We start from the raw sequence: 72,089 nt of genomic DNA on the forward strand, positions 1-72,089 counted from the left end.
CATGGATGGGTTTGGGGCAATGCATATCGAATACAGTGTTGTTGGACCTCTGACAGCTGTGTGGGATTGATGAAAATCAATATAATAGGGGACCTTTAAATCATCAACCCCACATTGCTCCAGATTTTATTTGGACATGAAATTGAGGGTTAGGGTGAGACAAATCTTGAAGTCACCACTTGTGAGTAGATGCAGTCATTGTTGGTTCAGGGATTTCATGACCTGAAGAAACATACAGAAGACCACCAGCCCACTTGTGCCTTTACTTTTCAGCTCATTACAAGCTTTAACAATCATGTACAAATGAAAACCTGTAAGTTGATAGGAATAAATGTATTTTCTGTCTCTCAGGCTTCCATGCAGGCAACAGTGACTAGAGAACACAGCAGCACACTGAACATCACTGTAAACCTCTGCTGTATGTTCATGTACAAACACGTGTTCTCCCTCTCCCCGTCTTCTTCCTCGCCACTATTCCCCCTCGGTGTTAAGAACAAGCGTTTGTGGAGGTCCTCATTTTCAAGGCACTGCTTTATTTAGAGAACCCTCTTTAATATTTAATGTGATTAAGTGTGTAGGATAACCTACTTATACATCTGCACAGTGCTTGCCATGTAGGGAATCGGTAAAACGCATGGCAGTGTCTGCTTTAATGCTAAAAGCTTTGCATTGACAACAATTGTTGCCAAAGATTTGAAGTAAGTATTTCTAACCGTCACAATAAAAGTCTTCCTCTCTACAGGATTAGCAGAAACAAATGAGCCACCATGGCTATTTAAATCATCTGTGAGGAAAATGGAAAGACAGCTTCAAGAATCCATTTCATGTTATTATTCTTTAAATCTTCTTTCATGCTAGCTCTTGTTGGCCGTGTCTCACGCCGTCTGGAGACCACTGATCAATCACTTGAAGTAAATGCGACGTCAGTTTATTTGGAAAAAGGCGCTTCCATTTCCTTTTAGCACATCGACTCTTTTACGACAAAGAAAAACTTCAAGCGAATGTACATTGTTTTTTGCACAATTAAGGAATTTGTATCAAAATTCATGGAACATGCACTGATCCACGCTTGAACATAATTATCATGACTATGAATTTCAAATGAATAGTAATGATGCTGTTCAATAAAATCTTTTTCTCAGTGGTTCTTTTTCGTGATAGCAGTTTTTGAAATACTTTAAACACTGAAAGCAAAAGTCAAACCTTTTTATTATTTTTTTCTAAAATGTGAAACTCTTTTCAGTTCGGCACTGGAGCAAAAATCTTTCCATGTGCTGCAAAAATATTTTCAATCAATATGCTGTCATGAGGGAGGGATAATGGCAAACTACACACACACACACACAGTTCCAAGTGTGAGGTTGTCACTTTATTATCTCAACATTTATTCATATTCAAGGATAAAAGCAAAAGAAGAAAAACATCAGTATAAAACAATTATTGTAGCATTCTAAGACATGGCAGAAACTGTAGCTCGTCTTCACCAGACATGTAAACATGAAATCTCTTAACAAACAAAACAAGACTCTTGAGATTATTTCATGAAGGCTGTGATGTTTGACTGTGTGATTCAGACCGTTCTGAGCCGACATGAAAGTAACTCTACATGTAGTCGTCATCTACATGCAACAGTCTCACAGCAGAGGCGTGACCTGCCCCAAGACCAGGCTGCTGGATGTTCAATGCATTTCATTCAGCTACATTTGGAATGGAGAGTTAGAATTTGACTTTTCAGTGTGACAATGCATAAATTGGTATATAAATCAGTAAATTAGTGAGAACGTACAGATGCAAGACGTGAGCTTGCTTAGTCAAATGTGTGCTGATTTAATTATTATGAGAGTTTGATCATTTTCTTGTGCCAGGATCAGACGAAACAATATTTGAGATGGTCTCTGTGTCAAATTAGGCGATCAAAAATTCTTGCCGTGACTTGAAACCGGGACCAGGACCATGGGCTCTTGGTGTTGGGACTGTGCCCAGCCCCCCATGTTACTCTGTTACCAGGGTTTATTGTGCAGAGGGTGTCGTCACATCCAAAGATTTTTTTCCCTTCTCGTCTCCATAGTAACAGCTGAAGAGCAATCTGTGTTCTTATTGGTCAACGTCACAGACAACACATCGTAGAAGTTCAAAATCGTAGTAAAGGAGAAATTCAGTCGTGCCTGAAAATCATGTCATTCCCAACAGCCCACATTGGTATTATGATGGCATACTGCCCCGAAACCACCAGGTGGCAGCGCCATCGCCTTAAACAGAAGCTGCCTGTCAGCGGCCATATGAATGCATGGTAGAATTTCAATATTTGCACTATAAATAAACTGAGACCGCGTCATACTTTCCCCACTTCTGACACCGTCCAGTAGATGTTATTTATGCCACTGCTGTCCAATAGTCCACGACAGGATTTCGGCACATAATATGTAGTGGGAACTGCTAAATTGTAGAACACAACATTAGCTAATACCATCCACCCTGTAATTTTGGCTTTTGTTGACCAAGTAGAGCGTGGATGGGAAGATTCTCAGATGCCTGACCGCAGTTTTGATACTCACAGGGGAATCTACAAGCTCACTGCTGCAAAATCCCGTCATGGACTTTGCTAGAAAAAAACAAAAGATAAAAAATGTGGCAAAGGTAACGGAGGCTTCCGATGGCTGCGTCTCCATGTACGGCCACTGTAGCAGCACGAAAGGTGAGAAACAGTTACTTAATCAACAGACAAGCCATTTAGAAAGCGACAGCATGTTCATTTATATTGCAAAGTTATGAGAACTCAGTACTTGGTTCATATTTCCACGCTGCCACCTGGTGGTTTCCTGCTGCACCTCACGTCAATCTATGAACCACTGACAGAAACGCATCACTTCTTATCATGCATTAGAAAATTATTTTAAGTATGGGAATTATGATACACTATTATCCTTACAAAAACCAAGTGAGTCAGTGAGTAATCAGCAATTATGAACTATTATCAACATTACAAAATGGTTCAGAATATGTTCTGATTATTGTAATAAATCATTAGGAATATTTATGTGATCTTAAAAGCAATTCTAGTGCTTTAAGATTATAAACACATGATACGCATGTTTATAATGTGTTATAAACATGTTTATATTGTGTTATAAACATGGGCACCATAGAGAGTGTCACTGATGGTGTCAACCCTGAATCTCTGATCAACGTTTCGCTTCCTCTATCTGTAGCACAAAATAATATGGTGTCAATTTCTAAAGATGGATATTTCAGCGGTGGCGGTAGCTATATGGTTTATTGGGGGGAAAGCTATGCTACTATAATGCCATGTTCACACCAAAGTCGAAGCTATTGCTGTGATTTAATAGTAATAACCAGATCAAAAGGATGCTGAAATATCTACATGATGATGGTGATCAGTCAAACGTGTTTTGTTCGGTCTGTCTGCAAGACGACAAGAAAGCCAACATTCAAAATGCTTGTTTTCTGAATGGAGTCTGGATTGACGGGTGCTAGGCTATGCTAACATTGCAGCCCCTCCATCAACACTCCATATAAGGTCGTCTAGACACACAGACACGTCGTATTTATTTTCCTTTATTTCTGATTCAGCAATCTCAACGCTGATTGGTTTTTACGTCACAATGTGACACAGATTTCTTGCTCAAGCTGAAATATTTAAATAAATATGCGATTGATGTAATGGATGTGAAAAATGTGCTTTGGTGTGAACAAGTCAGCCGCATTTTTAAACGACCTCACCTTTTTTTGTCAAGTTCATACAGTTTGTTTACATTACTTTGGAAATTTCAGTCACCTACGTTATTAAACTAGACACTCGAGTTGCTCACTCTTATTTTGTCTATTAAGTACAACTTCCAGTTATGACTCCACTCGTTCTGGTTTGGGACAAGAACTTTTGATGACATCACACCTCATCATTCAAGGAGGCACGCCCTAATATGGGATGCAGCTGTTCTCCAACCAAACCGGAGAGGAATATTGAAGTCGTCTACACAGAGGACAGTTACTGTATCCAGGACAAATAATGCTCAGCAAAGCAGCCGAATGGAGCCAGCTTTTGGCAATGCACACGCATGTAAACACCAGGATGTGGTCATTTGGATCACAGTGTTGGTTTCAGTGATGCACAATCATCAGTGGAATGGGGGGCCGGGGTTCACTTCTTCGGCCAGACAGACAGAAAGAGAGGAAAAGCGAATGAAAGAAAGAGTGTTTGTTTCGTACATGACACGTCTGTTAGTGGACATCGGTTCAAAGTCTGTATTTGGAAGACGTTTAGATCGTCTCCACATTTTAAGAGGCTTCTTCCCCGTCTTCCTGCTTGCCGGGCTCCACTCTCTGAGACAGGAGGAAGGACTCCCACACAGCCAGGCACTGAAAGAGAAGACACAGCATCGTCGTCGTCATCATCATCAATATTCTGGTGGGTTTCTTTTAGTTTGATTTGAGTTACGCAGTGAATATGTTTAGGGCTTTTATTATGAAAGGTTAAGAACAGAAGGTCTTCATCAAGGTTGACAGGAGCCATAAAGTTGGCCATCCTGGTTCGGACTACAGTCGGTACATAAGAAGTGGACGTAGTCAGCATCCATTGGTTTGTAGACTACGGTTTGAAAGCCACAATCACCATATTTGGACTGTGGAGGAGCGACGGGTGGATCTGATGAACACAAGCGTCAGAGAGGCACCCCAAACCTTAATGGATCTGGATCCAGTGAGGTTACTGCCCTGTTTTATGGTCTATTTGGCTCTAAGTGGACTATAATTAACTAAATAGAGATTGAGGCCAACTCGTGTTTACTGAGATAATAAATCAAGTGAGAATTAGGGTCATTTTCCTTTCACAATAAAAGCCACAGACATAGAATATTAACAGGTGAGTATTTTGCATTTCTGTCAGGCCCCCAATGTATAAAAGGCCTCAAGTAAAATTTGGATGGTCTTCTTCTGGCTGGTGATAAACCCAAACTGGAGCCCATAACAACCCTTTACAGTATCTGCATGACCTCACAGACTGGTGTGAATCCTCTTTTTTCATGGATGTTTAAAAAGAACCATGTAAGATTATCCATTGAAATCCAGGCTGCTGCTACTTGTCTTGCATTCACCTCACGTCACGTTTTAAGTTGAAGTAGTGGGAATAATCATTTTCTATATTATTTGCACCGTAACCATATTCTTAAATACTGTTCTACTTTGAATGCTGTGGCTCCCATCAGAACCACCAGATATAAAACAGCAGTCTGCAGTCTGTCAAGCGTCTGAAGAGCTTTCCCCAAATGTCTCTCCCCTTTCTCTTTTGATCTGCTTCTCTTCTTTCATTCGCCATCTCATCAGTGGAGGCCCATTATTCAACCAACAGAGACACAGAGAGAGCCCCATTTTGGATGCAAGCTTGGATGTGTGTGTGTGTGTGTGTGTGTGTGTGTCGTAGAAGACTTGCCAAAGCGAATCACCCTTTTATGGTATAAAAGCAGTTATGTGGATAGCAGAGGCAGGAAGCCATGCGACCAGGGAGTGAAAATGACAAGCGGACTCCAACAGTTGCAGACACGCTCAAAAGCTAATCTATGAACTTGGCTTCCACTCTGTCAGCACACATCAATAAAGCACAGGCCCCTTTTCCAAGGTAATGGCACTTTGTTTGGAGGCGGCAGTAAGTCAAAGTCTCGGCCCGCCAACTCTCCGTTTAACAGCCTACATTCAATAGCAGCCGCAGCACTTTGGCAGCACAGGCTGGAGTTTTGGTCAAAGAATGGATTTCAGGAGGAAACAATCCCATTGGTCAAGAGTAGAGATGGGCAAATGAAGCCTCGTGAAGCTTTTGAGGCTTCTTCCTGATTGTACCGAAAAAAGATTTGAAGCTTCAAAGCTTCACAGAAAGACCCTACCAGTGACATCTAGTGGTCAGCTGCAGTTATAGCAGCAATGAACCTCCAAATGATTCACACATCATTGCTTCCAGTTCCAACACAAAAGCAATAAAGTCATTATTAAGCAGTTGTGTCTTCATTCTAAGAATCATTGTTCACACATACACAAACTGGGCATCTCGCGTCTCGTTATAACGAATGAAGGCGCGCCAAAACTTCGAATCAGTCACCTCATTTCCGGTGGTTCGTTGTGACGTATGAAGCGTCAAACGTCATCGGTCACGTGATCGCGGAGATTTGATACAAGCCTCGACACAGCGTTTCGAACCAGCCTGCTTCAATAGAGTGAAGCAGGCTTCGGAGTCTTGGTGTCAAACGTCCCATCTCTAGTCAAGAGTCAAGTCCCACCCCTTTTTGCTCCACGCCAATAAAAGTTTAGCAAGAATGAAACCTGGCAGAAACTGTCAACTTTTCCTGTTAAACTAAGATGCTACACCTGTTTAAAGTTGTCATGTAAGTCACACGACATTGGTGTCGCGATCTTCACAGACAGAATTTTTGCCGTCCCTGTGGACAAAAGCGGTACTGTCTAAGAACACCAGAGTCCATTCAGAAAACATCTGATTTTACAGGCGTGTCGTGGTGTTGGTTCCCAGCGGTGCATTACTTGAAGCCTGACAATATGGATTTTTGTGGATCTAGTAATATAGCGTCAATCCAGCTGGTGTGCGAGGAAAGTCCAACCAAACAACCAAAGTCCAAACAGTTTTAAACACCTTCTGATTTGCAATTATGACACTTCGCTTTGTTTATTCATACAAAATTTCCACAAACAGTATTGCGATACTTATGCTGTATTCATTCTTTTTAACCCCCGGAATAAATCGATCAAATTCACATATGTTTCACTCTGAAATATTCAAACAGTTCTATCTTTTGTAGTTCCAGCCATGGCTTTCATCAGGTATAATAATGTGATATGGTGACATCACTACATTGAAGTCGCTAGAAACACATTGTTTTCCCTTGGTGCAGCGTGCGCTCGTTCCACATTCTAAAAGTAAAAACGTTCTCAACTGTTCCACACTGCTCTTCCATGTCACAGCCAATCAAACCGAGCAGGTTTGAAAGGGAGTAGTTATAATCCAGCACATGATTCTTCTCGCCAAGTGATTGCTGGGATCTTGGGACATGGTGACATGACTAGAAAGGTGATTGGACCAGTTTTTAACAAACTCAGTGGTTAAAAGAAAATCTTACTCCAGCGGTCCATTTCCACCACAGGTGACACATTTCCTGCTTCAACAACTGTACTTAGTGTAGTTGCGTGCACCATTTTTCTGCAAAAAGAGGGATGATGCAACATTACAGTTGCGCTCTGTTTGGGCTTGACCTCCAAATAACGTGGTTCGGTATCCTGGGTTTGTTCTCTGAGACGTTGTCTGTGGCCTCAGCAGCCACTGGGCTGAGTGCAACAGTGTTCAATCTGATAGAAATGTTGGACAAGACTTAATACATAAATAAAATCCAGGTTGAAATAAACTGGATTTGTCCTTTAAACGGAGCACAAAGGCTTATTGTTGAGACAAATTAATCCGTTTCAAACGCTGGAGTGACTGCTCTTTATGCGTTATGAGGATTAATAAAACACTGGCAGAGAGAAAACATCTTTTAACTGAGCAGATATAGATGAGGACATGCACGTGCTTCATAATATACAGGAAATAACACAAAGTACATACACCTATTAATCTCACACACACACACACACACACACACACACACACACACACACACACACACACACACACACACACACACACACACACACACACACACACACACACACACACACACACACACACACACACACACACACACACACACAGCTCTAATTACAGGGCTCATTAGGAAAGCAGAGGCCTGAACAGCTGACAGCTCTCCTCCACTGGAGCTGAACAGGTAAACACACATAATCAGGCCAAACACACACAGATGGCTTGGTGACACACTGCCATTTCACTCTTTTTCTCTGTGGTGCCTCTTGGCGACATCCATGCACCTCTACTGGAGACCGATGCCTACTATGTACCGATGAGCTTTTTTGTCCATAACAGACTCATGAAGTAGGCAACCTCACCGATCTGAACGGGTCTCCTCAAAGGCATTCATGATGTCACAGTTGTTCACATGAACATTATTTCCATTAGTATCAGCTTAAAGACAGTGTGTAGGAATTACTCCCATCTAGTGGTGAAATTGTATTTTGCCTTCCATTACTATGTCGTAGCCTGTAGCATCAGCTAACAACTAGACACACAACAAACACAAACCAATGTGACTAAAGTGCTCAGATTGCTCTACAACACTGACTGTAAAAGGCAAGCGGTCGTGTCCAGGACGTCCACCATGGGCGGATGAAAAACTCTGTTAAAGTCGCTCTCCGGAGCTCCAGGGGGGACAGCGGGACGTGGACGCACGTCCGCCCTGAGGGAGAGCCGGTCCTGCACGTCCGGAAGCCTCTCGCTAATGTGATCTCCTTTCATTCACGCTGGCTCTGAACCAAATTGCGTTTAGGCATTTATGTCTCTCCTCTGTGGTTTTAGTCTTCAAAATGGTGGAATGACATGGAAGCCTCCTGAGGGCTTACTCTTCGATTACGAGGATAAACCAGATTATTGGCAGAGGTCATTATACACTTATGAGGACCTATTTTTGAATGAAGATATTCCATCCATTGTCTACCGCTTATCCTGTATTCAGGGTCGCGGGGGGCTGGAGCCGATCCCAGCTGTCATTGGGCGAAGGCAGGGTACACCCTGGACAGGTAACCAGTCTATCACAGGGCCAACATGTAGAGACAAACAACCATTCACACTCACATTCACACCTACGGGCAATTTAGAGTCATCAATGATCCTATCCCCATCCTGCATGTCTTTGGACTGTGGGAGGAAGCTGGAGAACCCGGAGAGAACCCACACTTAAACGGGGAGAACATGCAAACTCCACACAGAAGGAACCGAACCCGACCCGACCCGGGAATCGAACCTAGGACCCTCTCGCTGTGAGGCGACAGTGCTACCCACTACACCACCGTGCAGCCCGAATGAAGATATTGATTTTAGCTAATAAATTACTTAAAATGTCACACACTGTCCCTTTAAGGAAGAATTTCAAACACCGCCTACTTTCACACGTCACACATAAATAGCATGCTCATCACCTCGTTAGGATCAAAAAGTAATTATTATGAAGAGTGACATCATTGGACCTTGCTGATTTTTTCCCCTTACACAAGGAGGGGATGAATGACCCCGCCCTACTCTGCCTGTGATCAGCTGGAAGGCCACCTCTTGCCTCTGTTGGTTGTAAGCTTGGTGAGGGTAAGGGTGAGAATATCAGGGTCAGCCAGATGGAGAGCTGGGCGGGTCACGTCTTTGACAATGTGGGGAAAAACACATCACAAGCAGGAAGGCCCTGCAACAATTAGCCATGTGTTTCTGTTTGTTGCAGGGAGTGTATGTATTTAGGAAGCAAAAGGACGTTTTCCGAACTTGGCTGTCTGAACCGTGGCACGGCACCGTTTCATGCAGCTGCTTTTATTTCAGCTGTGTAGCTCAGCTCTCTAACCGGTTAATGGCTGCTTCCACACTGGTTGGTACAGACGCACATGATACACATTTCCACCCACGTAGTTGTTGTATGAGGACAGAAAACGCTACCGCACTAATACGCAATGTATTACGCATGTTCCTTGTACATCCCTGGTGTTTTCTAGTTTCAAGGACAAATATTATAAGTAAATACATGTTTATTTCCTGACCAGAGACAAGCGACACTTCCGGATCGCAAAAGTGACATAAAATACAGTGGGACTCACACACTAACATGATAAACAGCAACTCTGCATAGGCAACAGAGATACAATGATATATTATTCTGTTTGTGGCAGCATCAGCTGTGAAGTAAAAAAAAAAAAAACATTTGAATCCAGCTATCACTGGTTTTAGTTTGCCATGATGTGTAATGTTAATTATTGAATCGGGAGATCATCATCTCACAAGCTCACAATCTTTTCCAGAGACTTCTGGGATCAAAACGCTCATTCTGCAATAAACGGGCACGTTCACATAAATAAAGCACCTGTTGACACCTTCAGTCCAAAAATACCAGCATTGCTCTTCAACAGCTCGTCCAACTCCATAAAGACAGTAAAACACAAGCAACATTCTCATATCAGTCCCTGCTGCTATGAGGTAGCCATGGCAACACTGACAAGGCTGTGCGGCTGCATGTAGGCAGAGCACTCAGCTCATCACAAACATGTATCTGAATGATGTTCACTGCATCTGTAATAGCTGCTGGCTTCAGGGAACACGTGCTTCGACTTTAGTTCAAAAGGTTTAAATCCACCATCCTGTTCATCAATTAAAGTATACTTTACTCACGTATGTGGTCTATTCTTGGTCTGACTCATGTATGAAAACAAACATAATGCTGGTTCTGTAGTACTAACCTGACGAGCCATGACAACAATGTGTTGAATATGATATCAAAGAGGGACGGTCACTTCCCTCCTGTCCTGCTGCTAGAAGACATTATCAATCAGCAGGTCGAGCAACAGCAACAGCTGTGATGAAGACCGCATGTAGTGCTAATGGAACGGCAAAATGTTGGCGCCTCGTTCTACTTCGCCCACTCAGCAATCTGATCACAGCACGGTTTATTCCTAATGTACTGTACCAGCTAGTGTATATTCATGCATGGCAGCAGCAGAGGGCTAGTATTCCTGAAATAACGGAACTTCTCAAGCAGTGAGCAGCAGGTTTGTCACATCCTCACATGAAACGTCTGTTCTCCACGTTTGGCAGGATTCATTAGGATCTCCAGGATTTCACAGGATTTTTTTTTTTTTTTGAGGATTGTTGCGAATGAAAATGACTGATTTCACAGCAATTTAAAAAAATTAGGCGTTATTTCCAATTAAATTGTGGGAGCAAGTGAAAAATGTGTATTGTTGTTGTATAATTATAATTATAAGTGGCAGTCTCACATTTTCATCTATTTAATTGTCTTTTAAGTTCCCATCTATTAACGAGTGAGTTAACATAATGGTGATTGATAATGTGACCCACTAATGAAAGTGCTTGTTGCTGCTTTGCCCAGAAATAGGATCATCATGTTTGTGGCAACATTCCCGCCACAAAATTCAAAATGAGTTTCATCTTTTTCCGTCAGTCAGCAGCGGTTGGTCTCCCAGGTAGAGCTACTCATGGAAGTATGCTGCGTTTACTTGTAATGGGAAATCAGTAACTTCCACCTCCTGAGTCATGCTCCCTCTAGTCTAAAGTGTTTGACCAGGTACATTTCATTACTACTGACTCACAATGGAGGATCAACAGGCAGAGAAAGAAGACCATTCAACTTCCAGTCCAAGAAAAAGAAACAACAAACTAATGAAGTGAAGAAGGAATGTCATCAAGAAGCAAAGTGACGCCAACGAGCGAAAACCACGGACCTCCTTTCAGTGTGGAGCATTTGAAGGCATCACGCAGATGAGAGACAGTCCACACTGTTGGGTGAGGGAGTCCCGGAGGCTTGCCTGCAGTTCCATCTACCGCCAGAGAGGTCGCTAGAAGCAACAATCGCAAATCTTACAGACTGACACTTTAAAAATCAAAGGCAACTTGTTCCAGTGAAGTAAATAAACCTTACCAACAAGGCTCAGGATTACAAAGACAAACAAAACAAAATATGCTTTATCAGTAAATGAAGAATGCCACTGAGGGAGGGATTCTCGCTCTTCTATCTCAATTTTGTGAGACTTTTTATTCAACTCGCACACACAATATGTACGCATTAGGGCCGTCGACAACAATAAAAGACAGACTCTCGAAACTGAAGAGATATTTGATTGTGAAAGCAGCACTACCTTGTCTGTCTGTCGGGACAGTCACACAATGTCACTTTCATTCATTGGAAATTAAATATAACGTTAGGTCAAGCTGAACGAGAAGTAACTTAATAACAATGATGTCAGAGAGAGAGAGAGAGAGAGAGAGAGAGAGAGAGAGAGAGAGAGAGAGACTCTCAACGTAAACAAGCCACGTAGCTGTGGCTGGAGACGGAACCACTTCACCGATGGCTGACTGCTACGTGCTGTCTTCCAACGTTTGTCCTTTTCAATCACAAAACACAGCTTTTATGATGTGATATTTACTGGAAATGACACACAATATAACCAACAGCCAGTAGGAAACCTCCACCCTGCCAGCTCCAACCTCATGGAGGACATTTGCGGACAATTTGCAAAGATGGGACACAATTGCATGTTTGTGCATAATTCACAGGGATTGGTAGAATTTGTGTTGTTAATTGTTGCAATATCAACTTTGTGATCTCCTGGGGGGGACAGATTAAAGCTCAAGGTCCATCACAGACCATCAAGTATCCAATGCAGTGAATTAAGCGTCTGAGCAGCAACACACATCCAAACACGTGTGCCTATTGTTTTCTTTGTAAGCCCACGCACTGGGACTGAGGGGGGAAAATCATGATTGCACCTCCCAGCACTGAATGATTCTCCAGAAAGATTCCAGGCAAGCTGCAATTTCATTAAAGTGCAACCGCTTTGACAGCCTGGTCTCCCAAAAAGTAGCCTCCCACACAAGCAAACTGCATTGTGAACCTTATTTTTCTTGGATGACGTTAGCTCTTCACTTATCACAAATGAGTTTCACAGGAGCCAAATCATGATGATTTTTACTAAACCTAACTTATTTGTTCTTTAACCAAGTGTTTGTTCAAATAAAATGACAAACAAAAATAAGAAAATGGAAATGTGGAAATGTAACAGAGTGTATGGGAACGTTCTTTTGTAGGAGACAGGGTTAGATCGATGCATCAGCAACCGCACTGTTAAGGACACATGCAATTTGTAATGTGCTTATTTCCTTTCTTGCAGAGTGAGATGACAAGACATATACAACCATCGTGTTTGTGTGCCATGCAGGGAGCTGGAGTTAAAAGACAATTTGCACAGCTTAGCACTAAGACTGTAAACAGAGGGAAATTGTTGTCAATCGCCATCTTTTTTTAAATTCTTTATTCTCACGCAGTCTAGGGCTAGCCTGGCTCCTACATTCTTCCGCTCAATTTTCATTTCTATTCACTATGAGGTTTGGGTTTGCAGTATATTCGAGGGTTTTCTTTGGCCAATTTTTACCTGTCCAATCAGCGAACAGAGGGAGTGGCTGAGAACAATGGCGTTGAGGTTGTGCGCTAGTTTGAGTTGTAGTCAGAAGATGGTTATAGTTCAGTGATGGCGGCAGAGAACGATGCAAGAGAAGCTAGTCTGCCTGTTGTGGCAACGCTGCCAAATATCCAGAAGTTAAAGCTGGAGCAAGAACAAGCTTTGTTGAGTTTTGTTGGTGGCCATGATGTTGTGGCCCCCACGGGGTTCGTGAAAAGTGTGGATTTCAAGCTGGTTAGTGGTGAATGAGTTGGCTAAGGCGAACACTAGCGATGTTAGCCGATAGTTGTTGTTGTCTCCCCTCTTGTTGCACTAATGGAGGCGCATGACATACGTCACAACCAAACGTTAGCGATTGGTTATGGCAGATCCAGAGTGGCACTGGGCAGATCCAATAGCTTTCAAGTGAGTCAACGGTTGTCAATGGGAAGTGGCCAGTCTCTCAAGTCTGGTAGGACCAGGCTAGTCTAGGGCTGCAAACATCCAGTTTTCATTTTACTGTATATCAACTTGGCTGATAGTAACTCCTTTGTTATTGTAAATCCATTGTGTAAATAATTTGGAAAAATAATTAAATATTTTTTTAAAAGATGCCAAAAAATGTCCATAATCATAGTCTTCAAATGTCTAGTTCTTCAAAAACCCTGAAAATCCTCTCATGGGACAATGTGATACCATGAAATATTTGGAATGGCTTTATAAAATGAAATGATAAACTGAATTATTTGAAATGAAGTTGATCAACAAATCAATTAACCAATGAAATGACAAATGAACATCTATGTAGTACATCTGCATAACTGAAAGGCTCTGGTTTCATGACCACAGTACAATGTTAAAACCACATTCTCAAAATGTATTCCCTCAGCCCACTTAATATCTCAGCTGGAACTTGGCCCCCATCCCTCTTATGTTCAACAATGTCATGGTTTGCCCATCAATGTGTGTTTTCTTTCTTCTAAAATACTGTCACTGGTAAGCAGAAGGGCAGTATACTATGTGTGTGTGCATGCAGAGATCCGAAGGTACTATAAGGTCAGGGCGCCAAATGCTAATCTGAAATAGCATCTATGCACACCCCCGGGGTGTTCATGACCAGTTTAAACACCGTGCTCCGACCCTGGTTCGTTCCTTTGTTTCTACTGAAACATAGTAGGTCCCTGTGAGCACACAGCAGCCGTTAACCCCATGAAGTCACCACCCATTAATGCTAGGTGGAGATTTCTGCACAGCAAAAACACTGACTACTGCTCATTCTGAGGGCAATTAGACCAGATAGGCAGGATATAATCTCTATAAACAAATGCATTCAAATTCAAAATCTGTAGTGAACGTGAGATTTTGGTATTGGAAGAGTTCTGATTTCTGTTTGTAGTCTTGAGTGTACTGAGTCAGTACTCAGTACACTAGGGTTGGGCATCGTTTGGATTTTACCGATTCCGATCCCGATCCTCTGTTTCGATTCCTGTTCTAAACGATTCTCGATTCCGATTCTTTGAGGTGCAGGTCAACAGGTCCAGTGTTGCCACAGTTACTTTGAAAAAGTAATCTGACTACCGACTACTGACTACTCCTTTAAAAAGTAACTTAGTTAAGTTACTGACTACTTGATTTTAAAAGTAACTAAGTTAGATTACAAGTAACTTTATTAGTTACATTCAACAGCTGCCGACTACCGATTTTGCCAATACTCACTTTATTGATATGCTTTTTTAACAGTGACATCAACAATGTATCCACTGACATTTTAAGTTGCACTTGAAAACTATGTCCTGATAGAAAATACATGTTTTTATATAAAAAAATAAAGACAGTCTTTCTTGACTTCACTTAACTTAAATAATTGTTTGCATATTGTAATGGCAGTAACATCATGAATGAACATTTTATGAATATTGAACCAGCATTAGAGCAGCAAGGATTGGTTTTATGAAACAAATGAGCACAGTCCTCAAGTATGAGCGGCGTGATGATGAAGGGAGGGGGCGGGGCCAGCAAGCAGCGAGACATTTCTCCACCAAACACTCAAGAGAGACTCCGCTCGCATTTCAGGACAGACTGAGTTGGCAGGAGCTCCGTCGAGAACTCGTCTTGTTTATTCACATGCTGCGCCTTTTCACCGTCACCGGGCGGGGCCTGCTCTTTTGATGTGGTTGTGCCATGCTGTGACTCGAAATGTTTTTTCAAGTTTGACGTTGTATTCTAGAAAGTAGACAACACTTTGTTGTTAACGCAGAGTGTACAACAAACCTTTATGTTGCCATCTTTTGCTGAGATGAAGTCGAAATAATGCTTGTATTTCCAGTTGGAAAATGCGTATCTCTCCCCCTCCATTGTTTACGTTTCTGCCGGTATAGCCGACTACACGCGACCGTCCGTGAAGGTGTCGGCTAACATACGTCACCCCCCTGAGACGCAAGAAGAAAGCAGATCTTTTTTTTTACTGACAAAAATAGTAACGCACCGTGTATTTGGATAAGTAACTTTAATCTGACTACTGGTTTGGCAATAGTAGCGCGTTAGACTACTCGTTACTGAAAAAAGTAGTCCGACTACAGTAACGCGTTACTAAGTAGCGCGTAGTTTTCCACATATGTTGCACTGTGCTAATCCATCTTTGTTCAAATTAAAATGAAGCCAGACTTTCGAGCGGCGTCTTCTTCTGCCATCCATGTGAGTGAGTCTCCGCACGCTGGGCGGAGTAATACAAACAAACTAGTGCGAGCGGAGTAAAACAAACAAACTAGTGCGGACGTTTAAGAACTGAAAAAAAAAGGATCGCAATTCCAACAGCTTCTTAACGGTTCCGGAACCGGAGGTTAGCAACCGGTTCCTATTTGGAACCGGATCTCGATGCCCAACCCTAGTACTGACCAAATAGAAAAATGGTAAATTAACCTGCATTTATATAGCATCCTTCTAGTCTTCCAACCACTCAAAAACACTGTAAACTACATGTCAACATTCACCCTTTTACATCCATCCATACACTGTTGGTGCCATCTTCCCATTGCGATCTGACTAAAGGAATCATGCACGTAGCGATTTCATAGCCTTCGAGATCAATTTGGGGTTCCAAGGAGACTTCCAATAAGGACTGGTCCATACCTCTACATCTCTTGCCAGAAGGCAGCAGGTGGAGTTCACATTAGCTGTGGTTTCATAAACGTAATTTTATACTCATTTAGAAGATTTTCATTAGAAAGGCTGCATAGAAATAGTAAAATACCATTGACTAAACAGTTGATGTGCCAAATCTCTAGTGATGTCCAAATGAAGCTTCGTGAAGCATTTTCTTTATTCTCTGAGCCCAATATATGGCGCTTTCTGTTCAACAAAGGGTTGAAAGCAATGGAAATATATCGGCCTTCAATCCTTTGTTGAACAGAGAGCGCCATCTATTGGGCTCAGAAAATAAAGAAAATGCTTCACGAAGCTTCATTTGGACATCACTACAAATCTCTGACGTGGCAACCTACATGGCTAATTGGCTGATTCCGCTGTAGGCATCACTCACTGGCCAATTTTTTTTAAGGTATATCTGGTCAACTGCTCCTTAAAACAAATATCTAACCATGCCAATCACATAGCAGCAACTCAATCCATTTAGGCATGTAGACATGGTCAAGTGAATCTGCTGAAGTTCAAACCGAGCATCAGAATGGGAAAGAAAGGTGATTTGGAAGTGACTTGAAGTGTTTATTTCAGCAACTGCTGATCTACTGGGATTTACAGAGAATTATCCAAAAAAGAGAAAACATCCAGTTACGGCAGTTCTCTGGGCCAAACGGACTTGTTTTGTTGTTTGTCAGTGTCACAACCTCTACTTCTTCGACTGTTTGCCGGTGGTGTACAGCCATGCTTAAAGCATTAGGCTATGCTTTGCATGTGCCTAATTCATACTTAATCTTTGTGACATTTCAGTTCACTTAAAATTCACTTGACTGTGAAAACACAGCTACTCTGACATTAGTCTCTGCGAGGGAGTTTCCTGTACACTGTGGTTGAGAAATAGCCACTTACCATCCTGTCCATGAGTGAGTTTGAAGTGTGGATTGATGTTCTGCTGTGGGTGAAGCTGTTGATACTCGAGTAATGATGTTTGAATAAAGCATTCTCCCAGTTCTGGTACCAATTGTCAGATGGGGTGGAAGCCCTCGTCAGGGCGATCTAATCAACATGTTCCATGTACAAGTTAGCTACAAGGGGAGGGGAGTTTGTGTCTCATCCCATGTCAAATATGCTATGATACTGCATTTGACCTTACACTCTCCCCCTCTCCACCAACTCACCGGGCCGGGAACCAACTTGACCTTGTCTTCACAAGATCCTGTGGCATCTCTGCACTCTCTGTTACCCCGCTCACTGTGTCCGACCACCACTTTGTGACTTTCTCCATCCCCATGAAGCCCACCACATGCCTCCCCTCTACGCCTCGAATGGTCACCAGCCGCCGCAACCTGAAATCCCTCACTCCCTCCGCTCTCTCCTCAACTGTTATCTCCTCGCTACCATCCTCAGAACAGTTCTCCTTAATGCCTACTGAGGAAGCCTCCTCCATCCTGATGTCCTCACTCTCCTCTTCTTTGGACAATCTCTTTCCCCCAATCTCACGACCTGCGCGATCATCTCCCTCCCCTCCCTGGCTGTCTGAACCTCTGCGAACCAACAGATCATTGTTGCGAGCGTCAGAGAGAAAATGGAAGAAATCGGGCCAGCACGAGGACCTTGCTCACTACCACCACCTCCTCTCTGACTTCACCTCAACTGTTTCGGCAGCTAAATCTGCCTTCTACCTGGCAAAGATCAACTCTTCTGCCTCCAACCCCAGGAAACTCTTCTCCGTGTTCTCCTCCCTCCTCACCCCTCCTACCCCTCCCCCCCTTCCTCCCTTACTGCCGATGACTTTGCAACTTACTTTACCAAGAAAGTAAATGACATCAGCTCCTCATTCACACCTATTCCCTCCCAGAAGACATCTCCCCCAACTCTCAACTCAGATGGTCTTACCAGCTGTAGCCCCATCACCTCTGAAGACGTTCACGCACTTGTTACATCTAACCGTGCCACCACCTGCTCCCTCGACCCGATTCCCTCCTCTCTTCTCCAGGACATCTCACACGACATCTTGCCATTCCTCACCACCCTGATCAACTCCTCCCTCACCTCAGGTGTCATTCCAGCGGATTTTAAGACAGCTACCGTGAAGCCTCTCCTTAAAAAACCCACCCTAGACGCTGCTGACATCCAAAGCTACAGACCTGTATCTCTTCTTTCATTCCTCTCTAAAACCTTGGAACGTGCCGCCTACAACCAACTGTCATCCTATCTCTCGCGGAACAACGTCCTAGACCCTAATCAATCAGGATTCAGGACTGATCACTCCACTGAGACGGCCCTCCTCACAGTGACCGAGTCCCTGCGAGAGACGCCAGAGCCTCATCCAACTCCTCCGTTCTCATTCTCCTCGACCTATCTGCTGCATTCGACACAGTCAACCACCAAATCCTCCTCTCCACTCTGGCTGAACTTGGCATAACCGACTCTGCTCTCACCTGGTTTACATCATACCTGACAAATCGCACCTTTCAGGTCACATGGAATGGCTCTATGTCCAAACCCTGTTCTCTGGACACGGTTGTCCCTCAAGGCTCAGTATTAGGACCGCTTCTGTTCTCACTATACACCAGATCACTAGGTTCTGTTATCACATCACATGGATTCTCCTACCATTGCTACGCAGATGACACCCAGCTGTTCCTCTCTTTTCCCCCGTCCTCTGACACTCACATTGCAACTCGCATCTCGGACTGTCTGGCTGACATCTCTGTCTGGACAATTGCACATCACCTCAAGCTCAACCTGAATAAAACCGAACTCCTCTTCATCCCAGGTAAAGACTGCCCTCGCATGGACCTGTCGGTCACTGTCGAGGGCATCACAGTATTACCTTCCTCAACTGCGAGGAACCTGGGTGTAATCCTCGATGACTACCTATCCTGCACCCCCAACATCACTGCTGTGGCCCGATCCCGCAGATTTGCCCTCTACAATATCCGCAGGATTCGGACCTTCCTCACAAAGGATGCAACGCAACTCTTGGTCCAAGCACTGGTCATCTCCCGCCTTGACTACTGCAACTCTCTCCTGGCCGGAATCCCGGCCTCTGCGATTAAACCATTGCAGCGTATCCAGAACGCTGCAGCACGCCTCATCTTCAATCTACCCAAATTCTCCCATGTGACCCCCCTCCTCCGTGACCTCCACTGGCTCCCTGTTGCAGCACGCATCCAATTCAAGACAAGACACTGGCCTTCAGGGCCATCAATGGAACGGCACATGTCTACCTTCAAACACTGGTCAAACCTCATGCCCCGAAGCGAGCACTTCGCTCCTCTACTTCAGCTGGCCGGCTGGTACCACCATCGCTGAAATCAAACAAATGTCGCTCAGCAAAGTCCAGACTCTTCTCTGTTCTGGCGCCTCAGTGGTGGAACGAACTCCCGACCAATGTCAGGACAGCAGAGTCATTTGCCATCTTCCGAAAAAGGCTCAAGACTCACCTGTTCAGACTTCACCTCGACTCTACATAGCATGACCCACTAACACCCTCCCTCGACACCCCCCCCCCCCCCCCCCCCAAAAAAAAACCCTTACCTATAGCACTCTGATCTTAGCACTGTTGCTCTTGAAGCACTACTTTACTCAGATGAGGACCTAACACTTGTTCTATTTTTAGCTCTTACTTTATCGGCAATGATACGTTGTGGTTTCTTTGTTTCCTTCTTTTGACAAATGTACTTATTGTAAGTCGCTTTGGACAAAAGCGTCTGCTAAATGACCTAAATGTAAATGTAAATAACCAAAAAGACAACGGTTGTGTAAGGTATGGGTAAGTTTGTCTTGTCACCCTCTTTGTCCTGCCTGCTCCTCTGTCACTGTGTGTTAATGGTGCATGCATGTCACATGGGACTAACTGTCAGAAGGACTTGGCAGTAAAAGTGATGACTTGGTGGTGTTGAAGCATTGAAAAATGTCTATATTCCTATTAAAGTTCTTTGTGGAAAGAACTGTTGCATTTTTGCCAAATTTAGCAGATACATTTTGTCAATTTATCTGCTCCTGTATACCTCCATCCATCCATCAGTTGGATCCATCAGTTGGATCCTCCAAATCTGTGAAAAGAAGTCCGGGTTTGCTGAATTTATCCAAAAATAGGACAACCTTTCACAGCTGCTATGAGGAATTTGGTCTTCAAATGTAGCCTCCAAAAGGACATGGCCGCTTAATTGGGAAACAGCTAATGTTTCATTACTACGTTGGTAACTAATCAGCTTTCATACTTAAAACACACCACATGCTCCTATTTGACTTCAATGCTCACTCATCTCTTTATTCAATCCCTCCCATCTTATCCCTTCCTCTTGATCTTCAAGTCTTTGAGTCCCTTTCTTCCTCTTAAGTCTCCCCCCACCCTTCTCTACACTCCTCGCTCATTCTGCCTTCTTTGCGATCTTTATGTCTCCTCCTTCCCTCACCTTGCCATTTTCCTTGATCTACTCTCTCTATTTCCCAGTTTTCCACCACGCACCACCAAGGCAGCATCAAACCGCTCCCAGGTGCAGGTGTCTTATTAGACCCTTATAGACCTCCTTTCTGTGCTTGCGTCCAATAAATCATTCACAGCCCCCATGGCTACACTAGCCCACACCTGATAGACAAACAATAGGAGCACACAGCAAAGAGTGAGCTCGTCCTCTGGGAGCACGCTCACTAGAGGGTTATTGTTTGCTCACTGTGTATTGTGGAATGTCAGGAGAATGGAAGTATTGAATGGATTTAGTTTTCGCCAAATGAGTTACTGAGATGAAATTATCGCGAGGTTGTTATCAATTGTTTTAATTAAACAGTGGAAAGCCCAAGGAAGAGCATTCTTAATTGATGTGTGGAGAGAAAATATTAACCATGCTCCTTGGTAACCAGACTAATACTTTTGGATGGCACCTGAAGGACAAATACATCATATTCCTCAGCTGGCTGCTTATTAGTTATAGTCCGACACTGTAGGCCCCTCTTCAGACAACAGCTCCATACCCATAATACTTGAGAAGATATAAAGAGGAAGTTGCCATGGTGTGCTCCAACTTTTATTGCCGTGTGCTAACCCCATTCTTTTGCCTATATTTGTTCATATTATGACAGATTGGCACCATCCAAGGTATAGGTAGAGAAAACTATTATTACTGAAATACTTAACACACGATTACTCACACAAGTTCATGGGATTTATGAACATAGATCTGCGATATCAATCGGCAGTATAAAGAGTAATGAATACATAAGAGCATATGCGTGTCTGTGTGTTCAGATTTGACTGAGATATGATTTAGGTCTTTGGGTACCGGTCGGTACAGAGTACCGAGCCTCGTGTTTAATCAACAAGCTGTATTCCTACTGTGTGGAAGTAACTGGGATCATTCTTTTAGATGTAAGGAAACATCACATCTTTGCTTTCCTAACATTGTAAAACTTTCCTCAAATAAAATGTAAAAATCAATCAATAAGTACAATATATCCACCCGGTTATCAAAAACCTTTCAAATTTCCTTTCATTACATGACACATAACACAAACGGAGTAAGTTGATAAAACTCACAGGAATTGCAGCTTTTCATATGCAAAACTTGTGAATACATTTAGACACCAGGTATTATCCAGATGGAATACATTCTCAGGGGACTCACAAGTGTGCCAGAAAACAGCAGGTATTTGGGGCTGTAATTAATACTGAGGGAAGGGGGTGGAAAATCATCCACATACATGCACTGGAGGAGAGCGAAATCATTGAATATGCAATATTTAAAATCATCTTACCAACCATACTGAAATAAATCCCGTCTAAACAAGGCCTGGAATTAGAACTCGTGACAAGATGTTCTCACCAACGACGGGGCAAAATAGCATTAATTTTAGGGTATAAAAGGATTCTCTCACAGAGCGTAACCAGCATCTCATCAAAGAAAAGTCTAGTCTTAATCTGGCAAAACCCTGCTTTGGACAAGGTATGAAATCATATCCGATGCCTTCATTTTATTCCTCACACACATTTATTTGTTTGTTCATGAATCAAAAGGAGCACGTTTTCTCGTCTCAGACGACAAGCTTGCAAATAGTTTGTTTTATTATTTTTCTGAGCATAGACTATAAAGATGGTAGTGATGTCCAAATGAAGCTTCGTGAAGCATTTTCTTTATTTTCTGAGCCCAATAGATGGCGAACAGAGAGCGCCATCTATTGGGCTCAGAAAATAAAGAAAATGTTTCACGAAGCTTCATTTGGACATCACTAAAAGATGGACAACAGCTTTTGAAACCATTTTGATCGCCCCCTGGTGGCTGGCTGGAAAAACTCCCCTGGTGAATTGTACTGTTTTTACAACGGCCCTGCTGGCATCTCATTGGCTCCCTGCGGGTGACCAGGTGATCTGGGGGTCCCGGGTTGGCTCTTGGTTCATAGAGTCACTGTTTCAAGGTCAATAGCTATAGTGGTGCTAAAGCAGCAGCTAGGTGGCCTTCACGCTAACAAACCTGTGACTGGTTTGGGCAGTTGTGTGGCCGGGACATGAACCCCGACTCCACTCCATGTTCCCCACACCGGGCATGTGGACTCTGGTTCCAACCTTTTCCCCCCCATGTTATTTGAAGTACTTAGTTGAGTGCTGCGTGATTGGTTGTTAGTTCAGTGCTTCTGCTCATTGCCATCTTATTGGGGGAGTTCCGAGTCATAGAGGTGGGTGCTGAGATGTTATTTGGAGGTTCCCTTCACAATGAATGGCATCCTGCTAAGAGGCTTAAGGACCACACCATCTAAACAGATGGTGACACTGCAGGCAAATGTTTTTAAGTGGTTCAATGACTGAGATAGACTAGATAGCTAATAAACTGTGTCAAACAAGCTAAGGTGCTTCACAAGACATACGTCCATATGTCCACCGTTTTAATTGCAGTTGGTCTACACAAAGTCTTTATATAGCGATTATGAAGGGAATGCCAAAGCAGGGGGAGTTGCATTGTGTGTTGCCATTAAGAGTTCATCACCAACATGAATTATTGTAATGGAGTTTCTGTCTTGTCCCAGTGACCAAGCAGTTCTCTTGGAGAAGCCACAGCTGTTTAATACTTTTCTTGTAAGCACTCTGTTCTCTACAAGCTAGTGGCTGAGCTGCGTCAAATTGATTTACTGCCCTGGCAGTCCAACCCTCTAATAATCGGAGTCATGGAAAATTCTTTGTCCATCTCGCCTGCGTTGTTTTGTCCGTAGGAAGATACACTCGTCTCTCAGAGTGGCTTCATCTGAATCCCTGTGCAGACAAAGAAAATAAATCGATATGGACTCTGTACTTAAGTGTTTTAATTTCTTTCTTTTCTTTAAAGACTTGATTGATTAACAGTCTGTGCTGGTTGGCTGAAATGAATGGAGTGACAATTGATTCGGAAAGACAAGTGCCTCGTTTCCAAGAAGCTGTCAGGTAATCAGGATTCATTATGCACCAAATTCACTCAGGGCTCAACACTAAACTAGCTTTTGGTCACTTTAATTTAAAAAATACATTTTTAGTTATATTTTACTTATATTTTTATATTGGAAATGTGACAACTTCCCAAATGATTTGTAGTTTGTATTTTATATCTTCTATTTGCTGAATTAGAATATGTAGTGTTTAATTAATTTGGTTCTCTGGTTTCCCACCACGGATCCATTGGCCCTTCAGCATTGTGTCTTGTGTTGTGGGTCCCTCAAGTGACCATCATCTCTGCTCAGACAGCTGAAGCCCCTCTCAGGTGCAGGTGAAGAGACTGTTCTGCATGTTTCACTGTCCCTGATTTTTTTTTAAATGTTAAAAAGTGGTCGTCACTGATGGCATACAAAGGCCAAGTCTTGGTTGCCAATGGCAACCTGGCAACCCTGACTGCCAAGTGCTGTTACTACTCACTTTTACACACAGACAAAGGATCAAACGGAAGGCAGGACCAGCACAAAGACCAGCCTTTCATATCAACATCCTACATTAACCAAGCAAGTTGTGCACACAATATAAATATATTACCAGCTCATTTTGGCTATGAGGCACTTCAGGTTCAGTGTCTCTTCGCTCTCATCAACCTGGTTTCCAGCAGCAGCAGCAGGCAGCCCTGATGAAGCCACTGTCCATTACCTGCTCAGCAAGCTCACAGCAGGCAGACACAGCGAGAGACGAGCTGGTGAACACAGCGAGTATTAAGCAGCTAAAGACTTATTTACAAGTGATGAGATCGGACTTGTGTGTGTGCAGACATCACGGCCTCGCCCTCAGTAACTACGTAGGTTCGCTGCTGATGCAGTTCTTCAGCATGGAAGTACGAAAAAAACGATTGTCCATTATTTCACCCGCTGAACAATCACGCCGTCAAGTCACGGTACAGAACTCCTTCATTGCACCAGACGAGGAGGAGGTCGGTGTTCGTGGTGATGCACCATGTTGCAGTCTGGCCGACAGCTCACCCTCCTTCTTTGGAAGCAGACCATTCATTCATTTAGCAAAACCCAATGACTAAATTCCCCCTCCCAAATCATCCTTCTGGTCTTGCCTGGTTGCCTTTTCCAGGTAATGTTTGGGATCCTGAAGAAGGTCTCATTATGTTTGTCATCAAAAAAGAGTAGCCATTCATGCAGCCCACAGATAGTGATCAAATTAATAACCTATGAGAATAGGTTTTCATGTCTTTAAAAAGGTAAGAGTTAATGGATCTATGGTACAGCTCCGAAATAAACAGGAAGCAGACTCATCGAACAGGCACAATCTAAAGTTTCCAAACCAAGCCTTTCGTCGACTGGATGAGAAATGCTTTGACATTCAGGAGCCCGAGTGCCCTTTGTCTGCATCTGAATAGGGACACACTCCCTATTATTATTATTATTATTATTATTATTGAGTGTACCCAATGGTTTGAGTGACAAATCATGAAGCAAGAAAGGCTGCTTGAATGAAAAAGGCTCCAAAATATCTTTTTTTACAGTATCAAAAAAAATACAAAACTTCTCTGCTTTCTCTTCATTGGAAGGAAACCAAACCAGGAAAAAAACACACTTTTTTTTTTTTTGCTATTTCATTTTCGCAAATTCAGTTTAAATTGTGTCTGAGGTGGTGAAACACTTGGATTGATCAAATTCACATCTCTAAATTAACTTATTTTGCTTTATTTGTCAGCATTATGTTTGGGTCTTGGACAGCTGGTCAGCCAAAAGAAGACATTTGGATATGTCATCGGGGCTCTGGGAAACTGTGACACAACCCTCAGAGCCGAGGGAACGCCGGCCATCATGGCCGGCATGACTGCTTTAAAGTCTTAATACGGTCGAGTAAAGATGGTATCACAGTGGCGAGCGGTGACCTTTTACTGTGGTCATGCTGAAGTGTCAATACCATACGTGGGGGGGCATTATATTTTTTAATAAAAAATATAATATGGTTAGTGGAAACCGCTTGTAGTGATCACGTTGGTCCAGAGTACATTTGATCACTATAAGCGGTTGATTACTAAAACCGAATTGTTATTACAGTATTTCACTTATTTTTTTTATGGAGAACATCATCTAAATGCCAGTTGTATAGTTTTTCAATGAGAAAAATGTAACGAAGCGGTCGTCAGCGCGATCCTCTCGTCAGCTCCAAACTCACCCGTCTGCACCTCAATCACAGACCACAGCTGGTTTTCCGCACAGCATTTACAGTAACTCACTGACACGTCTCAGATCAGTAGGCGCTGCTGCCGGTGTGTTTTTAAAACGAACTAGGCTAGTTAGCGCCGCAGATTTCTCATTCCCCACCTTGTTTGACTGAGAGTGTTTCGAGATGGTTTTCATGAATGAACAGGCAATATGTCGCTGTCAGACCGGATCGTTTGACGGGAGGGGGGTCGGCTAGCTAGCCATTTATGTTTCTCATACGTGCTAGCTTGAAAGTGACGGACGAAATTCTTTGCAGTCTTTGTGATATTTACTTCAGGAGTAGGCCGACCACTTGAAATTATAGCTTTCTTTTCCTCAAAAGGTCTCCGCGAAAACGGCACTGAACGCAAAGCCTGAATATAATTAATATTTTCAGTCATTTTGACCAGGCTACACAATGAATGAACCACTGACAGTTTCCCGCTGAACAATTCAAACAAGTCATTTTTGCGCATGCGCGTTGGCAGATAAGCTGCTTCACTGACAGCTTTTTTGCCATTCAAAACGCTCATCTACAGTAAACACAGCCTTTAGCAGTAACTGTACTAGTCGGTGTCACAGTGCGCATGCGCGAAACAAGCTGTCAGCTTTCCAGCTTTTCGCAAGCAAAACGGGACAGATTAGGCACGGATTTAAGACCAAAACAGTAAAACTAAGGTATTGTATAATTGAACACACTGCCAGATTAATATTTTCAATTATTTTTATTGAAGGGCTTGGGCATGCACTGCATTTATAGCTTATTATGACCGCTCGCCCATGTGGTATCATATGAAATGACTACACTTTGATGAGTAAAAATGGCATGTTGATTTTCAAAGGGGTTCCTTGACCTCTCACCTCAATATATGGGAAGGAAAATTGGTTCCATGGTTACTCACAAGTCTCCTCTTTACAGACAAGTCTACACTTTATGCTACTCCCATACCCATTCCATCTCTACACAGTCTTGGAAAAACATCGGGTCTGACTGGATGCACGAGAATAGCATATAGCAATATCATGTACTTCCATCATTAAGTTCAAAACCCTACAATTTATTTTAAATAATTGATGCACGCATTATTCAATCCAATTAATCTTCATGTTCCCAGCTTTCAGTTGAAGTACACCACTGTCGGCCTGCTATTTCCCACTAACACGTGGGTCTCTATGGGTTAACACGTCTAATTAGTGTTTCTGATAGTCAGCCGACTTCAACAGGCCTTTAACAGCTTCTGTGTGAAACACATTGTAGGAGATGACAGCCTTTTTATAGGCCTGCTGTCTGAGGAGAAAGAAATGTAACGCGCCGCTTCCCTCTGCTGGCAGAGCTCCGGCCTTCACCACAAAAATACATCCAAAGCAAACAGAAGCATATTTCTGTCCTTACTGCACGAATGACCTCCAGTGGGAATAACAAAACCTATAAAAGACTACATGATTGTTAGCGTAACAGGTTCATTGTCTCATTCTCCTTCTGCTGTAATGCTCTCTCCTTCCAACGAGCTCCATTGTCCTTTTTCCAACATGTAATTCCCTGCTGTCTCTGCCGGCTGCCTGCTCCTTCATCTGGATAACGGATTGTCTCTTCTACATTTATTTCCTATCTCCTTCTCCTCTTCCCCTCTATGTAAACCTCCATCCTGTCCTCTATGTAAACCTCCATCCTCGACTCTATGTAAACCTCCATCCTCGACTCTATGTCGGACCGATTATCGGCGCCGATATTCAGCATTTTGACGCAAATCGGCATCGGCCTTTTTCTTTAATCCGACAGCCGATAAGAGATCAATTTAAAACTGGGTTATTTTGGCTCTGATGGAGCCGCGCCTCTCTGTCTGCAGCCACTACTCTGTCTCCAGCATTGTCCCACCCACAGCACCATCTGATTGGTTACACACAGAGCCACGGCATGGGTAACAGCCAATCAGCAGTGAAAGCTGTGCATGCTCAGTGCTGCTCACACACACGGCGGCGAGGAGAAAAAGTTTCGCCGAGTGGAGAAGCTGCGGAGGGCAGATATACGTTTCGAAGATAAGTTAACGCAGCAGACTCTCCTGAAATTGTAATAAACATCCCAGTCCTTTACAACTCACAACTGCTAGTAACGTTACCATGAGCCCAAAACACAAACATAAGCGGCAGCTCTGCTCGCTCGCAGTCCCTCCAGAGGTGTCTGTTAACTGAGACCCACTGTAGCGTATACACTACAAAATATCATGTTGTCTTTAGAGCGTCATAACTCCGTAATGCTTTACGCTAGAAACATGCGGTCTTTTTCCTCTTAAACTAGAGAAACGGGGCTAAATAACGGTACCCTGCTTGCCCATGTGAGCGATTTATTTCTGACAACAAAACGAATGCGTAAAGTTGTAAAATATGTGACTAGATGTCTCCTCGTCTCTGTGGCGCATTTCTCCGTTTGTTTATGTATATCGTCGATCACTTCTCATCCGCCATCTTGCTAGTGACGTATGGAGTTACGTTTATGTCTCGAACACTCCTATTGGCTCCCGTAGCGGCTTTTACAGCCAATCGGAAAGCCTGATTTACGCTTGGCCGTGAGTTGTTGTGTTTGCCCAAACGGGAGACACAGAGGAGTTCAGAGCAAATGACGGTCAAAGAGTTACTGTAGTGATAGAGAAAGTTAAATACATAAATGGCACAGAAGAAGTACACTATATACACACATATTTAGGGCAGGGAGAGGAAAGGAACATTGCTGGCAAAACAAAACGCCCATGGACACTACTCAAAAGAATATCCATATTTCATAGACAGAAGCAGCTTATTATTATTATATTATTATTAATATTATTATATTATACATGTTGCAATTCTGAAAAGCAGTTTAATAAACATATGCTTAAAGGCATTTAAAAGAAGTTAAGTGTTGGTGTTTGTATTATTCAAAATTTTGACACCAGTATTTTCACTTTTACTGCAAATGAATATCGGCTCCGAATATCGGTTATCGGCCTCCTTGACTACTAATAATCGGTATCGGTATCGGCCCTGAAAAAACCATATCGGTCTATCTCTAATGTAAACCTCCATCCTGTCCTCTATGTAAACCTCCATCCTGTCCTCTATGTAAACCTCCATCCTGTCCTCTATGTAAACCTCCATCCTGTCCTCTATGTAAACCTCCATCCTCTCCTCTATGTAAACCTCCATCCTCTCCTCTATGTAAACCTCCATCCTCGACTCTATGTAAACTAGGGATGTCCCGATCCAGCTTTTTGCACTTCCGATCCGATACCGATATTGTAAGCTTTTAGTATCGGCCGATACCGATACCGGCCGATCCAAGCATGTATTAAAGATTAAAGATGCCGGTTGATGGAAATGATCCAAAATTAGGCTGGAAAAATATGGCTGGAAAATGATGAGCATCACATTAATAGCTACAGATACTGTAAAACACTACAACGACATGGGTGCATATATTGTCTTATTTTATCAAGTAAAATATAAGTTATAGGTTTACTCAACAGCCTGATAGTTCATAGAAATTCAGGTAGAAATAGGTTAACTCAGAGTTCCACAGCTTATCAAAAACAATCCTCCCCCCACAGGGAGTCCCTTGCTTTGCATTCACACTGCTCCAGCCCAAACGGGCTTTAGCCCGTACACACGTCATCACGTCCTAATACTACACACAATATGGCTTGATGTTGTTTTGAAGGAGTGCATATATTTATCGACAACACTCGACCTGCATCAGCGCATGTGCGCACGAGCGGATCTGTGCGAGCAGGCAGCGCGGAAGCCGGTCCGGTTCCAGTAGCGGTCCGGTTCCGCTCACACCACTAGTCTGAAGAGTGCAACAGCTTATCAAAATACAGTGTCAACTCCGTGTTTCAAAGTAGAAAGCGACATCGTGGTGGTTAAACGAGGCGGAACGGCATCGGAACGGCATCAGAACAACATCAAGCGCGTAAAGTACACGAAGAAGAACGTAGCGGGAGCGCGCGGCGAGGATTGTTGTGGCTGCGCGTCTTGCGGAGCAAGTCTACTGTGCTGCGCGGAGGCGCTCCTAATGTAAATGATTATTGATTTATGAATGAATTAATAGGTGCCTTATTTTTGGCATATTGATTTTATGGCCTGTACAATGGTAGGGGAAACACTGGACATGCACACAAGTCCGTCTTGTTGTTGTTTATTGGATGCTGGACAGGTCGCGAGGTGTGCACTAGGTGTGCTGGAAAACGCGGACCGGACGTTGGGGAAAAACGGAAAAAAACTGGAATGGATTACTACATCGGTGCGCTGGAAAACACGGACCGGAGTTTTGAAAAAAAAACTGGATCGGGAGTCCGGATCGGGATTTTCCCGTGCAGGCCGATCCGATATCGATATGCATTTTTTGCTAATATCGGCGGCCGATCCGATCCAAATATCGGATCGGGACATCCCTAATGTAAACCTCCATCCTGTCCTCTATGTAAACCTCCATCCTCGACTCTATGTAAACCTCCATCCTGTCCTCTATGTAAACCTCCATCCTCGACTCTATGTAAACCTCCATCCTGTCCTCTATGTAAACCTCCATCCTCGACTCTATGTAAACCTCCATCCTGTCCTCTATGTAAACCTCCATCCTCGACTCTATGTAAACCTCCATCCTGTCCTCTATGTAAACCTCCATCCTCGACTCTATGTAAACCTCCATCCTGTCCTCTATGTAAACCTCCATCCTCTCCTCTATGTAAACCTCCATCCTCGACTCTATGTAAACCTCCATCCTGTCCTCTATGTAAACCTCCATCCTCGACTCTATGTAAACCTCCATCCTGTCCTCTATGTAAACCTCCATCCTCGACTCTATGTAAACCTCCATCCTCGACTCTATGTAAACCTCCATCCTCGACTCTATGTAAACCTCCATCCTCGACTCTATGTAAACCTCCATCCTCGACTCTATGTAAACCTCCATCCTCGACTCTATGCAAACCTCCATCCTCGACTCTATGCAAACCTCCATCCTGTCCTCTATGCAAACCTCCATCCTGTCCTCTATGTAAACCTCCATCCTGTCCTCTATGTAAACCTCCATCCTGTCCTCTATGCAAACCTCCATCCTGTCCTCTATGGAAACCTCCATCCTGTCCTCTATGCAAACCTCCATCCTGTCCTCTATGCAAACCTCCATCCTGTCCTCTATGCAAACCTCCATCCTGTCCTCTATGCAAACCTCCATCCTGTCCTCTATGGAAACCTCCATCCTGTCCTCTATGGAAACCTCCATCCTGTCCTCTATGGAAACCTCCATCCTGTCCTCTATGCAAACCTCCATCCTGTCCTCTATGGAAACCTCCATCCTGTCCTCTATGTAAACCTCCATCCTCTCCTCTATGTAAACCTCCATCCTGTCCTCTATGGAAACCTCCATCCTGTCCTCTATGGAAACCTCCATCCTGTCCTCTATGGAAACCTCCATCCTGTCCTCTATGGAAACCTCCATCCTGTCCTCTATGTAAACCTCCATCCTCGACTCTATGTAAACCTCCATCCTGTCCTCTATGTAAACCTCCATCCTGTCCTCTATGTAAACCTCCATCCTGTCCTCTATGTAAACCTCCATCCTGTCCTCTATGTAAACCTCCATCCTGTCCTCTATGTAAACCTCCATCCTCGACTCTATGTAAACCTCCATCCTGTCCTCTATGTAAACCTCCATCCTCGACTCTATGTAAACCTCCATCCTGTCCTCTATGTAAACCTCCATCCTGTCCTCTATGTAAACCTCCATCCTCGACTCTATGTAAACCTCCATCCTCTCCTCTATGTAAACCTCCATCCTGTCCTCTATGTAAACCTCCATCCTCGACTCTATGTAAACCTCCATCCTCGACTCTATGTAAACCTCCATCCTGTCCTCTATGTAAGCCTCCATCCTCGACTCTATGTAAACCTCCATCCTCGACTCTATGTAAACCTCCATCCTCGACTCTATGTAAACCTCCATCCTGTCCTCTATGTAAACCTCCATCCTCGACTCTATGTAAACCTCCATCCTCGACTCTATGTAAACCTCCATCCTCTCCTCTATGTAAACCTCCATCCTCGACTCTATGTAAACCTCCATCCTCGACTCTATGTAAACCTCCATCCTCGACTCTATGCAAACCTCCATCCTGTCCTCTATGTAAACCTCCATCCTCGACTCTATGCAAACCTCCATCCTCGACTCTATGCAAACCTCCATCCTGTCCTCTATGTAAACCTCCATCCTGTCCTCTATGTAAACCTCCATCCTCGACTCTATGTAAACCTCCATCCTCGACTCTATGTAAACCTCCATCCTCTCCTCTATGTAAACCTCCATCCTCGACTCTATGTAAACCTCCATCCTCGACTCTATGTAAACCTCCATCCTCGACTCTATGCAAACCTCCATCCTGTCCTCTATGTAAACCTCCATCCTCGACTCTATGCAAACCTCCATCCTCGACTCTATGCAAACCTCCATCCTGTCCTCTATGCAAACCTCCATCCTGTCCTCTATGTAAACCTCCATCCTGTCCTCTATGTAAACCTCCATCCTCTCCTCTATGGAAACCTCCATCCTGTCCTCTATGGAAACCTCCATCCTGTCCTCTATGGAAACCTCCATCCTGTCCTCTATGGAAACCTCCATCCTGTCCTCTATGGAAACCTCCATCCTGTCCTCTATGGAAACCTCCATCCTGTCCTCTATGGAAACCTCCATCCTGTCCTCTATGGAAACCTCCATCCTGTCCTCTATGCAAACCTCCATCCTGTCCTCTATGCAAACCTCCATCCTGTCCTCTATGGAAACCTCCATCCTGTCCTCTATGGAAACCTCCATCCTGTCCTCTATGCAAACCTCCATCCTGTCCTCTATGGAAACCTCCATCCTGTCCTCTATGGAAACTTCCACCCAGAAAAAACTAGACTATATTTGATATACTTTATTTATTAACTGAGTATTTTCAGCTCAGCTTCATTTTATCTTACGCTGTATATTTTCTTCACATTTTGTGTTGAAGTTTTTACCTTCACCATTCTAACAAACTATTCCATTGATGTGTGGAGACAAAAGAAGCTTCTATAATAACTAATATCTTATGAATGCTGACTCAATAGACTGTTGGGATATATATTTCAGGGTTTATGAAGCAGAGTTTCGGAACAGATGTTTAATATTCTGTAGCGTGAAAGCATTTTCTCTGGTGTTGAGCTCACCTTCTCGTAGTAGTCCACATTCTTCTCAGCGGTGGATAGAAAGGCTGATTTGAGGTCAGATCTCATGTCGTCCTGCCAGCGGAACCAGTCTCCCTTCAGGGCGTTGTTGGAATGCTCCATGCGGTCCGTAAGACTATCCACCTCATCCTGCAGCTGCCAGAGAAACACACAAGCAATGACTGAGCACTTCCAGAACAAACGTGGCCGTCCTCTAGAAGTTATTTGTTCAATATCTTGAAAAAATAGGATTGCAACAATTTTCTGATATGTTTTTAGGCTTGATCCACAGATAATGTGGTAGCAATCAGACCTACTGTTAAGAAGATGTCAAAAGTGGGGTTTTCAAAAAATGGTGCAACATTGCATGTTCCAGGATGCTTTTTTGTAGAGCACATGCAGCTGGACAGGTGTGTCACGTTCAAGTTGTTTTAGATTTGTAGCATGAGCAGAGTGGCCTTTTTCAAAATCACCACCATGTGGACAATTGGACAGTATGTTTGCAATATCAGTCAAAATAAATGCAGCCCTTTAGAAATAAGAAAGAAAGAACCTTTTTACATTTCCACCTAGCAACACCAACATGTATACATTGCATAATCTGAACACTGCATAAGATGCACTCCAACATTCATTTAGCTACAAGTCATTACCATGTCTCACCCCTCATTCCTGGTCAGTCTCAACAGTCGATTTTCCAAAAAGTAAAAATAAAGAAACTCGAAAACAATTCACTAAAACAAAAAAAGAAGAAGTTCAAATAGAATCCATACTCATGCAGATATAATAGTCCCATAATGCCCTTCAAGCGAATACTTCATATTGTTTCCTCTGTCCATCTTTATTTTTGGTTATTCTCCATCCATCCATTTATTTCAAGCTAAAATCAAGCGGAAAGTTAATTTCCAGAGTATATATCTTCAGCAGGGTCACATAGTTCTAAGTGAAACAGGAGAGTCAGGGGCTTAACGTTGGGAGGAGTTTGATTTGATGGTTTGATGGAGATGATTGATGGATGCAGGCCCGGCCCTAACCAATCTGGAGCCCTAGGCAAGATTTTAGGTTGCGCCCCCCTTGCATCGGCAGTGTAGCGTATATACTCACAAGAAACCGAATAGCTTTGTCTTTGACCTTTTTTTTACTTAAAGAAAGCAAATTCACAATCAGAATAGTTAACAAGATAAAAAAATTATGAATAAATAAATGAATACAAAAAATAAAATGAATATATGAAATACAATCATTTTTACATACATTCATAAATAGTCTTAAGTATAAGATCTAACTAAACACAAAATAAAACGTGTCAACAAGTTGCATAAAATAAATTAAAAATACAATATAAATAAGGCACTGCACAAAACAAGATATTAAAGGTGGGGGCAACAGGAAGACCGCTTGATGCTGCTGCATCATGGCTGGGTTGTGCTGCTGACGTGGAGGCAGCAGTGGTAGATGTGGTAGATGGCCCAGGGGTGGGATTTAGAAACTGGCGTGGCGCCCCCCGATGGACAGCGCCCTTAGCATTTGCCTATACGGCCTATGCCACGGGCCGGCCCTGGATGGATGGATGTCATGATATTACTGGCTGATGTACGCACGTTTTCCAGGAAGGAAAAAAACATTGGATTCTGTTATAAAAATACGAAGATTTGATTTTGTAATTTTTTCAGCATATATTGTTAAATAAGTGCACAATCAGACCGAGGATGTGGTCTAAAAGGGCTGAAAAGGCATTTTTAGTTTCAGCCCAACTTTAAGAATGTTGCTGAGTTAGCCATTTGCTCGCAAACGAGATGTAAATTTGACAAATAAACCCAGACAACACAGTGAGAGCAAGTGGTAAATATTTAATATGTACGTGGATCGGCGCCACATACCACAGCCTTTAGAGTCTAAGATAGTTCACGCCTGTCCTAGATGGGCCTTTACACAAATACAGAACGCAAAGCACACACAAATATTGTTCATATTCAAATTAAAAGTATTTGATGATTCATGAGTACAAGATTGATCCCTCTTTAAAGCTGTACGAGTCACTATATATAAACTATAACAAGAGGTTAAATGACTGTAAAGTCGTCATGTTACTCTCAAGTAGAGGACGTATTGGATTTACATTCACATCAGACACAAATATGACTTCACAAAGATGCTAATGTTGCTCCAAGTTACTAGATGTAGAAATAAACAACTATTGCAAACACATTCAGGGATCAACCAGGGGTCGACCTCCGGTTCTGAAAAGTGAAGCCAAATCTCAAGTGCCTTCCACTTGAGGTCTATCTACTGTCCATTAGTGGGCCAGGTCTCCACTGGCTGCAAAAAGAAGTCTGATTGCATGCAGGTTTATGAGAAGGTGACTCTACTTCTATTAATCCATAGGGTTTAATAAGACGTCGGTCCACCCTTTGCAGCTATAACAGCTTCAACTCTTCTGGAAGGCTTTACACAAGGTTTAGGAGTGTGTTTATGGGACTTTTTGACCATTCTTACAGAAGTGTATTTGTGAGGTCACACACTGATGTTGGAGGGAAGGCCTGGCTCTCAGTCTCCACTCTAATTCATCCCAAAGGTGTTCTATCGGGTTGAGGTCAGGACTCTGTACAGGCCAGTCAAGTTCATCCACACCAAACTCTCTCCTCCATGTCTTTATGGACCTTGCTTTGTGCACTGGTGCACAGTCATGTTGGAACAGGAAGGGGTCATCCCCAAACTGTTCCACAAAGTTGGGAGCATGAATTGTCCAACATCTCTTGGTATGCTGAAGCATTCAGAGTTCCTTTCACTGGAACTAAGGGGCCAAGCCCAGCTCCTGAAGAACAACCCACACCATAATCCTCCTCCACCAAACTTTACACGTGGCACAATGCAGTCAGACAAGTACCGTTGTCCTGGCAACCGCCAAACCCAGACTCATCATTTCAAGTATAAAAATGATCTCAATCATGTTATACACCTGTGGCCATGGAAGTGATTAGAACACCTAATTTCAATTATTTGAGTGTGTGAGTGAATACTTTTGGCAATATAGTGTGTGTTGTGGTTTCTTTCTTTCGACAAATGTACTTATTGGAAGTCACTTTGGACAGAAACGTCTGCTAAATGCCCTAAATGTAAATGCAGTATAGAACAATAAGCACTCTGCAAGTCTGCATGGTTTTCTTTCGTCTCTATGGAGATATTTAAAGTTACTCCACTAAGGTTGATGAGTTACAACTAAGTGGACATTGTGTTTTATTGCACAATGTAATGGCTCATAAGTTGCTGGCCTACAGGCCATTAGAGCAGCATTTGATATCTAGTAGAAACATTACTGGAGACGCAGAACAAATAGCCACTGCATCAAGCTGCTGTCTGTATTCAGTGTATTTCAGCATAATCAAATAAACAGTAGATGTAACCATATGACTGTATGAAGAACCGACAGTAGTACGTCACATGAGCTCCCTCACAGTGCCGATAGTCAGATGTTATCATGCAGCTGGATTCACTGAACCTGAGCCGGATTAGCTGTCTGACATTTAGATTGACAAAAGCATTTACTGAAGTTCAATAAACAATCCATGCTTATCTCACACACACACACACACACACACACACACACACACACACACACACACACACACACACACACACACACACACACACACACACACACACACACACACACACACACACACACACACACACACACACACACACACACACACAGTGTGATGTGTAGTTAACGGTGTGTACTGAAGGCAGTACTGTGTTCCTGTCAGATATGTTCCTAGCATATAGTAAATGGTGCTTCAGCATCCGCAATCCATTCATTGAGAATTCACCCCTAAATCACTTGGAATGTGAAAATGAACAATACAGTGGCATCATCATATAGGCGCACAGCAGCTGGACTTTTGTGCAATTTTCCCTTTTTTTTAAAGTAATATTTGTGTTTTTAGATTTTCTTTCATATACGTGGTTTGTTGAGTGGAGGGGAAGAAAACAAAGGTGCACAGTGTGATGGGAATTTTTCATTTAGTAGTTCATTATAGTATAATTAGTAGTTTGAGTAGTTTTAACTCATACTATTCCAAGTTTCATGAGGTAACCTGTATTCTGCACGTGAAATGCATCTTGTTACACCAGCTGGCAAGTCAATATGGATCTCTGGACACTGATGAGTGGTTCAAACACCACATTCTGGACAAAGTTCTCCGTCTACACAAACAACGGAACAATGCTTTCTGATGACACATCACAAACATCTGTATAGAAAACCTTCTCAAGACTGAAGACTTGGTCAGACTCTTAAGGAGTCTGCCCCTATCTGGCCAGATAGTTTGCTCTGAAGCTGTATGTCGGTGATGCGGTCCGCTTGGCCACCCTGTTTGCGAGGGCTTTGACTTATTAGACTTTGTCTGTTTACAGTCTGTCTGTAGCGACTGCTAGCCTGTTTTGGACTCTTTATAGAATAAATGACTAAAAGCGCTGTTAGGAGTTGTATTCTTATTTCTCATCAGGTGATCATAAACTGATTTCCACCACACACAGCAGCTACGTGTCGTGATAAGGCTGCATGCTGTTCGTGGTATTGAAGAAGGATCACAGCAGCGTCTAAGAGACGTTAGCAGGTACGTTTACATGCTGTTTAATGTGCAGCTAATTAGCCACCCAGCCTGTGACAGTACATCGGCAGAACACCTTTCCCCGCTGAATGTTTCTTTGGCGTCTTGTTCAACAAACTGAGGTGAAGGACGCGTGTTCATGTTTAGAGTTAAAGGAGACTTGAGCAGGAAAGCTACTGTGGGTTGATGTGTTGTGTAGCGGGCGGCTGTCCGTCTCAGAGGGAAGACAGCTCTGCCTTTGATACAACGCTGACGTTACTGCATCTAAATAAACAATAGGTCTCCATCTGCACAGACAGATTTGCTTAAAAGTGTAAATCTATATGCAAATACAAACAAAGGGATCGGTCGGACTTTCAACCTGGGTAAAGCCGTCACCGTCGGCTAACAAACTTTTTGAACACAGTTCGTTTGTTTGTTTGTAGCCTTCGGGCTAACCGCTTTCCCACACCAGATCTCCCAGAAAGGATAACTACAGCATGGCAACAACATCTCTCTATTAACACTAGTAACAAAGCACAACCACATGCGAATGAGCCTTGTGCATGAGTCCACTGTCGCAATGCATGATGGGAGGCTACCCTGAAGGACTATTTCTGGGTGTTACAATATAAACCCATGCGTCGAAGAGATATCATCATGAAACGTCCCAATTTGAAATAATTACATTACAACGATTAATATTTGTATTATAGAGCTCACTACATACTGAAATATGCAAATGAGGCATTACCTAATAAACACCTTACTGTGTATTTTGGATGCTATGGAAGCATATGGACCAATGTATGAAAATAATGTTTTTGCCTGCAGCGTCTCCCCTTAAATAAGCAGTGACAAATAGTAAACAACTTGATTTAGTCCAAATAATTACTTTAGTCTATCTCTCGTATTAAGGTACTTAAGTAAAACAACCCACATAATATTGTAAAATGATTCCTTCACTGGGAATAACTGCTCTTTGGTACATAACGTCTACTACAGAAGAGCCGCTCACTTACTAAACAATAGTGGAATAAACCTTACCTCCTCACTGTGTTGCTAAGTTAGGACCACACCGCCCCCTGCTGGCTGAATTATGTCATAGAAACATATTCAGTCTTCACATAAAGAGCTCAGTATTGCAAACAACGGTCGAGGAAACGTTTACATAAGAGAGGCATTTCATTTTATCACGTCTGAATCGTAATAAACACATCACATGTTCAGTGTTTTAAAACCGCCCAGTCACGGGATGTTAGGACTGAATAGAGGCAACGGACCAATCAGAGCGTTGCACTGCTGTGTCTCTGTCCTTTGGGACCACAGTTAAAAATAAAAGGCCATCACTTATTTGTTGGTCATGTGAGAAAACATAAGATGTGTATCACATGTGAGGGAAACATGCAAATATGAAGACATTATAATCCAGACTAAAAACAAGTCAGTGAGGACTACCGAAGGCAGAAAGGACAGCTGGCAAAAATAAATAAATAAAAAGAAATCACTAACTGCATGACCGTGAAAATGAATGAATATTACAACACTGCTTATAGAGGACACGTAGATCTGACTATAATCACAATGGGTATTGCATTAAATGAATGTGTTACTTAGATTTATTCTTAGAAAACAGAAGAGGTATTCATCCCCTTTGGGAAATTATGGCGAGTATGACAATAACATAGCATTATTCTTCAGCTGCAAAGCAGACAAGAGAACCTTTGGAGCAAAAAACATGGATATAAGAAGTGGTAAGAAGGTTTCTGTCATGTCTTCTAATTATCCACAACATAAATACAAGTATTAAAGGAATAGGTAGGAATTTATTAATGAACGGATTGTGAGATAATATTGCTGTCACTATCTTGACCATAACCTCTCCGGAGCAGGTCAGGAGTGCAGCATCAGTTACCATGGTGATCTAGCTAGGTGGGCCTGAAAGAGTTAAACCTGAAGGTACCCCGCTAATCCCACATCCGGCTTTGAGTTTTCAAATGATATCCAAGCAAATTCAATTAAAGACTGAATACATTTTCTTTCTTTTTTTTATTGAAAGAAAATACCGACAATGCAAAACATAATTTTATAATATAACTATCATTTTATGAGCATTTATTCCTCTGACCGCCACCATGGTAAGGGAGACTGCAGTTGCCATAGTAGCATTTTTACCAAGGTATTCTTTTAATCCGTTGTAAATACAAGCTCCTTATTACTTCAAAGTTTGCCTACTAATAATAATCATGTTTAGATATTTGGAATTGAAGGTCATATTGATAACATTTTTATTCAAACAAATAATTAAAACAATAATACATCCACAGAGCTTTTAGAGAGGTGCAGAATCAAAGTATCTCTTCTCGTGAAAACATGTTTTAGATTGTGAATGAATCATTGAAAAACATTTTGACGGGTCCAAAATGAATGTTTTGTTTACCTCTGTGTAGCTGTGTGACGTGTGGCTGCGGCTTCTAGCAAGGCTTGTGAGCCAATAGAATAATGACGTTGGTATCATATGGCATCTCTGCGTAGTCAGGGGTCAAGAGTCTTTGGGGTTGCCAGTTAGTGTGGGAAAAAAAACGGGAAAATGGCTGAGTTTGACAGTAAGCGGGCGGAATTCATCACCACACAAAGTAACCTGTATAGCTACATGTTGCAAAACGAATTCGTACCACAAAAGATCCATCATGTGACATGACTGAGTGTCACTGCACTCGACCATGAAAACGCAGGTTGTGGAACGAACTGGCAACCCATTGAGGGTGCATGCACTTCAAGCAAAAGCTGTGTTACGACATGAATGCAACGGAAGGGGGGAGTGCGACACTGTCAATAGGACCTTTAATTAATAATTAATACATTTGCACAAAAACACCAAATATATTATGATGTCTTTTCTACTTTCATAATAAATATACATAAATCTCACTGATAAAATTGATCCTGTAGAAACAGTGAGACGGTAATATTCAGCTTGTATTAACTTGAACCCGGAGCCTTATTAACAGGAGATACTGTTTTTATCCAGGAACACCAGTGACCTTCCAGATCCCTCACAAGACAACTTCTTACAAATCAACGTTTCCCCAACATTACGAAGAAATGAATGAAGTCAAAGAAAAGCCGTGTTTCTAATTCGGCCCAGCGTGTGGTCTCATCGCTTCTTTGACAAAAAGCCCCGTTGGAAACCGTAACAAAAGGCATCTACTTGACATTTCCCTTCTCATTAGTGCAGATGTGTTAAAAAGCAGACTGATATCTCACACACACACACACACACACACACACACACACACACACACACACACACACACACACACACACACACACACACACACACACACACACACACACACACACACACACACACACACACACACACACACACACACACACACACACACACACACACACCTAATTAAAGCTGGAGTACAATACAAGTCTGTGGGGGAAATCTCAGTCCTGCTTCTTAATTAAAACCTCACAGATGGATTGTGATATCAGCGGGGTGAGGGGGGACACACACCTGCAGATCTACACGCACACACACGCTCATACACGACATGCTTGCGGATCCAAACACCACAACTTCAGCCACTAAAAATAGCCCTGTCCTTTGCTTGCCCAACTTTCTGTCTCCATCCTCTGTCTCCTGACATTTTGAAGCTCGTCGTCTATGAAGGATGTGGGAATTTTCATTACGCAGTGATTAGCCGCTGGGCTTACGGTGTGAAATAATATTGACAGCTCTTATTCCCACTGAGCGGAGGACTGACTTCCAACGTACAAGCCTGGATATTTAGATAATCCTCCCAGGAAGCCCTCTTTCCTCCCCAATAAGAGGCGAGGGTGGCCCTGTGGGAGAGCCCCACTACACGCTTCACTTTATTACACCTAATCTCTGGGAAGATGACTGGAGGACACACAGACAGAGAGCAGGGGGAGGAGGATTTTTCTGTCAGTGTGTGTGTGTGTGTGTGTGTGTGTGTGTGTGTGTGTGTGTGTGTGTGTGTGTGTGTGTGTGTGTGTGTGTGTGAATGGAAAAAAATGCACTTACTTCTTCTGGGTCCACTCGTCTGGATGCCAGGGCCTCGTTCTTGGCTTCGAGCTCCGCCTGGATGTTGTCTCTCCGTCTCATCACGGCCTAACACAGATCACCCAACAACAGTTGATCTCGGCGAGTGTTTGGATGTGTGATCCAAAAGACAATAAAGGTGTCAAAGTGTGACTCGCTTCCCTTCTGACCGATTTCTCCCAGGGAATAAGCCATAGACTGTGTGAAAGAAGTGGACATCGCCATGGTGACGTCGCCCGTTGCTTCGTGGACTACGGTATGAAGCCTTGGGTTTGGCATTTTGGCAACTTCACCCCAAACTCTACTCAGTAAAAATGTGTATTGGGCGAAGGTAAATTATAACACTAAAGATATGTTCAAATAGAACATTGTAAGATGTATTTTATGAAAAGAAACTCGAAGAAGATGTTTTCACAGTGATATAAATTAGATATTACAGAAGAAATTCTGACCTCTTGAACTTCTAACCAGGCAGCAACCTCTGGTTCTGAAAAGTGAAGCCATCGCTGAAGTGCCTTAAACCTGCAGTCTCTCTACTGGCCATCAGGGGACTACTGGCATTCATCAGGTCCAATATGGCCAAAAAGAAAAACACTAGCCCACAAACCAATGGGTGACATCATGATGACTACGTCCACTTCTTATAATACAGTCTATGCTCCAAACACTAGCTCTTTGCAGATTATTCTATTCATCTGAAATGACATTGTGGCATGAAGGTGAAAAAACATTGCCTGGAGGATTGTGTACCAGCTGCTTTAACAAAAGAAATCTCCACATTAGCAAACACCAACATTTTTGAGGCTTCCCCATCTATAGGTTCCTCCACTGTTGCTGTCGCCTGTCAAGTTGGAGCTGAATAAATATTTCATAAAGTCGTGTAACATACCTCCTGTATGATTCCAGGTCTGGTAGATAATCAACTACACCCATTTAATAGTGAGAACCGTTGATTCTTTTTTAAACTCCAACACTCTAAAGATAAATGTGCATAACCCACATTGGCTCCCATTAATATTTCTAGCTCTATTGAATTAACATGGACACTTTGCTCTTTATTGACCATTCAACATGAGGCCCAGCTCCCAGTGTGGTCTTGGCTCACCTTCAGGGTCTCAGCACACAGGACATACTCGTGCAGAGCCGGGACAAGGACGTCAGACAGATGGTGGATCTGCTCTTCTGTTTCCTTACTAGACCGCTCCAAACAGCTGGCTACACCTTTCAGTGGCTCGGCCAGCTCCTCCTCTGAGCCCGCCCACTGGATGTAGCCGGGGCTGTACTGCTTCAGCTCATCCAGATACTCTGGAAGCACAGAGGACATGTTTAAACACAAAGCAGCTGGGTTTAACAGTTCCTGTGTCATTTAAGTTCAGAAGGTCCAGCTGAGTACGTTCACTTGAGTACTTAAATCCACTAAGATGAACTGTCATTTTGTGTCGATTTTGGCGGTCCCCGTGGACGCAAGTGGTATTCCAAGCACCGGAGTGCCATTAGAAAACCTCTAATTTTACTGCAGCAGGGTCTAACAGGCTGCCTCGCTTAGTCCAGGTTCTGGTTCTCCCATGCCTCCCTTAAATCCAGTGGGCTCTCCGCCTGGCGTCGGAGCTCTGACTGCAGGTCAAAGTCAGCACTGAAGCCGGATCTGGACGTGTATTTTGCTCGTCACTGATGTAATATGGGTGTCTGGAGGTATGTCTATGTGTGGGCGGGGTTTGTGTGGGTGTGTGTCACTGGGGCTGATTGCCTGATGAATGCCACCAATATGCATGATTTCATCCGATTTCACGCAAAATCTGCCCCGGTGTTACCAGTGATGAACATATATAGAATCAGCCAATATCCTCTCTGATGCTCTTATTTACTTATGTAGGTCATACAGGGGCATCAATATTACAGTGAGACTGTTTCATAACCGCTTCAACTTTCCTCGCAGTCGCTTTAAGGAAAGTTTCATATCTGTAAATGTCAGATATGATATTGCTCAAGTACAACCTTTCATTCAATAACAACCGACGCAGCATTTCGCAATCTTCACAGAGCCGTCCTCGGTGCGAGTACCTCTCTGCTCCTTGATGATCCTCTGGGTGACTTTGTCCACAGAACAGATCTTGTTACTGAAATCCTCCACATACTCCTGCATCAGAGTGAACTCCTCCGGACGGTTCTTCAGGCCTCGTACAGAGTTGGCCACCGCCCTCACCGTCTCCCCCATCCTGCTCAGGAAGCCGGGACCCTGCTTCTTGTGAGACATCAAATCCTGCCGGGGTCACACACATCAGGGACTTCATTAAACTGTGCATCAGTGTTGCTCCTGAAATGTCCACTGCTACAAATACATTACATATCACTTCATATTTAGAGACCATAAGTAAGACGCCAGATTGGGAGAATAAAGCTGAGAGAGAATTCGGGATGAGCTGCAAATATATGGCTCCAGGAAATCAAACGGCTAATATGCATGTAGCTTAGCAGTGAATATTAACTTCCCTTGCAAAAATCCTGCAGGCTTGATTTAACAACGTAAGCATTAAAGGAACAGTGCAAGAATTTGGAAAACAGAAAGCATCAGTTCAGTAGTGTATAGAGTTGTACACAGCTGGATGTGGTTAGCCTAGCTTAGCATTAAGCCAGCAAAGCTATGTCCAAAGTTCAAACATACACATGCAAATGTTCTGCAGTATATAGGACTTAAGTACCTGCTGGTGGTGTTGCCGAGTACTACTCTATAGTGGAAGTACTACCATTGTCAGTGAGCACAGTATTTTGTATTCGAAGAGAAGCTTTCTTAGTAAAACCAACTTCTTGATCCCTTTGTGTGTGTGTGTGTGTGTGTGTGTGCGTGTGTGTGTGTGATATAGACCTGTGCAGTGAGGAAGACTTTGAAGTGATGGCTGTAAGACAGTATGGGATGCACTGAGATCTTGTTGAGGAAGCGGTGCAGAGCTTTCCTCCTGGTCTCGATGAAGTCGTCGTTGAAGCGCTCCACCATGCCTTTCATCACATGCTTCTCCGGCAGCGGCTGAGGACGCAGCAAGACTCAGGATCAGGTTTTGTACATGTGCACGGTAGCAGGTGTTTATGACGTTTAATTAGTCTCAAATCCCACTCACACGAAAGAAAAAAAAACAGGTGTGCACGTGTGATAAGAGGACAAAGGAGAGGATCCAGAAACGTTAGAGTATTTCTGCTGCTCGTGTGCGAAGCTGTGGTGAGCGCTCGCTCATCCTCCCTATGACTCACAACTGAACACTTGCTCATGGAGGTGATTTGATACTTTGGAGTGTTCAATCATGAAAATCTAAAAGGTTTTGTTTTCAGAGGCACCCGTTTAAGAAAGATTGTTTATTAAATATGTATATGAATGTATATTGTATAAAAATGTATGCGCATATGCTCAAGAGCCATGAGGAAAGAAATAATAAAAGGTAAAGGAAAGTGAGTTAGCCCCAAAGTTAGCAAGTGGCTAGGGAACACTTAAGGTGGGCTGACCTTTAAGGTCTCTGAGCTTTTTTTTCTTCAAATTCTGGTGCATAATATGCATATTATGCATATTATGTGTCATTTATGTTTCCATCTCACAACAATATACAGAGCAAATGGGATTTATTGAGTATATTTATGAATAGTGATTAATCATGATTAATCCACTTCTATTTAATAAAGTTTCCAGTCACTACAAATTATTTCCATACTGTTTGAAAGCCAAAGGAATTCTAGATGGTGAGAAAAATACCATCAATAACCAAAACGTCCACTGAGAGCTTTGGAAACTGGCTGGCAGCGATGTTACAAACGTGTGCTGTGGTCTGAGTGACCAGCAGCCCGCAGATGTTCAACAGCTGGCGTGTGCCGATACATACGTGGACAATGAGTGTCGGGTGGTTTTCCTCCAGTCTGCTTCGGAGCCACAGGAAGTCTTGGTAACGCCGGCGCACCTCGTACTCGCTGGAGTCGAACTCGCCCCGTGTGGTCTAGAGAGAGAGGTTACAGATCAAGACGGCATGAAGCTTCATCTCTGTATCCTGCTAGCGGTGGCGGTCGATGCAGACCCGAACAGAGTCAGGAGGCGTCCCAGAATCTCTGAAAGCTAAACTGATCTTACAATGGTCTGATGCCTACAGGCACATCCAGCTTGACCTCGATGAAACAATGACCCGCTCTACCCCCTGAGCCAGTCGCCAGGACTCACTATCCCAAATATCAGCAGGATGTTTAAAACAAGACACTTGATGAATAAGCAATGCATAGAGAATAGGGATGTCACTTTATTTGTTGACAACCGATAGCAGACCCTCGTTAATAACAATAATAATAATAATAATAATAATAATAGTAATAATCTTGCACACCAAACATATTTGGCAATAACCCTTTTCTGATTCTGATGTTGGTGCAAACAGGCAAGCGGGCGCCCAGTTCACCCGTCCAGGAGAATTAGCAGTATGTAGGCTCAGCTGGAGAGGACTCACAGCACAGACACTCTAACGTGGGTTTCACTGGGACTTTAAGACCTTCAGGGTGGACCAGCAATCCCCCACTAAGTGGTTAAAGCTGAGCTGAGTCTTGCTCCGATTTGAAAATGTTCTTTTGTGTTCAACTGATAGAATGAATCGCTCAAACATGTGACGTCTGTTTCTGGTTAGAGGGTCAAGCATTAACGGCCCTAATAGAGACGTGCACTTTAAGACCTCCTCACCTTGGTGACGACTCGGTACATGATGAAGGTTTCGATGGCAGTGACGTGGCTCTCTGGCTTATCAACAGTGATGAAGATGTCTTTGGTGTCAGCATCCTGCTGCTGCTGCTCCTCCTCCTCCTCCAGTCTGTACTGGTTGACCATGGAGCTGGGAGAGTTGGGCATGGGACTTTCATCTGCCAGCGATGTGTTCTGGACCAATGAGAAGATGCCACTGTTAGACCATAATAACAACAACACAGAGCAAACGGCCACTGCATCAAGCTGCTGTCGGTATTCAGTGTATTTCAGCATAATCAAATAAACAGTAGATGTAACCATATGACTGTATGAAGAACCGACAGTAGTACATCACATGAGCTCCCTCACAGTGCCGATAGTCAGATGTTATCATGCAGCTGGATTCACTGAACCTGAGCCGGATTAGCTGTCTGACATTTAGATTGACAAAAGCATTTACTGAAGTTCAATAAACAATCCATGCTACACACACACACACACACACACACACACACACACACACACACACACACACACACACACACACACACACACACACACACACACACACACACACACACACACACACACACACACACACACACACACACACACACACACACACACACACACACACTTTACAGTAGGTTGGGAGGCATAAAAAAGGAATGCAGCTTTCAAGTAATCAGGTGGAGACATTATTGCACATCAGGACAAGAAGAAGGTCATTTCATGGTGCAGTTCAGTTCAGTGACGATGATAAAATGATAAAAACTGTTTCTGGCCTTTAGCACTCTATAGCGCCGAGCAGATGGCAGCGGAGTTAATTAACCGATCTGTAAAACGGAGCTTCTCCACAAAGAAGCAGACAAAGGTGACATTTTAAATCTTGTGTTAACCCGAGATGTGCTACTTGGTTTCCTGGAAATAAGAAATTCAGATTTCAGGTTTGATTCGTCGGCCCGAGACCAAAGCGACCAATGGGGCAACTAATCGACTGAGAGGGGGCGGACCTAGTTTTAAAAAGGCAATTAGTCATTTTAGAGACTGTTCTGAGCCAAACTATTTCTTGAACAGGTAATAACTTCCCAGAGTCTCCGCTGGTTGGCTACTGGTCACCACCAAGAAATGGAGTGCAGCAGGAATGAGTCAGCAGTTTTTAACATCTGGTTGCCTCTTCTCAAAGTCAGTGTTTTTGGTTAGATGCCCAAAGTAAGAGATGTTAACACTTTCTTTCATGATGTAAAATACAAAAGTAAATACATTACTACTAAGTATTAGTATTACTATTAAGTAGTATTATTAAAAGGCAGAGTAGGTCATCTGGAAAAACCAGAGACTTTCACTTTGAATGTAATGCAAAACCAAAAAAGTCCCGCCCCCTTCGTTCAGACTCAAAGTCGCTCCCCAGAACGCCCAACGAGTGCTCGAGATCGGCAGAGTGCAATCAGGAAGTAAACAGACAGACAAGCAGGCCATCCAATTATTTTTTCCGGACCAACTTTTTTGATTAGACGGGGTCCTTACAGTCCTGCCACGGCCACAGATGACATTTTTTTCCATGTCAGGGCATTTCATTTATTCATTGCTATCAGTATGTTACGAGGATTTCAAGTAATATAACAAAGTGTTTCTGAATAGAATCACGTCCTCAACCTTTAAGCTTGTATGTCCTCAAATGCCATTCCTAACAAGCAGCTAGAATAGACAAGACTAACTAGTCAGCTAATCCTTACAGCCTTCTTGCGTAAACTCACGGTCATGTGAATGTGGTGTCGTTGGTGCCATTCACAGTTCAAAAACCATAAAAGTGGTGTTCATTTGTGAAGATTATCTTGTGTCACGTCCGTTTGCTACAGACATGATTTTATGGAATAATCTATATTCCACGGTCAATCTTGTTGTGTGAAGCACGCATGTTGTATGTCGATGTGGCTTCAGGAGAAGTTTCTACTTTGAATCCAGACCTGAATCCAGATTGTGATCTTCTCTGGAGGAATCGTGCAGCTCTAAAGTATTGGTATATTTCTTGACAGCATGCACGTTTTAAATAGTAAATGACAGTCGTTCTCGAAGACTGTGACTGCAAGTTTCCAACAGTCATGCACACAGTTTATCTTGCCATCTGGGCCGTGGGCACATTTTAAAGTTCACAAACCTATCCAGATGGTGTGTGGGGTAAGAATGTCTTTGAAATTGGACTGGATTAATCCCCAATTAGTCCATCCCCTCTTACACATACAATAACAGCAATAACAAGTCTGTTGTCAACAACGATTGCAAGATTATGAAAATCCAAGCAAATAACACTGAAGAGGTCAACAATCAGCAGAGACGATGCTTTTCATATGAAGATGGAGAACATCTCCAGTTGACTTGGACCCGTGTTACTTTGCAGCAGGTGATTTACATGATTCTAACCGAAGCTTTATGGGAAGTTAGAATTTACAAAACAGTGACTGAACTGAAGGTTTTGTTGAAAACGCTTTTAGAGAGCTTGTTCAGAAAATGAGAATCACATTCATATTCTGAATCCAGGATTTGGATTATTATGGCTCAAGCACAGTGAAAGCCATACATGACAGGCCTCATGTGCGGCTCCTATTGCCAGCAGTATTAAGCAATGATGATGATATGATATCAATGAAAAGATGATTGGATAATGTGAAATTGGTGTCACGTGAGCAGCTGGATGGAAGCCGTATCACTCTGTCAGTTCTCAGGACCACAAAAGTGTGATTGGTGGAGGTCACTGTTACCATGGAAATGGAGTGAGGCTACATGTCTGCTCCTGGACTCCAAGAAGGACCAACCATTAGGATCGTTATTTGTTGCCATTTCCTCTTAAACTTCAAATGTGTGTGATCTAATAATCTAAACGTTCATCAGAAAGTGAATACAGACTTTAGGATAAATAACTTGAAAGGTTTTGTATGCACTTATGGGGATGGAGAAGGTTGTCAGTGTTTAGAGGAGGTTCATTTATTGAATGATTTGTGAAGTAATAATCAGTAATAATCAAAACACTGGGGGTATGACAGCAACACTACGGGTTACCAACCTATAATAAAATGGTCAACAGTTATACGCTGTATGTGACATTTAACGGTGACATGGGTGAGATTAATGTGTCAACACAGGCTCTTCACATTCAAATGATCCGGTATGTTTGCTGACTGCAGGTCAGTTTCCTGAAACAACAGCTGAGAAACTGCTGAGGTCAGCAGTCCTGCCCTGTTGTTGCTGCTCCACACCACACACAAAAAAAAAATACAAACATAACTGTGTCCAAAACATTACAGCCTTCTATTCATACCAAGTATAACCGAGGAGGATTTTTCTTATAGTTAAGTTAGTATGCAACTTTGAACGCAGCCCCAGACAGTCTGGTTATCACCTGACCATACATATGCAGCAGGGAGCACTCACTCTCTTTATGCAGGAGCCGCTAACACAGCGAGTGTCTGTTGTCAGCATGGAAATACGGCAACATGTGGTCTAATTTTAACCTCTGCAAAAACAAGTTTGTTCAACCCAAATGATATGCAAAGATAAACCACCATCACCATCCGTCTTTGTGCTAACTGGTTGTTTTGGTTTCACATTGTGGCAGACCAGACCAGACCAGAGCAGAGCTGGTGGAAATCCTGATACATAACTCTCACATGCACACAGTATGTTGCATAACTCAAACATGGTAGAATCAAATGTAAGCACAGCTAAAAAACCACTGGAACTCAGATCAGTGGTTCATGGGAAAAACAGCTTTGGATCACGTCAGCAGCAGCTCCGTTGTCATAGTAACAGTAATATTTTTCAGTGGAAGTGGAGGCAAAGCCTATTTCAGTTGTATCAATGACATGAACTGTAAATTCTGTAAAAATCAATAACGTCAGTCACTTCCAATTAATCGCAATGGTGAAATATTGATTCTTAAAATCAATCAAATAATAAGGATTGATCTCTGCATCTGTGTCTTTTCTCTGAACCTTTGGACTAAACGTGTTGGCTGTAGTTATTTATTTAGATATTGCAATGCACAAACACTGAGTAACTGTTTAGTTGTCAGTTATTCAATTAAACTCCAACTATCTTGAAGAACAACCTTTTAAAGAAAATTAGTCTTTTAAAAAGAAGGTGTGAAGGGAAATTCTCTGATTCTTTAATGGGAATATTTGTCTGGTTCATTTCCTCATCTATGAGAGTGAATATCTTTGAGTGAGTTGTGGACAAGAGAAGACATTTAAGGGGGCGTCAATTCTGACATTATATAAACGGTACAACTACCAAATTGTGGAAAATAATCAACAGATTAATAAACCATGAAAATAGTTTGTTGCAGTGCCGTTTGATTTATTAAAGTTACATGTATGAAAGGGCCCGACAGTAACGGCCAAGTTGCCATTGGCAACCATTGTGAAATATTTCCAAATTATTCTCGGCCTTTGCTTTACTTGTATATACCAAATATGGGCAGCAAACAGAAAAACACGCATTGAAAACACAAACGTGAATATTTGTTGAATTAGTGATTTTAAAATGTTGCAGTTAAACATAACTGGTGCACGTGCATCCAGGCGTCTGTTTGAAAGAACATAATTTAGACTATTTGGTACAATATTACCGAGGGTGGCCATGTTATATAAGATTAACGAAGGTTAACATTTTAATAATCAATTTAGTTTGCAATTGTTGAGCATATTTAAAACCTGATCTTTCTGCAGATCCTGTAGACTAAAGCCCAAGTTATGCTTCCGCGTCGACACAACGCAAGGGGGCTTGCGGACCCCTTACGTCCTTGCGGACCCCCCTTACGTCCAACGCAAGGGCCTAACGTGCACCTCCCAAAAATCCTAGACGCGCGTCGAGGCGACGCAACACCAACGCAGCGGCATTGGCTGTGATTGGTCCACTAAACTACATCCGCTGGAGACTAGTGATGTCCAAATGAAGCTTCGTGAAGCATTTTCTTTATTTTCTGAGCCCAATAGATGGCGCTCTCTGTTCAACAAAGGGTTGAAAGCAATGGAAATATATCGGCCTTCAACCCTTTGTTGAACAGAGAGCGCCATCTATTGGGCTCAGAAAATAAAGAAAATGCTTCACGAAGCTTCATTTGGACATCACTACTGGAGACCGCTATCCGGTTTCCACTCATAAACACCGCCATTTAAACTTTTAATAGGCTACTTTTATTGTTTTCACCTCGGTTTATTGTTTGCACCTTCTCGCTTTTGCACAAAGAAATAAAACACCAAGTTCTGAAAAATAGTGGATGTTTAAAGCCGGAAAGTGAACAAATAGGCTATAAAGAGGCTTACGACGATATACGTCAAGAGTCTCGGTCGGTCGGTCAGTCTTTACAAAAAACATAGCGCCCTTTACCGGTGTGGCGTTGAATTGCATTTCGACACGTAAACCCAACGCAGAACCATCACTCTCTCCAAGCAACGGCTTGGCCGTTGCGTGATCACTACGCGGAAGCATAATCAGGGCTTAATGAAGATCAAGCACTTCTTTATACTGAAAGTGAAATAATTGTGATATTGCCATCGCACCTACTCTGTAAACAGACGCTGAAAGTGAAAATGTGGATGCCATTTTTAGTCACCTGATATAGTGACTAGGGTTGTCACAATACTAGAATTTGGAATTCAATACTGATACCCAGGAAAATACTTGATACCATTTTCGATACCACAGGGAGAAAATGACAATAAATTAAGAGGCACATTTTTTAAAATAAAGATCAGAACAATACAAACAACATCAATAACAACACTTTTAAAAGTTGTCTGACGAAGTGAAAATTAAAAAGAAAACAGTAACATAACTGTAGAATATATTGTATATATGACAAATGTTCAAATTCTCTGATTGTTTTTTGTGTTGTATAGCTTGGGGATTTCTGTGTATATAAAATTATTTATGAAGGAAGGTTAAACCTTGGATTTAGTTGGTGAAAACGTTCTTGTTAGTCAGGTTTCTCCACAGTGTAAACAAGGATCTGGTCCATGCTAATGTATTTTAGCTATAGTGTGTTTACTTCCTGTGTTTCTGGTGACATGACATCATATTTACATAGCTGATCACATAGAGTTGGTCGAGCAGGCTGCTACTGGTTCTGTCTTGTTGCTGGTTGACTTTTTCCGGACACACGTTGTGTTAAATTAACGTCTCTTAACGTTAGACGGGCTATCGTTAGCTGCCTAGCTCCGCCATTAATGGTACTGTTTTTTATTAGCCATTAGCTACCTAACAGACTAAACCATTTAAAACTTAAATGTTGAAACGGGAGGCTTGACTGACTCCCTAAGTTCCCCATAAAGATCGGGGTGTCGGCCTTTATGATGCTTCGCCAACTTTGTTGTGCTAGTCCACTTTATCGCCATTACTTTAGCATTGTAAGCATATCGGGTTGTTTACATTCTTAGCCTTATCAGAGTTGTGAACCTGAACCCAAATCCGATTTTCTGAGTATCATTCTTTTTTTGACAACCCAAATAGTGTTCAGCTGCCCACTCGTGTGGCTTCCAGCTCCAGTGCCTGTTGAACCCTGATAGTAATAGTGAACCTGATGTGTCACTGACTGGTGTGTTTGTTGTACTCGCTTTGCAGGATACAAGACAGTTTTAGTAGTACATCTCAAACGGTCAAAACAACTTCATTTGCAGCGCTGTAGTCTTTAAACCAGGTGACACACACAGCTTGTCTGGCTCTGACTGGAACAAATACCTTTAAATATCAATATCGCAACAAATATTACATTTTATTTGGGGTGCACATTTTGCCGTTTGCTAAAAATGTCAACAGCAACCTGACCACCCTGACCATCGAGGTCCGTTTGCCTTTTCAAACACTACAGTTTCACTGCAGTCAGAAAACTTTTTGCTCTCACAAAGGGAGGCAGGTGTTGATCAACAACACCAACTATGACCTCAATGCCAAACCTCTATGACAGTGTCAACAAAAAAACTAAACATTATAGGCATCATAAAAGCCTCAGAGGTGAGCTCATGTACAGTACAGCAGTTGTCCTGGGCATCAGACTGCACAGCGTCCCTAATAAAGTGGCCACGGAGTCTGAAGCTGTGGTTCTGTTCCACATTCGGTTGAGACCTCCCTTTGTTCACACCCCGACCTCAAACAAGCCCAGCACAAACACAATGAATGAAGACATTTATTCACGGATTTTCACCCCGACACTTCGACGGCGGTGAAGACCCCGCACCGCATTTACACATTTGAGAGGATCACATTGAATGTAGCACTTAGACAAATTAAATCTTCACCCCACTCATGCTGGTTGACAATTTGAAGATACTGGGCCCTAGTTTCGTAGACTAGGCGTAGTCAGCGCACAGCGCACCTGCGCCACGCCGACGGGGTGTGTCCGCCTGGACTTTGCAAGTTTTGTGCACCGCGCAGGCTAGCGCAGGCACACCTCCCGTCTCGCCCACCGGCGCAAGTGGGAAAGAGGGAGGAGAAGAAGGCGTGAGTGGGAGACGAGGAGGAGACGAGGCGTGGACTGGGATTAATACAGCCGATTCAGATCTTCACCAATCAAATGAGCTCCTCTCCTCTCTTTAATGCGTTAGGGGAGGTTCAGTGCAAGTTCTGTCACTTGACAACCCGATAACAGAAGCAGCGCCGCCGCTCCCACCACGCTCATCACGCGCTGTGCGCGCGTATCATAAACAATGCCGATATTATAAAAAACAGGAGAGAGAGAGAGGGAGATGTTTTTGGTCCGAGAGTTTCCGTTACGCGTGCCATCCGCCTTTGATCTGACGTCAGATGTGACGGGACAATCTATATAGATATAAATTCACGTGTTGATTCAATTAGTTGCATTAAATAGTGTTTGTTGTGATTATGTATTGCATTTAAATGTGCCTGGAACTGTGGAAACCTGCCTGTGAGGCCTCGGTGATGTGTACGCACTGCACACCGTCAGCCAAACTTCCACTCCGCCAGCTGTGATTCGCCTTGAATGAATGGACTTTATTTGCGCCTTGCGCCAGGTTGGAGACCAGGTTGGAGCTGGCGGGCTTTCGGCGAAGTCTCGGCGAGGCTTTTTGCCACGAAACTTCCGCTATGCCAAGCTGAATCTGTGACGCCTCCCCCTGCTGCGCCGCCACACCCATCTTGGCGCAGGCGATCCACCAAACTGCCAAACTGACCGTGCGCAAGGCTGCGCGGGTCGAAACTTGCATTATGCCGGCTCCGCCACCCTGCGCTGCGCCACGAAACTAGGGCCCAAAGTGTCAATGCAAGGAAGTCTATGATCGATTATTAATACAACAGAATTCATGCATATTGTTAACAGGATGGCACACCAGCTGCGACCGAGAAAATAAATAAAACTTTTCTAAAACTGATGTCTGGGAACACTTTGGATTATGAAGTTGATGGTAAAACCAGTATAAAGTAGATATCGCCCGTTTCCACCCCAAACTTACGGGGGAAAGCAGCTGAGCCCAACCAGGAAACTATTGAACAGACACTTGTTTCCAAGCCGGCACCGAACTCTGTCAGGGCCAAAAAGATTTCATAGTCTGTGGCAAGTTTTATTCAGAGTTTTCACAGACGCAGCCGCATCAATGATTTACAGTGACACCAGAGCTAAAGTAATGGAGTCACTGACAAATGAGTCCAGTGGAAATAACCTGCGGAAGTCTGTTTTGACAGACTCTGACAAACTTTGTAATTGTGACCGCTCTTTATATTAGTGACGACTGGAAGCTACCGTTGCATGTGCTCCAAACAAGAGCCACGTGCCAGAGACAATAAAGGCCAAGTTATGCTTCCGCGTCGACACAACGCAAGGGGGCTTGCGGACCCCTTACGTCCTTGCGGACCCCCCTTACGTCCAACGCAAGGGCCTGACGTGCACCTCCCAAAAATCCTAGACGCGCGTCGAGGCGACGCAACACCAACGCAACACCAACGCAGCGGCATTGGCTGTGATTGGTCCGCTAAACTACATCCGCTGGAGACCGCTATCCGGTTTCCACTCATAAACACCGCCATTTAAACTTTTAAAAGGCTATTTTTATTGTTTTCACATCGTTTTATTGTTTGCACCTTCTCGCTTTTGCACAAAGAAATAAAACACCATTGTTCTGAAAAATTGTGGACGTTTAAAGCCGGAAAGTAAACAAATACGCTGTAACATGGCTAACGACGATATACGTCAAGAGTCTCGGTCGGTCGGTCAGTCTTTACAAAAAACATAGCGCCCTTTACCGGTGTTACATTGAATTGCATTTCGACACGTAAACCCAACGCAGAACCATCACGGTCTCCAAGCAACTGCTTGGCCGTTGCGTGATCATTACGCGGAAGCATAATCCGGCCTTAAAGGTTCGGTGGTGGTCATCGACGACGCCTTTTGTAAAGGGGGGAAGTTCATTGTGTGATTTCTTTGTTACAGAATTTAAGAAATAAAAGGGTTTTAATTCCCATGATTGTTTAGTATAAATGGGTAAAAATTAACCATGTATTTAAATGCAAAATATTGATGCATCGTGATGCAACGAGAATCGTTTAATAGTTATTTAATAATCAAGTCATAATCGAATCGAGGTGACTGACGAGTCCCACCATTAATGAGTGTCATGATATGATTGGTTGGTACTAGAGCGCATCATGTTGTGTTTTCCTGGAAGAATAAAACATTGGATTTTTATATAAAAAATTCAAAGAAATGATTTGATATTTCTATTTAATATAGTTGCACAATATGACTGGGGATGTGAGCAAAACTGGTTAAAAGGGTATTTTCCTTTCAGCTTGACTTTAATGAACTAAAGCATCAGATCTTACTCCAGCCTACCTCGTCTAACTATATCTTTAACGGAGTGATTCATCTTCGTGTAAACGATCTTTGGCTCGAATGTTTAGCTCGAATCTAGAGGAAGGAACCGTGAGTGAGGCACGAGGAGGTCTTGGCATGTAGTTCTGAATACATAAAAAAGCCAACGCGAGAGGAATCAGATCCAGAGTGTCGCACCAGACTGCATACAAATGTCACAATATAACGCGGCCTCGTCGTGCGCCATACATCACCCACGAACAAGAACTCCAGGCCTTCGACAAATCGTCTCTCTTTTAATTCAGCTTCTGCAAAAATCCATGTCAACTCACTTTACCGTTTATATCCGCTTAGTGAACCTGAGCTAGGAGTTCAGAATCCAGCGAGTGTTCATTTTGGTTTTGGATCGACGCCGAATTTAAAACGGAGACCTGCAGCGAAATACAAAACTGCTAAGTAGGTTTTTACTGGTGCATAGTTTTGCAGCTAAACTAAAACACGTTTAACTTTTCAGTTAGTGAACGGATTTCGTTAACGCTAGTCTTCCCACTAAAAGGCAGCTAGGACCGGCGGGTCCTAAGGTCAGCTCATCAGCTGATCCGGGACGTTGTGGTTTCCGTCCTCTCTCCGGCAGTAATAGTCACTACATTCAACACGGACTACAGGAAACTTCAACTCGAATTGTGAACGTCTGCAAGTTAAAGTTAAAGCGGGTAACGTTGCGTTAGTGCCGGGGGTCAAATCCACGTAGCAAGAAAGGCAATGGAGCTGTTGAGAGTCGGTGGCTGTCGCCTTATTTCCAGCCAGTGTTTTCTTTACCTTACTGAAAACCTCCAGGTCTTCGTCCTCGTCCAGGTCCAGCATGTGTCCCGAGAAGTCCGCAGGGACCGCCTGTCCGCTCATCTCACTCTCAAAGTGCTCAAACCAACTGAGCTCATGAGACAAACCTGAAAAAGGTAAACTTCCAGCACAACTTCAGAGCAGCAGGAAGACACTCCGAGCGAAGGAGAGCACTTCCGCTGATATATTTCAAAATAAAAGCAGCCACTAAAATCACTGCGTTCCAATACAAATAAAACCACACCATTTACTGTCAGAAAAAGATTTAGTAGGGCCTAATACATAATATTTGAAATTCAGTATACCGAGAAAGCATGGAATTCTGACCCAAAATCCTCTGTACAGCGAAATAAAAGGGTTACAGTTCAAGGTGCAATGATAAGTAGGAAGTATTCTGTCGCCATTGAATGCATATTGCATGCATTTTGTAAGTCTGCATACGTACTTAAACTAAAATAAAAAGTATGCCATTTGGAACACAGTGAAAGACTGATTCAATAATTGCACAATTACTTGCCAGTCAAACAACCAAATTCATGGTTCAGAAAGCATTCATGTCATATAAAAAGATGACATTTGGCTTACCAAAATGATTAAAGTAAGTATTATATATTTTTGGAATGATATTTGTCTTAGATATGGAGGTGGGTGACTGGTGCCCATGCTTATTATCATTTAAACTAATGTATTAAAATAGGCATTACTTATGTTCTGTCTTTTTTCCATTGTCTTGCTATACATCACAACTATCATTTATTTGTTAGGGAGTGAAATACGTTCATTTTTACAGAAGAAAATAATGCAGGCTTTTATTTAGGTGAAAACAAGGATACTTCCGGTATAGTGCTTTACATTTTCTACTCTTGACGCAGCTGAGAATTTTGAGCACGCAAATGCGGAAATCACTACACGATCCAGCAGTGGAGAAGGTTGGACGGGTTGTTAGTTTTCCACAAGACTCAAACCAAAGAAAATAATTATTAAGTCATCAGTAATGTGAGGAGAAGAGGAGAAACAATGCCATGAACAGAGGGGGAAGCGCTTCCAAACTGGCTTACTGCTGCATTCGCTGACTGTTAAAGACATTAGTAAATGTGAGCTTTCCATTGCAGTGTGCTGTTATCATTCCCTGAAACTTTTTACTTGTTGCTGCTGCTCTTGACAGGGACTTTCTGGCAGGAGAGATGTTTTATCTCAATGGGACCTTTCTGGTTATATAAAGAATACATTAAGAGTTCCCTGAATTCAAGATGCACATAAAATATGCAGCGTGGGCTAAACAATGTAGTATTTTGGGGGGTTTTTGATCTGTTTTTCTGACCAAAGCGCCATCCCTAGAAGCCACGTGGGAACTTTAAAGAGCAACTGCACACTTAAACATGTTCTTGAAGTTGTAACCTAAATAATATAAGTGTAATTTGATGTCACACCAGTAAATATTGACTTTTCTGACCAAATTTATAAAATTGGCATTTCATGGCTCCAAACGCCATGATTTAAAGGTCCATACCAGGGTTAATAAATATAATTGTCCATTGGTTTATTCAATAAACGTTACAGAATGTACCTTAAATTTGTCAGTGTTCCTTAAAACTCACCATGTCGTTAAAATCCTCCTTCTTGCTCGAATTGGAATTAGAATTTCAGTTCTTGTAAGGAACTATTTTTCCACGCGCAATCATATTGGATTCAACGTATCTTTCGGCTCTGTTGAGATTGACAACTCAGAGGGTGGAACTCAACAGTCATTATAAATGAATGGTTTCTAACTTCTCCCAGTATGCTTCCTCATCTTGAGGAGTGAGAGTGTCCCAGAGTGTTTTTACACACCGTTTCATGAATGGCAGTGAGCAAAGGTTAAACAGGTCAGCTGGTTAATTAGACTGGTATGGTCCTTCAAGATCAGGGCTTTTAAATCAGCCCTAATCTTGCAGGCCATTTCTGAGATAGAGTCAACCGTTTGGGACCAATCTATGTCATGAAATAAAATATTGTTTACGCCCCCTAATCAGACTCTATTGTTTTGCTTTTTTCAGAAACCACAGCATGAGTCTGTTCCCTCCCTTCAGTGGACAATCACCGTTAATGAGTGATTATCTGGTGATGTTTTTTTCTTACGCCGTGACGAGAGTTTGTAAAAAGAAGAATGAAGTTGTTACATTTTACTCATTCGTCAGCTGGCTAGTTAGCTTGCTAACATTAGCTTGCCAACTGCATTGGGTTTTCCTGATAATGTTTACAGACACCAAACCTTTACAAGAAATGTCGTCTTCAAACCCACTCATGCAGTTTTCACACAGATTCTGACATTCAGCAATGTTTTCTCGTTTGGGCTCTGGTCAGATCTGAACCACGCAGCACACACTGAGTGGACATGTTCATGCAAAATCATTTGTCATTGCTTTTACTCAGTTCATAATTATTTTCGCACAGGTACAAAGTCCTGCGGTTTATAAACACATGAATCTGACAGCCTTTTCTTTGGAACTTTCTTAAGAACAAATTTAAGAAAAACCATGGGAAGGTACTGGTGAATGTGATCCAATGAACAGTCCCTGCTCTCCGCCACTAGGGGCAGGCCACTCCAGAGATGAATGTGCTAGATTTCGTGCGAGCAGAAACATTGCTGTGGATCCAGCAGGTCAGAGGAGATACATCACTCTCCAGACCACTTCCACAGGCCCTCCCCAGGGATGGCCTGGGTTGTTGATCTTCTACACTAACGAGTACTACAGTGCTTTTCCATCCCTGTTGTTGATCTTCTACACTAACGAGTACATAACACCCAATGTGTCGGCCCTGTGATGGACTGGCGACGTGTCCAGGATGCCTTCTTCGCCCAACGTCAGCTGGGATCGGCTCCAGGCCCCCAGCGACCCTGAATACAGGATAAGTGATTATAGTTAATGGATAGATGGAGTCAAGCCTTCTTTTCCACACCTCTAAAAGGAAATGTCCATTGATCTAACCCTACTTTTTTCAATGGGGTGCCAATACAATCTGTCGCAGAATTGGAATTTTGCTTGACTATAAACTTAAGCAGGACCTGTGTACTCACCTAGATAGAACAGATTGAACCTGGAAAGGGAGGAGGGAGGGGATGACTTGCAGCACAGAATGCACTTTCTAATTTCCCCAACAGAATACTCCAAATATTTTACTGTGACTTGACTGACATTGTTTTAACTTTCTGCATCATCTGCTGGTTTGCTAATGCGCAGGCTGCGAACTCCAGTACTGAAAAGTGAAGCCCAAGCTAAAGTGCCTTAAACTTGCATTCTCTCTACTGACCATTGGGGGGGACTCCTCTGGTTACAAAAATAAATCTGATTGCATGGCAATCTATGAGAAAATGACCCTACTTCTCACATGATTTATTACCTCATAGCTCATAGTCTAATTGGTGGTTTCTTTATTAAAATGTACATCTTTTTTATTTAATCCCCGATGAAGAGACAAATGGTTTGGATCTGTGTTGAGAATAATTACAAAACCACTCTACATGTTCAGTATGCTGGTCTGTCTCACACAGCCAGCAGCTCCTCACAGCTTAAAAAAATATAGGCTTTATCTGGATAAACTGATCACACATTAGGAATCTAAATGGTTACACTCTCCTAAAAAATATGAAACCTCAATAACAGCTTATGTAAAGCTTGAATACAGTTTTTTGTGTGTCTACATCGTATCTTTTTCTGGTAGAGAAGCGTCAGCAGGGAGCCGGGGAGTGCTGCATCTCAGCGTTTCGTCAAAAAAGTGCTCCTAGCGCTTTTGTTAATGTTTCTATGACAACAATATTTTGACAATATAGATCCACTCTGACCACTGTTGTATGATAGACTAGCATAACACATACGCTGATACAAACACTATTCATTGTCTGTCCAGCCGATCGGCTCCCACTAACGAGCTTTTCTGTCTTTATTACAATGGTATCTGTCTGAGAGACACGGCCAAAAAAAGCTTCCCCCGTCCATTTTCTACCGTCACTCCACCCACGCTTTTCTGGAAAGTCCAGAGATTTTCAACATGAAAAAGGCTCAGAAGAAAGACGCTTTCTCTTGAGGCAGCCGCAGGCAGCCACATCCGCTCTCTGCTCATTGGGAACAACGGAAAAAAGAGACACTTGCACTCAGAAAGAGGCACTATAGGAAAAGAGGCCCTTAAGGATTATAAAGCTGCAACGCTTAGTAAAGTAACCCTTCCGCTCTAAAACAGAATGTGGAAGTGCCCTCGTTCAGGCAAAGAGCAAGGCTCAAGAGACGGAGCTTTGCACACAATTATGAAAACTTGAAGCTCATGTATCAATAAAAACTCTCCAGACTAAATGAAGCATGATGCCGCCCATTTTTAATCGGCCCAGATACTTGTGATGCTGCTTTTGACATGAAATGCAGACAGAAAAGCACAACTGTTTTTGTGATAACATGTTTCTCTTGTGTAGCATCAACGGCCTCCGCCTGCGTTCGGTTGGAGCAGCTCGTGTTGCAAAGTGACACCAAATGGTCGTTGTGTCCTTGAAGCCTGCAGGCTGTGACTCGCTGGCAGCTTCAGCTCACCTATGAAAAAGCTCACACTCAGCCAGCACACTGCACACGACACACACACACACACAATAATGTATTCCTGTGTATTTGTCAGAGCAAGACTCCCTATCACCTTCAGCCTTGTCAACACACGGCTGCACAGTCAAACTCTCCGTCGCCTCGAGGACTCAAATAACTGTCATAACACGAGGCGAGAGTGCAGGCTAACACAAGGGAGCCGTGTACCGACGGAAGAGTCATTTGCATAATGTGATCATAATCTTTATTTACTGCAGCACGGCCGGCCGGCAGGCTGCACTGACAGCAGCAGCAGCCTCGGCTCCACTAGCAACGGAGGAGCCAAAAGATGTCACTGTTGCACAAGGCAAGCAGCGCATCACACCTCCAGTGTGTCGCCGAGAGCTGCATCCTGGTCATCGATCACGGGCGCCAATCACACTCACCACAGCTGCTGCCTCACATATTCACCATTCCTTCACTCCATGGCAAGCAGCTATGTCTCACGTATTCTTGGAATAAGAATTGCTGTTCTTTTTCTTTTGTATGTCATTTTTGTATTGCTTTTCCTCTATTCTTAAAGGTTGTATCACATGGACATGTAAACATTTCCCCCCATCGTGTCCTCATCTCAACCTCAGGACTTCACAGAAAAACACATCTGATACAAACATAGCTATTTTATTGTATTATTCACGTTACATATACACATTATACACACACGCACTTATAAAGGTGCTCATAAAGGATGATTAAAAGCAAATCAAATCAGTTGAAATAGATATTTCACTGTCTGCGAAAGATTTAAAAGCTTTAACACATAGTGTTAAAGCTTTTAATATTTCTCTTTAGTATTATGTCATAAAAACTAAAAGTATGATACCCATGTATGTAGCATCTATAATGGAAGATCTGCTGTGCCAATATCCGGATATGTTATGTCATAATGCTCTGTATGAGTCACACATAGGTAGGCCATACGTGATTTGCTTCATGCACAAAGCGTGCAGGTCATTATACGCTTGATTTAGCAACATGTGGATAGAACGTGTGTTGCGCATCCGCTCCATGTTTTGTGCTTGCGTTTCCCTCATTTCTCTACTCCTTGCCGACGCTGGTGTCCTCGGTCGACTTCACCGCAACAGAGTGAGATTTAGAGTGAAGGTGCCTGGTTTCATATGCAACAAGAGAACCTAAGGAATCCATTGGTACTAATACCATACTAGCTTGTTGGGAAAGAAGCAAAATAATGCTCTGACGTTAGGCTGAATGTTAGTGAGGGGAAAATCTCTTTATATTCATCGGGGTCCCTTGATCTGTTAAGCCAAGATACTGTATCTGAGTGGGTTTCATGGGGTCCCCCACATGTCCACTTTATGCTAATCCCATACAGTTTTGCATGCAGTATGAATGTGTTATTTTGACCTATTCTAAACATGGTGTATTTCAATATTTCTACACTAAACACATATATTTCTACACAATTACATAAATTGGGTTGGACTGCAAAGCATTGGAGGGCATTCTGAGGATGGATGACTTGACAATAAGGGGGTTTCTGAGCCATTCTTGCTTGCTTAAATCCACCAAACCACAGCATGCATTTCTATGGTGTTCCACAAGGTCTTTGTAACAAATGGTCAATCAACCCGAATCTGGTGCAACAGCAGACATAATAAAGCACAGGGATGGCATCATATACTTTCTCTTTATTACTCATGAATCATGCAGGTTCACCAGGAAACTCCCTTTAATCTCAGACTCCGGCTTCTGACGGACTCAGATCCGGCATCTTCTGATCCAGCCAGAAACAAAAGCTGTATTACCGGGTCCGCTGGAGGAAGGAGAGGCCATGGGTGAACCAGGACTGAGCGGGGCAGCCAGTCTGATGTTGCTGCAGTAAAATGAGAGGTTTTCCAAAGGGATCTGGTGCTCGGAAATACTACTGCTTTTGTCCACAAGGACCACCAAAATGAACACAAGTTTAAATCCCTCAGAGTATAGTAGATATTGGCAGCTGTTCCAGTCCTTCAATGTCCACCGAGTTAGATTTAGGGGATCTATTGGAAGAAATGGAATATAATAATCATATCTATGTTTTCATTAGTGTATAATCACCTGAAACTAAGAATCTTTCGTTCGTTCAGAATGAGTCCTTCATATCTACATAGTGTTGCACTGCCATGTTACTACAGTAGCCCAGGATGGACGAACCAAACACTTGGAAAGGGAGGGGGCGTTCAGTTAAACCTTGAACCTAGATGTGATCAAATTTTACACACGGATCCTTAAAGCAGTTATTCCATTCTAATTTTACATTTCTAAAACGAAACAACACATTTACACATAAGGGAGAAAATCCCAACATTGAGTTTCCACTTGTATCGATTGATCCCAATAAGGCTGTGGATGATCAAGTTGAGACGCATCAACTAAACTGACTTTCAAATTGTGCATTTTCTCTGGAATCGATGGTGTTTTACTCCCAGCTCACATGTGTCGATGTGTCATCACGTCGCTCGCTCAAACATCACCAATTATTCCTAATGGACAGAAGATAATCAATACTTATCGATCCATTTTCCCCTCTACAGTAACAATTACTGTCTTCCACTTGCCTGGGTCAGATTGTTCAGTCTGCACTCATCGCATGTACACACTCACATATGCACGCACACACACACACACACACACACACACACACATTGCTGCACATAATTATCCATTCAAACACTGCACGGGATATTCTTTCTGTATTTTCTCTAAATGCACAGCGCTAATGGCATTACAAACAATGTGTCGTCCTGATTTTGGCATTTTGCAATTCAAAGCGATGTGAGCGCTGCCTGAGCGGAATACTGAGGAGCAGAGAGAGGCGTTCCAGCCAGCAGCATTAACATACAGGAAGCCATTATCACATCTGGCCTTTGCAGCCAACAGGAAGGCTGCTGCTGCTGCTGCTGTTAATGCTGCTGCTGCTATTAATGCTGCTGCTGTTAATGCTGCTGCTGCTATTAATGCTGCTGCTGTTAATGATGCTGCTGCTGTTAATGCTGCTGCTGTTAATGCTGCTGCTGCTGTTAATGATGCTGCTGCTATTAATGCTGCTGCTGTTAATGATGCTGCTGCTGTTAATGCTGCTGCTGTTAATGCTGCTGCTGCTATTAATGCTGCTGCTGTTAATGCTGCTGCTGTTAATGATGCTGCTGCTGTTAATGCTGCTGCTGTTAATGATGCTGCTGCTGCTGTTAATGATGCTGCTGCTGTTAATGATGCTGCTGCTGTTAATGATGCTGCTGCTGTTAATGCTGCTGCTGTTAATGATGCTGCTGCTGTTAATGCTGCTGCTGTTAATGCTGCTATTAATGCTGCTGCTGTTAATGATGCTGCTGCTGTTAATGATGCTGCTTTTAATGCTGCTGCTGTTAATGATGCTGCTGCTGTTAATGCTGCTGCTGTTAATGCTGCTGCTGTTGATGATGCTGCTGCTGCTGTTAATGCTGCTGCTAATGCTGCTACTGCTGCTGCTAATGCTGCTGCTGCTGTTAATGCTGCTGCTGCTGTTAATGATGCTGCTGCTGCTGCTGCTGTTAATGATGCTGCTGCTGCTGTTAATGCTGCTGCTGCTGTTAATGATGCTGCTGCTGCTAATGCTGCCGCTGCTGCTGCGTGTCTGTTTGCATGCACTTTCAGCTTGATTGCATGTTACTACCTTGCATGTCTGTTTTAATTGTTTTCATGCATGCAGACGCGTGTGTGTGTGTGTGTGTGTGTGTCTTCCCGTCCCCCACCTTTCAGATTAGAGGCTTCTGTAATGGTTCTACAAAGGTCAGGGTTTTTCACTGGTTGGAATGTAGCGTCAGGCCATGTTTAAAGGTCACCACGCCACACTATTGCATTATCTCCCTGCCATTTCATACCAGTTTGTCTGTCTGATTGATTTTTAAAAATAAAGCTCCGCCTCCGCCAAGGCTTAGTGTGGCTGTTCTTTTTTCGCTTACAGTGAAAGCAGGGAGAAACGAGGAGGAGGAGGGTGTGTTGTTCCAGCTTTGTGAGTGTGCTGTTGTGTACTGTTGATACTATTGCTTCTGTTAATACTACCACTACTGTTAATGCTACTACTACTAGACTACTACCAACACCAAATGCAGTTGGAACCCAAGGGCTTGGGCTGCACAAGGTTTCTGCCTAAAAGCATATTAAGGCAGTTTTTTCTCACCACTGTCGCTGTAACTCTGGTGATGTTGGGACTTTGAAATTGTATTAACTCTGAAAATCTTGAGCGTTTTAGTCCTGCTCAATGTGTTAAGTGTCCTGAGATGACTCCTGTTGTGATATGACACTATAAATAAAATTGAATTGAATTGTTAGACCGGTCTAGTTTATGTGCCCGTGATGGTGATGATGATGAAGAGCTTGTCGTAGCAGGTGTAGAAGTCTAACGCCACGTGGGTCAGTGCTCTGGCTTCACATGTAGTAAATGTCGCGATGCAGCCTTGTGTCAAACACAATTAGTTATTTATTAATTTATCAACTCAATATGTTACATCACATATATTGAGTGACATCAATTTATATCATTTATATAGCGCTTTTATCCAAAGCGCTGTACAGTAATGACTGACATTCACCCATTCACACACACATTCACACACCGACGGCGGAGTCAACCACGCAGGGCGACAGCCAGCTTGTCAAGAGCAATTAGGGTGAGGTGTCTTGCTCAGGGACACCAGGCACTCAGCTAGGATGAGCCGGGGATCGAACCAGCAAACTTGCGGTTGCTAGCTTAATCCGGAATCATATGAGCATATCCCACGTCTTTATCGGAACTAGGCCTAATTCAGAATATCCAAATGTTTGTGAACCATATCAAATTTGGAAATGTGTCATATCCGCCATGATAGTGGAATATGAGTGTGCATGTAAAGTTAGCTTTGTCTTTCAAATACAACTGGCCATATTTTCATAACATTTGTTGAGGATATTTCTGTTCACAATCTTGCCAACATTTACAGTCTCAAGTTGCCATAAAATGTGTAAAACACAATCATGCTGCTCATATTCAGTGTCCAATGTTCAGTGTTCAACATCCAACTCTGACTGTTAAACCTCTCTTATGACACACCATTTCCTGAAAGCCCTCCCTGATGCGAGTCCGCTTGACTCTTAAAAGTATGATGTCAGTCTTGTATATTCATCCGTTTTGTCTGAGCACGATACCAGAACAGCCTGGGAGGGGGGGTTGGGCAATCAATTCCTAACAAAATATGGGAAAGTGCACTGGAAACTCATTGATCTGCTCCATCCTGGGCCTGATTCAATGTAAAATGACACCAACAGTCTACAAAACCATATGCAGATTTGTCAAAATGTACACCAGATACAGTTACACCGGATTCAACTAGATTATAACGGATTATACTGGATTATAACAGAGGTTGGCATTCGCCCTGTGTTTTAGCCATGGTCAAGTCTGGAAAATTATTAACGTTTTTGGGGGTTTTTAAAATTCTATTCATGAGATTTTCCTTTTTTTTTTACAGCCAAAGAACAAAAACAAATGACAACCAAAAACAAAACAAGCATGGTGACAAAAAAGTACACATATGTATGTCAATCATTATGATTGTAATGTCCACAAGTGAATTAAGGATTTGGAATGGAGTCCATGCAACCAAGTCAAGGCGAGGTCCATGAAGGCCACAAACAGAGGCCAGAAAAAACCCTGGTATTACTGTCCTGTACAGTACAATTTATGCTGTGTCCAATTCGGGAAGGGCATCAGACAAAGTATATTGCATTTCTTAAAGGTATAGACAAGAAGCAATGTCATTTAACCATTTTAATGGAAACTGATTTCCATTCCCTCAGGATAAGCCTTTTTACTGGGACCATACCAAACATGAGGGCTTGTTGAAATGCTGAGGGAAGAGTCAAAGAGTAGTTGGAGCAACACTGTATCACATAGACCATCAGAGATAAGCTGTCTGCTGTATATGTCACTGTACAGATGAAAAATGTAATCCCAGAAACTCCAGTTTGGGGCAAGACCAGAAAAAATGCCTTAAGTGTGAATGCGAGTCTAAGATATGGCGACTCTGCTCTCATATACCTAACTTTTTGACCTTACCTGACTGAGACCCCGTATCTGTTGTATCTGTACCTACTGCACATATGCTGTGACGATTCAACGACTAGTGTATGGTTGTGGGCCCATAGGTGCCATAGGCTCCCTCATCCGTTTTTCTTCAATTTTATTTTGTTTGATTTCATTTTGTGTATTACTATTTTACCCTTCATTCTGCATTATATTATAATGTATTTATATTTCACATCCATGACGTGCTTGTCTTTTGCTTCATTCGTTAGCTGTATGTTACTCCACAGTTAAACCACCTAATGGCTGAAACCGAAACCCCAGCTCTCCACTGGCGATGTACATGCATTAAAATGAATGGCATTGAAAAGGTTTTTGTGTTTTTAACAAAAATCCTCAAAATTGGTTTACGAACACAATTCACAAAGAATACCTAGTTTCATTTTGCATTATCAAAATGTACATTACCTTATTTTACATTAGCTTGTTTAACAAAACTTTACACTTATTACGTAAGATTGTTACGCAATATATGGGCGTTTTTTTTTTATATACCGTAGTTACTTAGCTACCTTATGTTATGCTCTTTCAACTGTTATATTTTCATGTTTTCTAAGCTTAACCAAGTTTGTTGCCAAACCATTTCACAATATTAATCACATGCAATTGTGCATTTCTTCAACTGTGATATGAGGCTGATATGAAAAAAATTATATGTATTATATTTTTTTCCTTCTGAAATATCCATGTTTAACGTATCCTGTGGTTTGCAGACATGCCAGCATTTTTCTGCTGACTGGGCTGCCTTCTCATATGAGCTCCTAAATGCCTTCAAGGAACAACATAATCCCTGCTCAGTTTGCTCAGCTGGAATCCATATACGTCTTTTCCATCTGAGAATACACAAGTCATTTATATGTTCAATACTGACATAGGAGACGGGTTTCATTCCAAAGGTGTGTAGAACAATCATCCCTCAGCAAAATGATGAAATTCTTTGATCTGACAAATAAAAACAATAATAAACATATTGACTACCTGACAATATGATAGAGGAACCTCATTATATGAGAGGTGGATTGGACCACAGCTGATTCTTATTAAAACACAAGTAATGACAAATGGATGTATTGGTGTAACCCTACTACTCCCCATGTCCTCCACTCACCAGATAACTGGCACAGTATCCGGATCACCAGCAGCATAATAATCAGATCAACAACCCCCAGGCCTCCTTCAACCATGGCTTGTGTAGATCACTGCTGTCAAACTGCTTTTACACACTGTCACGGCCATTAGCCCACACGAGCCTGAGTGGCTTCTCGCTAAGACAGAAGGGGGAAAAAAATCAAAGCAAATGGAAAACATCCACTGTGACTATTTGCCCTGTACCACATCCAAAATGACTAAAGTAGAAAAGCATTACTGACAATTATGGCACAACTCTTGTGTTTGTCAGCCCCCCCCCCCCCCCCCCCCCTCCATCCATCCTCTATTTCTAATGCTGAATGAATTGCTCTTTTCCTGGAGACAGAAACAGAGAGAGATTGCATGGAGGGACTTGGCCACCTGGATGAATGCAGGGACTGAACAATTAAAAATCAATTTACCATCAAAAAGCTTTGCTTTCTAATTAGGACCGCCTGCAGGCCGGCTTTTCTGCTGAAGGTCAACACTTTTTTTTTCTCCTTGCACATTGTTTCATATTTGTGTAGATGCCTCCCCCCATCCCATTGTTTTTCATCCCTGGCTTACATGCCCTCATAATGATAATGCAGCAGTAAATAGTATTTTATTCAGACATGGACTGGCACAATAGGCCTAAATGCATGCTTAATGGAGAGACGTGTTTTGATTCACAGCATGTTTTGCAGTGTTTAGACCTAGTCTTTATTCTGAATGGAGATGACAGTGTCTCATACATCATGAAGCTCCATCATCGATGTTGATGAGTTGATCTCTTTGCTACTGTCTCATCCAACATGAAATCCAAATTGTCTAAAGCCAACAAATCAAGCCAAAAGTGAAGTGCCAAAAGCTGCAATTCCTTCGTTCTGAAATCAGTCTCCTTTGACCCCCATGATCTAGCAGCTAGTGTTAGCTGCTAACGGTACCTGGCCCTTCTGGGCTTCACTCAAATAAAGTTGCGTCTGATTAAAAAAAAAAAAAACATGGCCTTGGTCAAAATGCCAAACTTGAAGCTTCAAAACAAAAGTCCACGAAGCAAAGAGGGACACCCCACCCCATACAGACTATGGTAGCAACAAACAAGTACATGTTGCAGAAAAACAAATAAAAGCACTTATGATCCGACACTCTGACTCTTTATGAGAAGACGTGAGGATTTGTCTCCTTTGGTGGCTGTGTGGCAGCCATGTTGTTGATCCTGTCACAGTGATGGAGTGCTTTGTTTTGACTGTTTTAATCACAGTGTTTCACATTTAGAAGAAATGGCAAAGAAGAATACAAACAGCCAGACAAACATAATGTTCTAGACACTTTTTGTTTGTTGTACACAATATCAATGTGATGTCAGTAGTCTTCACTGGCGTGATTTGTTGCCATCGCACAAATTACGATGAATGGAATTTACTAACATTGTGAAGAATATTAGTTAAAAGAATAAAAAGGTCAATGAAATACAATAATGTGCAATGTAAGTAATCAGGTACAGTTTCAAGGTGACTGAACTGTGTTGATCTACTGATAAAACATTTGATATGCATGGTTCCCAGTGGATATGCCTAGGTGAACCCCTGACCTTTACTTTAACCCCATCATCAAAAAGAATCAGTTTTGTTTTTAAAAACAATACCAATACCATCTTAAGGGAATGTTGCCAAATTTGCATGCAAAATGTAATAATCTAACTGACAGATTTGTACTTAACCCTTTTGATTTAATGACCCATCACCTTTCCTGCAGCATGCCAAGCTCCACACTGCTGAGTTCTCTAGCAGAGCACAATGGTGAGTTGTTTGTTCCATCTTTCAACTTATGCCATGAATATTGCACTAGAGGGGCTTTTAGCCTTGTTTATTTAATTCATGCAAATGTATGATTTGTGGCGTATTCCTTTCATTCCTTTTCATTTAAACACTGCAATAAGCACAGCTGTCTGGATATTGGTGTTTTCTTTTTGCAGTACTTCTGCTCTGCCCACCACATTGACTTTGAGCAGCAACCCAGCAGACAGCAGTCTATCTGTCAGACAACGGAGACTTTCAGAGCTGCTCGTGTGGTCGCCCACTTACTGTGTAGTTGGGATTGCATAGATTTGCACAAATTGAAATAATTTTTTGTTTTTTGATCAGGGGACAGTTTCAGTTGAATAATACCTCATTAGAATGAATATTGTGTACCTGGTTTAATGGATGTTTAGGCCTGTTTAAAACAAAATATCTGCTTTTTCTGAACTCTTATCTGTATGCAATACTCACATGCCAATAAGTCCTTGGATCCCTGAGGCTGTCCCGTGATATCATGGCTAAATGTAAAAAGAAAAAGAAAATGCAACCTCAATGCAAACTGAGTGGGCAAAGGTGCAATCTTTGTGCAAATTCTGCTTTTATGTTTCCACAGAATGTGTTTTTAGTTTGTGAGCTGCAGTAGAAGGATACATACTGATAGCCAGACATGGAGTGGGCTGATGCATTTACAGAAAAATGTATTTTTCAAGAAGATTTGTTGGGAAGAACGCCTACTTTCTGTAAAATTCTGCTTCAGAGGCTTTTCCTTCCTGACCAGAATGCAATTCTCTGAAAAGACAAAGGTGGGGTGGCGGGGATGGGTGGGTGGGTGGGTGGGGGGGGGGGGGGGGGGGGGTTGTAATTTAATTGGAAAAATTAAATGTTATGATTCTTTATTATTATTTTTTGTTTTACATTTCTTACCTTTTTGTTATACAGTATTTTGTCCAGTATAACTTTTCAACACCTTCTTGCATGTGGCATAAAACCCCCAACACATGAACTCTAAAGTGCAACAGCAATATACAGTATTTACATGGAAACATAATCTCTACATACAGTTTAAAAAAGCATGTATGGAGTCCATCACTCCCAGGTGGCAACCTCCGGTTCTGAAAAGTGAAGATAACGCTGAAGTGCCTGAAACTTTCATTCTATCTACTGGCCATCAGAAGTCCTAGTGAAAGAAAGTCTATGGGAAAAATGGTCCTACTTCTCATTGGATTTATTATCTCAGTAAACATTGTAAACATGAGTTTATGGTCTCAATCTCTTGTTTCAAGTCTTTTTCAATCCAGCATGATGTTCATTTAGTACATTATGGTCCATTTAGAGTCCAACGGACCAGAAAGCAGGA

At 42.6% G+C, this 72,089-nt stretch overlaps 1 protein-coding gene across 1 annotated transcript; it reads right to left on the reverse strand.

Annotated features, from left to right (window-relative positions):
• Window positions 1–1,356: 1,356 nt before the first annotated feature.
• snx7 (sorting nexin 7) lies at window positions 1,357–57,253 on the reverse strand. Its single transcript, XM_084033821.1, has 9 exons — window positions 57,099–57,253; window positions 46,463–46,654; window positions 45,627–45,737; window positions 44,627–44,785; window positions 43,825–44,023; window positions 42,869–43,068; window positions 41,746–41,832; window positions 33,097–33,249; window positions 1,357–4,377 (listed from the first exon to the last, which is right to left on the reverse strand). The coding sequence occupies exons 1-9, from the start codon at window positions 57,180–57,182 to the stop codon at window positions 4,297–4,299; spliced, it is 1,266 nt and encodes a 421-aa protein (XP_083889947.1). The 5' UTR covers window positions 57,183–57,253; the 3' UTR covers window positions 1,357–4,296.
• Window positions 57,254–72,089: the final 14,836 nt, after the last annotated feature.

This window comes from Eutrigla gurnardus (assembly GCF_963514095.1).
Source record: "Eutrigla gurnardus genome assembly, chromosome: 18".
In the NCBI taxonomy this organism is placed as follows: Eukaryota; Metazoa; Chordata; class Actinopteri; order Perciformes; family Triglidae; genus Eutrigla; species Eutrigla gurnardus.

Bases quoted from the DNA above. Each gene is read 5' to 3' on its own strand.
- snx7 (XM_084033821.1), bottom strand. From the start codon at position 57,182: ATGAGCGGACAGGCGGTCCCTGCGGACTTCTCGGGACACATGCTGGAC. The intron at 46,655-57,098 runs GTAAAGAAAACA...TCATTGGTCCAG, and splicing joins ACCTGGAGGTTTTCAGTAAG to AACACATCGCTGGCAGATGA. The intron at 41,833-42,868 runs GTGAGCCAAGAC...GATCTGTGTTAG, and splicing joins TGTGTGCTGAGACCCTGAAG to GCCGTGATGAGACGGAGAGA.